The sequence below is a fragment of the Vombatus ursinus genome, unplaced genomic scaffold, assembly GCF_900497805.2.
Source record: "Vombatus ursinus unplaced genomic scaffold, bare-nosed wombat genome assembly UNPS02014863.1, whole genome shotgun sequence".
Taxonomy (NCBI): domain Eukaryota; kingdom Metazoa; phylum Chordata; class Mammalia; order Diprotodontia; family Vombatidae; genus Vombatus; species Vombatus ursinus.
The window spans coordinates 16,051,942-16,124,030 of NW_020954641.1; the positions used below are offsets into that span (position 1 = coordinate 16,051,942).

A 72,089-nucleotide genomic window follows, 5' to 3' on the forward strand; every position below is an offset into this window, starting at 1 on the left:
ATCAAACTCAGTTTCCTTAATGGTAAAATGGGAGGTTTAGACTTGGTACATCATAATATAGTTTTCAACTCTAAATCTATAATCCAATTATTGACAAATACTCGTTATATAATCATTGACAACTTACAACCTCTCAGAAGCTCAGTCAAATCAATAGTACTCTAAGTTTTAGAAAATCTCCTATCTGCATTTGTGAATGGAATAGGTAGTTCCTCTGATTAAATTATATGAGTGTGTATGTGTGTGTGTGTGTGTGTGTGTGTGTATAGAAACACACATGCATTGTTAAACTGATGGAATGTTTAAGGTATAAAATATCTTATATTGCAATCAATAGCTATCATAAGAGTTAGCACAGCATAAGTAGAAGGAACTTTAGGATGCCAAGGTTCAAATCTCAACTTTGCCACTTGCTTCCTGTGTTATCTTATGCAAATCACCTGTTCTCTCTAGATCTTAGTTTTCTTACCTGTAAAAAGAAGACTTTGAACTAAGTGACCTGTGAGGTCTTTTCCAGTTCTCAATCTATGAACCTATAATGCAAAGTAGAATGTGCACAGAATATCAAAAAGGGAGCAAAACTTATGAAACTAATACCTTTTATATTGTATTATCCCAGTGGTCACATTCATGACAGATTATTAGTATTAAAATTGTTTTCAATTTCTTTTAAAATGCTTAAAATTTTTATCTCAAAGTTTTTAATCACGCTCAATGAGTTTTTACCTGCATTATCTGAACAAATAGATTTAGCTTTAATAAGCTAAAACTCTAGAGATGTATAATTTGATAAAATTTAGTAGAGATACAGGTGCATGTGAGTTTCATAACATATGAGTTAAGCAACACATTTCTCATTCCTTCAAGGAATGAAATATGTCAAAGAATTCTTTTGCAATGCAAATATTTGTGTTTGTGAAAGTGGTCAAGTTAAGAAAAAAAAATCATCTATATGGAAGTGAAAACTTTAATCTTATGATGTCTAGTCCCTCTGACTGCATTTTAGGGAGGGAATAGCAAGGGGAGCAAAGAAAAAAAAATTCTCTAGTAAGGAAAAAAAATACAAATTTGACAAGGAAATGGAATATTTTGAGTCCCTTGTGTTATCAAGTCACACTCTGTTATGCTATTAGATGCTTCCAGTGATTTTTAAATAAATAAAATTGTGAATAATTAAAACAAGGAATGTAACTGTTTCTAAGTTCTAATTCAAACTGAAATAAAAATTGATTAAATTAGAAAAAAGTGAAACAAATTTGTTTGTCACTTGAGTTATTACTATTATTTTCTAGTCACAGATATATTGCAAACAAATTGGGCATTTGATAAGAGCACTGGGTCATTTACTCTCTTCCTCTATACATCCCATCCCACTGTAGGAATTTGGCTACCTGACATTCTTCACTTCATCTAATGGGGAACTCTTTCATCTCTATTATTCACTCTTTCAACTCTTTCAACTCTATTATTTACTTCCATTGATTTATTTTATTTACTTTTTCTTATTTATTTTGCATTACCAACTGTGTTTTTAAACTTTGTTTTTTTTTTCTTCATCTCATTAGGTCCTTTTATTCAACCTTTTTTTCTTTATCAATTAAATATTCCTTTATCTTGAACCCTTATCTTCTTTACCACTCAAAATTCTTCCAAATTACCTTCACAATTTTCTTCTCCTCTATCTTCAGATAAAAGTGACTGGTAGAAACACATAAAGCATCATAACCTTGAGGATAGGCTCAGTGACTCATTGAGAGAACAATAGAGTTGTTGAGATCTAGAGAGTCAAATTCTAAATTAGTTTTCTATTAGTCTAAGAAAATAAGACAGGTATTTGGTGAGCAAGAAACTAAAGACAATGTGGAGCCCAGGTGGTAGTTTCATCACTATATTTCATATAATGCAAGGCATAAAGAACAGAGAAGCAGGTTGACAAGTGAATACGCAATTAGGAATATAGTATGTGAAGATGTCATTTAAAAAAATAGTTCATAGCCTAAAATATCAAAATGACATATTCTACGCAAGGAATGAGGTACATTTAGCAAAGTGATAACTAATAATTCACTATCATCATCTCTATATTGTGATTTAAATTTTGAAAAAATGTTTACATAATATCTCATTTGATGTAAAATCCTACAAATATTATACAAATGTCTTTAATTTGACAAGGAGGAAGGAGACAATCATCTATATATTGGTATATGTATATACATATATATGTATATACATATATATGTATAATATAGCCATACATACATATAGACACATGAGTATATATATGTGAGTGTGTGCATGTCTGTATATATGTGTATGTATACACAAATATACAGACATACACATGAACATATATATGTATGCATATATATATGTATATGTATAAATATATATATAGGGGGGTGTACACATACACATACAAGTTAAGGATCATCAAGAGCAGCTTCTGTGTAGGAAGAAAAATAACAGTTAAGATACTGAAAATTTCATAGAAGGCAAAGGTCAAGTAGTAAAATTCAAGGATTCAAATGTTCCTTTATAAATGCAAAAAGTTTAAGTAATTAAAATACGAGTTAGAATCCTGATACAAGGAGATAAATCTACCCTTGTAATCACTGAAGCAATAGTGGGCAATGCTGCATACTGGAAGAAGTCAGGCTTGAAGACAAGAAGACCTGAGTTTAAGTATTGCTTCTTATATACATTGACTCTTTGACCATGGACAAGTCCTTTTGCCTCTCAACATTCTAAGAAATTATCTAATATTATAAGTTAGGAACCAATTATTGTTCTGCATGGGTGGGGAAAGTTTTCATACTGGAAGTTCTTCATTTTGATGAAAATTCAGGTGTAGACAAAAATAAAACAATCAAAAGTTATCATTGAGACATAGTGAAATGAGTCCTATAACTGTAATCTGACTCTGGGGCAAGATACCTATTCAAAATAATTAGGATAGGTTAAAAAAAAGAGTAGTAGGAAAGGGGAGAGTACACTAAGATATAATAATATAAGATAACCCAGTATTTAGGCAGGGGAGAGGGAATGGAACATGATGGAGATCAATATGCATACATAATTGATTTATCATTGCAATCTCTTATGGGCCACCTCCAGAAAGAGGAAGTAGATGACTTCAAGACAGCAATTATAACCCTAGACTAGCACATTGGCAGAATCAAATGGTGATAAGAGAGTACAATTGTCTTAGGTTTAGTCCTGTCTCAAAGGAGGTAGTAATTTTATGGCTTGATCTAGTTCTTCCCAAATGGGAATAAGTTAAAATATGAGTGTAATTCATAAGAATCCTGTTCAGAAGGGATCATTCTTTTGCAGAGTTTAGGATAGAGAAGGAAAGGATAACAGGACATTATCCGGTATGAAACCTAAATATTGGGACAGTTTCAAAGGGTTGAGAAGAAGAATATCTGGGATATCGTGAACTAAATTTCTAGAAAAGTCAGTTTAGGAAAAACATAAAATTCTCAAAAATGAAATTGTGAAAAAAAAAGGTAAATGATTCCAATAATAAAAAATAGTTGCCTCAAAAAGATAGTGTGCACACATAAGGAACTTAGTTTTTTTAAGATATGTACAAGAGATGGAAATGAGGGAAAACAATAAAGTATGAATGAAAAGAACATAATTATACTGTAATCAAAGTATTCGAAGTGCTAAACACAAAAGTAACTAAAGCTGGTCAGGAAAGGAAAATATGACCAATTTTGTTTTTCTTAATTTCAGTTATAACAAGGGAGCAGAAGACTTCAGGCAAAGATAAAGACTGCTCCTCAGGTGGGTGAGATAATAACTGATGACAAATAAGCAATAGAGTTGCTCAATTATTATTTTGATTCTGTTTTTTCTGCCAAGGAGAATGATTTCTGAACTGGAAATAACAATACAAAATTGACTAATAGGAATTTCACATTTTGGGTTAATAGAGGGGCAATAAGAGGGCACCTAGTTGCCCTTGATGCATTCAAATCATCAGGCCCAGGTGAATTACATTACTGGACACTGAAAGGACTGGAAGATGTGACTGCTGTAATACTGTCAGAGATATTTTAAAGTCATGGATAACAAGAGATATATTTTAGAATTAAATAAGCTCAAAAGTCCCAATATTAAAGAAAGAAGAAAGAATGGAATATGTAACCAATAGTTCAGTGTCCTTAAGTTGACATCAATTCCTGGAAAATTTTTAGAAGACCTTATTAAAGATACAAATGGGTACAATTTAGAAAAGGAGGAAATGATCACAAACTATCAGCATAACTTCATGAAGATCAGGTGATTTCCAGATAAACTTCACTTTCTTTCTTGATGAGCTTGGTCAATTGGCACGTCAGAGTAATGCTGTAAACAACTCTATTTTTAGTAAATTATAAGGTCAAAGATATAGTTTTGGAAGTAACCTTCTAACCACCTTATTTTACAAATAAGGAAACTAAAGCCTAGAAAGGCTAAGTAACTTGTCCAATGTGTCACAGGTAGTATTGCAAATTCAAATTCAGGTATATTCAATTCAAGATGGACACCCTTTCCACTTCATCATTGTTTTCCATGCTAGTCTTATACAAAAGATGGACAGATATAAACTTGCTACGAGTTAGTGGGCAAGAAAAAGATCACTTCTAGACTTAGAAATGAGAGAATATTCATCATTTAAGATACTATCAAATGAGCAGATAACATCAGACAAAGTTAGGTTCAACTGAAGCAAGACCAACTGTATCAAGAAGGGTTTCCTCCACTACAAAGGTGATTTAATGTCTGAAGGAAGGTTTATTATGGACTGTATTGTCTAGAGCCAGAGGGCTTAATTTTTGTTCTCTATATCTCAGTCAGAACTCATCAAAGTCAATTAATCCCTGTTCTTCTTGAGGATTTGTCACCCTACTACCTATAATGCTGAGTGGTCAGGAATTTCATATATATATAGATAGATAGATAGATAGATAGATACAGATAGATATAGATATAGATATATATTTACATATATATATATATATATACACATACACCTGTTGAAAGACATATTCTCATAACATGTGAAGCATAAAACTGTCTTCTCAAATTTAGTTTTTACTGGTGCTTTCCAAAGAAGCAGTATTAGAGGAATTGAGAGCTGTGAATGCTTGCGTCTGCAGTATTGCACACTTGATTGACAAATCTTGATTCTAATAATTCACCATTTTGCACTATGGTGCCACTCTTGGAAATAACCTTGACCAGAGCTTTGACTTCGTGAAGTTTTCTGGACTCATCTGCATCCCCCAATCCATTAACTAAATCTAAAAGGAGATGTTGAATTGACTCTTGTTATCTCTCTGATGACACTGGCCCTGTTCCAGACTAAGCCACAAGGCAGATATTATGGAAACATCAACAGAGGAAAAAGATGTGAAATATACCAAATATAGGTTTCTTATAAAGGTAGCTATGATAATGCTATCCTTATATGAATTTACTTTCAAAATAAAATGCTTAAAATAAACTATGTATAGATGAACCAGCTATGTATACTTCAATAATTTTGAAGGGGTTAAAATAAAAACAACTTTGTAAGAGGTAAACTGCGCAGTAGTGTTTATATGTCTAATTAAGTTCTCCAACTCCATGTTAAATATTTCTTGCTAACTATCTCTCCCATCTAATTGAATAAGATAAATGACATTTTATATCAATTTTGGACCCAAAATATGAGCTATGGGAATCTTTACTAAGACTATTACAATATGGATTGAGTCTCAGAAAGTATTAGGTGATAGAAAGTAGAGATATGAGTTTCAGAAGCCATCAAGAGTCAGAAAAGGAAAGAAAACAGAAACATGAAGGAATACTGAAAAATCATTAGAAATTAGAAGGCAAGAAGAAAATAGAGAATACAAGATATTGACAGGAACTTGAATTATAATCATGCTAAATTTATAAGTTGTTTTCCATTTGAATGTGGGCAGCTGAATGCAGGACAGGCAGTAAAATATTACAAACATTTCTAAGAGTTTAAGATAAAAGTTTTTATAGCAATGACTCAAGCTTTATTTATATAATTTCATTCAACAAACATTATTAAAAAGCAGTACTGGTGATATAAAGACAAAAATAAACTGTCCTTACCCTAAGTAAGAGTACTTAAAGAGAGTCCCTACAATGAGAGGGATAACAAGTACATACATAAATAAATACAAACAATATGCATAGGTATTATTCTGGTGGGGAACAGTTATAAATGATGGGGGCAACAGGTAAGTCATTATACTAGAGATGATACATGAATTGAACCTTGAAGAAAGTTAGGAATTCAAAAAGAGGGAAGAGAGTAAAGACAATGTCAAACTTACATAGAAACAGATCCCTGAGAGCTACTTAGAAAACCACAAATACATGATCTATATTGTACCGTGGGGAAGCTAGGTGGCACGGTGGATAGATTGCTGAGCCTGGTGTCAGGAAGACCTAACTTCAAATCCAACCTCAGACACTTATTAATTGAGTGACCCTAGGCAATCACAACTTTTTTTTGACTCAGTTTCCTCATCTGTAAAATGATCTGGAGAAGGAAATGACAAACCATTGTAGTATCTGTAACAAGAAAACTCCAAATGGGTCATTAAGAGTCAGAAATGAGTGAACAACAGCAAAATGTTGTATTGTATTTCCCAATTACATTTTAAGCTTGTTACTGTGGCAGTGGAAGTTTCAGCAGCCAGGGAATTTAACACTTCTGAACAACAAAGGCATGGTGATCAATTAGTACAACGATGCAAGAAATCTACTAATTTGGCTAGAATGATGCACACATGCAGGGGAGTAATATGGAAACAGTTTAGCAAGATTAGATCTAGATTTTGAAGCATTTTAAATGCAAACAAAGACTGTCTAATTTATTCTAATGGCAAAAACTAGTCATTGAAGCTTTTTGATCAGAAACAATTACATGGTCACATTCATGCTTTAGGAATAAAAATTTGACAATTGTATGGAAGATATATTAGAGGAGGAGAGACTAAAAGTTGATATCTAATTAGGAAGCATTTAACATTATCAAGATGATCGGAATAAGGGAATGAACTTGAGTAGTAGCAATGCAGGTAGTGAGAGGGGTGTGTGTGTGTGTGTGTGTGTGTGTGTGTGTGTGTAGACACACACATACATACACACATATACATGTGTATGCATATGTATATATTATATATGTGTAATATATGTGTGTATGTATGTGTGTATGTATATATGATTTTGTGAAGGTAGAAATCAATAAGAATAGGCAACTACTTGAATATGGCATATGAGAGAGATAAAGTCAAAGATGAATTTATTGTTATGCCCTTATGTGACTAAAAGGATGATGTTCTCTCCAGAAATAGGGAAGTACGGAATGAGAATAGGTTTCTTGCTTGTTTTTGGTGGGGTAAATAATGACTTCTGTTTTGGAACTGTTGAGTTTGAGACACCTGTATAGCATCCAGGTAGATATGTAGAGTAGCCAATTAGTTGAGAATACAAGACTGGAGATCAGGAATTCATTGAGGACTAGAATTAGAAGCATAGAGATATTATTAGAGCCATGAGATCTAATGACATCACCATGAGAGGAGGTCCAGGACATAGCTCTAGACCAACAAACAAAGACAATATTGAGTTGGACCAAAACTCAGTACAAAGAAGGAACAGTCATATGTGTACAAAACTATACTTGACCAATGCAGTTCTTATTATTTGGTCATTTCAGTTGTGTCTGACTTTGTGATCCCCTTTGGAGTTTTCTTGGCAAAGATAATGGAGTGATTTGCTATTTCCTTCTCTAGTTCATTTACAGATGAGGGAAACTGAGGCAGTGTTAAGTGACTTGCCTGGAGTCGCACAGCTACTAAGTATTTAAGGCTGGATTTGAACTCAGGTCCTCCTGCCTTCAGGCTTGAAATTCTATCTAATGAATCATCTAGCTGCCTTGGACAATGCACATCATCTATCCAAATCTGTTATAGCTCAATAAAAACCTTCCTTCCAACTTCCAGGAGAGAAGGTCATGGGATAAGTAATCTGAGAATAGGGACATACTTAGGCTGAATAAGGAGTAGGACAACTAATATAGGAATTGTTTTTGCCTTTCTTTGTAGTCTTGGAATATATAGCACAATGCCTACATAGTGACACCAAAATAAAGATTTGTACATTCATCAATTGATTGAAGGTGATCTGGAGGAGTTTGAAATTGAAAAGAGGACCATATTTTGATTTTAGGGAGGATTTATTTTTAGAAATTGAAGAAAATTTGAAGGAAAAAACTTCCAGGTTCAGATTTTCTTTCTCACTAATGAGTGAAAAAGCAACAGGAGAAAGATGAGATGAGTCAAATCCTTGGCTTCCTTATGTGAGTGCTTCATTCTAACCTAATTTGTTCATTTGCTATTTACTGTACATGATATTAGATCTCCTGTATCTTTGTACTAGTTGGTCACCATGCTCTCCAGGGGTTCAAACTTCCTGGTTGCCAAAATTTGCCAGTGCCACATGAACAGAGAAAGAAATTTTGAAAGAAATTTTGAGAGTTTGGGACATATGAAAGAGAAAGTTTAAATTTTAGGGAGGAGAAATTTGATAGTGCTTGAAGATAAGCAAAATTAGAACTACGTGAGTTGAAGGAGGCTAATGCCTCCACCTTAAGGATGAAAAAGGATTGAGGAATAAGTTACTTGTGGAGAAGGAATCAAAAAGTAAACATGGATTTTTAAAAGATTTTAGATAACTAAGTAAAATAAATTGAAGAAACAAGAAGTTGATGAGTAAAGAGAAAGGATGTAAGACATAGTTGTAAAATTGTTGAGAGAAAGAAAAGCAAGCTGGGGATTTCATGATCAGAAAAATCACAGAGAAGGTGCTTTGAACATACTTTTTCATCCTTCAAAACTCTCAAAAAAAAGTATGTACTAAGTTTTAGCAATATATAGCAATACAAATAATTTATAATTTAGCAATATAAAATAAGATGATGACACCACATAAAGAAAGAGGCTAATGAAATAACATCAGAAAATTTATTTCCCATCCTTGTCCCTCCTGAGACCAACAAATAGCACAAGCAATCACATACACTGTGTTTTGGAGTCATGCTTAGTAGTATCTCACCTTGTCCTTTAGAGGTATGATTCATTTAAATGCTCTTCCACAACCTTTTTCATCACCACCACCACCCCACTCTATCACCTGCCCAAGAGATAGAAAACACTGATTTGGCACAGCCATTGGAAGGGAAGTAACTGTAAAGAAAGAGTGATGGGGAGGAAAACTTAATAATACAAAGCTCACTTATGGGACAGGAGATTCCATGGCCAAGTTTCATTCCACAGTGGTAGGTAGGGGAGGAACCAAGACTCATGAGGTAACTCAGTCAATCTACTACTGAAAGAAAAAGATCAAGAGTGTAAGGTTTATTATAAGCCTAGGTCCCAAGCAGATAAACCAACAGTGCTTAAACCAGAAGAGTGGAGACAAAGACTGAGGGGAGCCTATTCAGTCGGGGGATGAATAGAAAATCATTCATAAATTGTTTAGAATTTCAACAAAAATGAGGAACAGTACAAAAGAAGGGGACTCTCAATAACAAAATTTTGAAGTTACAAATCAAAAAATATTCCACTGAGGATGAAAAAATCTTCAGGTATGGAGGAAACCAAAGGGAATGCACAAGGAACTCATCAACCAACCCAGATTTCATAGAGATATCTACATTTACAACATTACAGAGAAAACACATAAAATAATGAATGCTGAAATTTGGCATAGTATTATAAGAATAGTGTCAGAATGAAATGAACTTAATGAGAGATGACAAAACAACAAAAATGTAGGGTTATTTTTAGCTTAATTAGAAGGAAGAGGGGGTTCAAGGAAGTCACAGAACTGCAGCTTGGGGCATATAGGACAATGATAAATGAGAAAAGGTTGCACTGCTTAGTTCTTGCTCAGACTCTGTTTTCTCTGATAAAGAGAATGGCATTTTCACAGGAAGCCAAAAGAAAAAAAAAAAGAAATGGCAAACAGGGAGCTGATACACAAAATAACTAAGGAAATAGGAGGAATAACTAGCTGCCTTTGAAGTGTAGTAATCTAGTCCAGATTAACTATATGATCAGATAAAGAAAGAACTAGCAGATATGATACCTGAGCCACTGTCAATTATATATGAAAGGACATGGAGAAGAGAGGAGGTGCCACCTGATTGGAGAAGGACAAACACTTTAATTATCAAATTAGAGAATACATGAGTGAGTTTGGAGTTTGTGTGGCACAGTGGAAAGAGCAATGATCCAGGAGTAGGAGGAACTGGGTTCAAATCCTGCCTCTGATGCCTACAATCTGAGTGAACTTGGACCTCCCTGGAACTCAATTTCATCATTTCTTAAATGGAGTTGCAAGAGAAGGCTTCTGAGCTTCCTTCTAGCTTTATATCTGAGTTTGAGTCTAACTGTGATTCCTGGGAAAATGCTAGAATGAAACATTAATAAGAAGATGAATAAATATCCAGAAAATGAAGTGGTGGGAACAAAGAACCAGCACAACTTCATAAAGAACAGGTAGACCATTTTATCTGTATAAACTCTTAGAATCCTTATCCCAATGTCCACTCACCCAGACATTTCTTGAGCTAGGTTATGCCTTCCATTCAGGGTTAAATTCCTGGTTTCAGGAATAATTTTCCCTCATTCTTTGGAAGTTCTCCTTAAGCATATTGATCAATGCCCTGCATGTCCTTAGCTCCTAATATAAATCTTGTTGCTAGCTGTTTCTGTCCAGGGAGGATGCTGATAGGAAGGTGGAAAATCCAAAGCCCTCCCTATCCCTCAAAGATCACAAAATCCTCCTCCAGTCACCTCAACCCACAAGGGGTGGGTAAGGCAAGAAGACCCAAGGCCCAAGTAAAAAATTTTCCTTTCCCTCAGACAGTTCTTCCTAAGGAATGTGTGCTGAAAAGCCACGTTTGACCCAACCTCTTGGGGGTAAAGCAAGGGCTTGAATCTAATAGAAGGAAATTCAGTTGGTATAAATGTAAAGTCATAGTTAGGTTTATAAAGCCCAAATAAGCTTTATAAATCCAGGATTGGGCAAGCATGGTTAGGTTGCAGTTTATCTGAAAAAAAGATCTGGGGGTGGACTGCAGGCTCAATATGAGTCAGCAGGGTCATGCAGCAGCCAAAATAGCTAATGAGATCTTGTACAACATTATGATTGGCATAGCTTCCAGGCATAATAAAATCATAGTCCTTCTCTATTTTTTTTCTGTCAGACCAAATGTTGAATATTATGTCCATTTTTGGGCATCACAAATTAGAAAAAATGGATGACAAATAGGAGATTGTGAGAGTAAGGCATCCTGGACAGGAAAGGGCCTTTATTCTTTGTTACGTAGCGATCAATTGAAGAAACAGGATATTTAGCCTAAAGAATAGAAAACACAGGAAGGACAAAATAATTATCTTCAAACACTTGAAAAATAGTAATGTAGTAGATGGTTTTGACTTCTCCTTATGAAGTTGAGGAAATGAAATGGATTGTTAAGGGGTTTTCAGGAAAAAAATAAATGAACAAAAAATTCTGAACAATTAGAACTGTGCAAGAGTAGAATGAGCTGCTTTGAGAGGTATGTTGCTGTTGCTAAGTCATTTCTGTCATGTGTGACTCTTTATGACCTTATTTGGGGTTTTCTTGCAAAGATACTAGAGTGGTTTGCCATGTACTTCTCCAGCTCCTTTTACAGATGAGGAAACTGAGGTAAAGAGGGTTTGCCCAGGGTCACAAAGCCAGTGTCTGAGGCTGGATTTGAACTAAGGTCTTCCTGACTCCAGGCCTGTGTTCGTTTCACTGTGCCACTTAGTTGCTTAGTAGGTATAGGTCCCACCTAATCGGAGAACTTCAAGCAAAGGTCAGACAGAATGAGTGCATTTCTTTGAAGGTCTGAGTCAGGCAAGTGTTTTGGAGTTTATAAAACATTCTATTCACCATACCTTTATGAGGTTTCTATTATAATTCTTATTATCATCTCCCCTGCACTATAGCAACAACCTTCTAATTGGGTGTCTTTTATTAAGTTTTATCCCACTCCAATTCATCTTCAAAAGAGCTCCCAGAGTGCTTTTTCAAAGTCCAGTTTGCATCATGTTATCACCCTATTCCATAAACTCCAGTGGCTCCCTCTTACCTCCAGCATCAAATACAGTGCCCTTTGTTTGACATATAAAGCTCTTCATAACCTGGCCCCTTCTAACTTTTCTTGACTTCATATAACTTATTCCTCTCCACAATCTTTATCTTCTAGACTCACTGGCCTACTTGCCATTTCTTGAAGACACAGATCCATTTCTTTGACTTTAAACTGTTTGCCCTCTATGGTTGGAATGCTCTGTCTCCTCATATCTGTCTTTTCATTTACCAGACTTTTTTTAAGACTCAGTTCAAGGGGCAGCTAGATGGCACAGTGGATAGAGCACCGGCCCTGAAGTCAGGAGGAGTTCAAATCTGGCCTCAGACCAAACACTTGACACTTACTGGCTGTGTGACCCTGGGCAAGTCACTTAACCCCAATTGCCCCCCCAAAAAAAGACTCAGTTCAAATTGTACCTCCCCAATCCTCAGCTGTTAATACCTTCCCCTTTGACACTGTATTCCATCTAATCTATCTAAATCTTGTATGTACCGAGAGAGAGAGAGAGAGAGAGAGAGAGAGAGAGAGAGAGGGGGGGGGGGGGCAATTATATAGCAAACTTTTCTTTAGGGCAAGGATTTGTTTTTTTTCTTTTTTTTAATTCCCTCAGAGCCTGAACATAATATGCCCTTAATAAAATGTTTGTTGACTGATTAACTCACATCTTTATTTTACAGCTGAAATATGAAAGCTGTGAGAGCCAAAGTAATATGTACGTCATTAGGCAGTTAGTGTCTGAGGCATGGTTCAAACCCAGGTAACTGGATGACAAGCTCAACATTTTATCCATTGCATCACTGACATAAAACTCAAATAGAAACAGGGGCCACTAAAGGAGCCACAAACATAGAAATCCCTATGCCTGCATATTCATCTAGAAAACAATATTTAACATTATTTATGTTCTATTACATTTTTATTTATTTTGTCAAATGTTTCCCCACTACATTTATATACGGTTTGGCCAAACAGTAGTGTTGTATCTATGTTGTATGTTTTTTTGTTTGTTTGTTTTTTGTTTTAAAATAGTATTTTATTTTTCCAATTATAGGTAAAGACAATTTTAACATTCATTTTTACAAAATATTGAGGTCCAAATTTTTCTCCCTCCCTCCCATCCCTTCCTCTAAAGTATATGAAGTTGGAAGGAAGGCAGCTAGATGGAGCAGTGGATAGAGTACCAGCACTAGAGTCAGGAGGACCCGAGTTCAAATGCAGCCTCAGGCACTTACTAGCTGTGTGATCCTAGGTGAGTCACTTAACTCTGATTGACTCTCAAAAACAGGTAAAATAATACATTGGGAGATGATGGAGGCCAATAATTGGGGACCAGTTTGGGACTCAAGACCACGTACTATGTTTCTTGTGTACAGTAATCATTTATTTTTACATTTGTTGAGGCAAAGCTGCATAGGTGATAGGGATCTAGCCTTGAAGCCAGGATTATCTGAGTTTAAGGACTGCCTCTGACACATACAGGTAGTGTAAGTCTGAGCAAATGCCTTAACCCCTCAATGCCCCAAACTACTCTATGACACTATAAAGTTGCAGGGAAAGGGCTGACCTGCCTTGGTAGAAGGAATTTCCTTATCTGAGTGTTCATGATAGCAATGAAATCACAGGTCCCTACCCTAGTCCTCCATGATCTTGGTGCTTTCCCTCTGAGACTACCAGCAATTTATCCCATCTTATCTTGTTTGTACATAGTTCTATGCTGTCTCTCCCCACTAGACTGGGTGCTCCCTAAGGGCAGGGATTGTTTTTTGTCTTTCTTTATATCCCCAGCCCTTAGCATAGTGCCTGGCACACAGTAGGCACTTAATAAATGCTTGCTGACTTGTCTTACTTGTTGATTATCTTTATTCTGTTGGATTTGTTAAGAGAGGGGGAGTATTATGTTGACCAAGTGGTTAAACTGGGTATGGGCTGGCATGAACAGAAGCTGGTGGAGGCCCCTCTATGATATTTACAGTAACTTCACTAACTTTGAGAATGTAACACTCCAAGTATATTATACCAAGGATTCAGGAAAAGAAATGACAGATGGAAAAGTTACGTAGTCCTTGTCCCTTGGGGCTGGTACATGAAATTAGCCAGATGCTACAGGAAGAAGATGGGATATAAAAAAACCCTACAATGCAGAATCAGCAGAGGATAGGTCAAGATAACCAGAGGATAAATTGAGGCAGTGATAGGTCAGCACAGTAGCACTGTTACTAGGACCATGAAGGACCATCTTCCTCTCAAGCTTGGACTTGGATGGGACCAGTGCAAGACAGTGCAAATTATAACACACGACAAACCAAAAAGGACATATAGCTCTGACATTTGTCACTTAAATGTCAAAGCTGTATATCCTTTCTTGGTTGTCGTATAACACTTTAGGTTGTTTGAATGACAGTTGGGGAGGAGCTACACCTTCTAGTTTTGGTTTTGGTGTGAGTGGGATGGTCCTCATTGAATAGAGGGAGGAAGCTGGATTCAAGCCATGAATACACAATGACTTTGGCCCCCATAGTTCCAACTAAAGTCATCAGAAGGTTGGTCACCAAAGGGTAATTATTTCAGTTCCAGTTAAGCAGAATTAATATAGTAACTGGATATTCTTTTACATTACTCATGACCCCATCCACAATGGAAGGTGTAGGCAGGGAGAGAGATCTTGGATTCCTGATTGGCACCTGGTTTCAATGAAGGCTACAGTTTCTAGGGAGGGTCTGAGAACAGTAGAAACTGGAGAACATAGAATGTTAGAGCAGAGTCATAACACAGAGGATGGACCTTAACATATAGAATGTTTGAATTGGAAAGAACCTCAGAGACTACCTAGGCCAAAGATTCTTAACCTGGGCTCTGTGAACTTGTTTTTGTTGTTTTTTTTTTAATTAATATTTTGCTATTAGTATTTCAGTATCATTGGTTTCCTTTGTAATCTTATGTATTATTTTGTGCATTCAAAAACATTCTCAAGAAAGGGTCCATAGGCTTCACCAGACTGTCCAAGGAGTCCAGGACATAAACAAGCTTAAGAACCCCTGATTTAGGCCAATATTCTCATTTGACAGAAAAGGAAACTGAGGCCTGGAGAGGCTAAATGACTACTGCAAGGTCATATAAGAAATTAGAGGCAGAACTGGGAATACAACACAGGTCTCTTGACTCCCAGGCTGGTGTTCTTTCCACTATCACCATATAGCATGTTCAGGGCACTTCAAATACAAATGGCAAAGAGGTCCCTAGAATGAACAGGGAATGCAGAAACAGCCAATACTTAGGACCTAGTCAGCATTTGGGTTGATTCCTATCAATAAGGCTCTGGGGATGATCCTACTGGACAGTACTGAGAGTGAATCTTCTCCCAGGTGACTGAAAAAGCTCTCAGTTGGATAATTCCATTATCACGGTTCACTAGTTCTTCTGCTGGTCCTCTGGTCCAAACGATCCAGGAAGTAATTCATGGACCATCCTGATACATACTATCTGTTTTTGTCAAGTAGACATACCAATGTTCTCCAAACTCTCTCATCACTTGTCCACAGGCTCCACATAGTGAGACAAAGTCATCCTCCACGTTGCTGGTAACAGCAATGGCCCAGAACTCTTTGTGTCCTTCCGAGATGGCCTTGTGAATGGCAGTGCATTCTACACAGGAGCCAACTGGGTAGGAAGCATTTTCTATGTTGCATCCTGAAAAAAATCTTCCCATCCAGAGTCAGGAGAGCTGCCCCCACTGGAAAGTTACTGTAGGGACAGTAGGCAAACTCCTTGGCTTCTTGGCCCTTGCGAATGAGCTGCTCAATCTGAACTGGATCTAAAGCCCCAAAGGTGCTTGGGCATGGGGCCAGACCAATGGCTTTGCCCCTGAGGAGCTCTTTTCTCAGGTCAGCAGTAGGCAGAGAGCAGGCAATCAGAGCCAGCTGGGGATGGGAGCTAGTCACCAAAAGGGTGTTGGCTGGAGTCTCTATGTTGTATGTTTGACACCTCTATTTTATGCTACACTTTTTTATAAATAAAAATGTTTGTCTACAGCAAGTGTGTATTATTCTTTAATTTTCTTTAAAATATTCCTGATATAGAGAATGGGAGTGGGAATAAAGCTGGTATTTTTCTCTTTTTTTGAATATGTTTAATTAACACAGTATACTTTGATATTATAAAAGATATTGTTTCCCAAAATAAACCATTATTCCTTTCATATTGTAAAGCTCTTTTTACTTGATAAGGCTACCATTCCCTTCTTTAACAAGTACAAACCATACTGTTAAAGCATGTTTTTTTTTTTAAATGAACAAGTATTTACTGTTCCTTAGGGTAGAGAATGGTTCCCTAGTGAAAAATGGTCTTGAGTTTTTTATTAACCAAAGTTATTTTTACATGTGTCATCCTATGTGGCTTCATACTATTGCTTATTGTTAATATTAGATTCATAATTCCTAAAAAAAATATTCATCTATATTACTTTTAAACAATATCCCACTGAATCTTCTGTACAAAGCTAAAAGACTTATTCAGATAAAGTGTTAAAATAGTTAAATCTGTTAGGAATAAACCTTATTCCTTTCAGCACAAATATAGCTCTGGTCTCCCAATAATATGAAAATCTTACTCCCTGGCTACATTCACTTGTTCATCTAACATTTTGATATGAACCGAAGTATTCTTGCAAATATGCCATTTCCATTTCATAAGAGCATAGTTCTGTCATTACCTGCAGTATGGAATTACTAGTATACCCAAGAGAATGTAACCTGAAGAAGGAACCTGGATAGGAACATTGGCATGAGGGATTAGACTTAGGCTAGAAGAGTAGATTTATATAATATGAGAATTTAACCTTTTTGATTCACTTATGGCTAGAGGAAATTACAGTTTTACTTTGTAAGAGCCAAACATAAAAAAGATACTATCTATTATATTAAAGTGTCCTTATCACACTAAAAAAAACAGAAATATTACTAATGTTCACAAAATTTCTTTGAAAACAATAATTAATTTTTTTAATGGATTTGGAATTCAGAGCACTAAAAAAATGAAGTAATCAGGGGAAGCTTCCCAAAGGAGGTGGCATCTGAGCTGCAGGAATTCAAGAATTATAAGAATTAGAGATGAGAAAAGAAAGCATTCTGAGTTGTGAAATAGTTTGTGTGAATGCACTGATCTGGGGTTTAGAGTATTGAATTGGGGAAACAGCTAGTAGTCCACAAAGCCTGAAACACAGATTTGTGAAGGGGAGTAGCAAGAAATATGACTAAAATATGTCTGGGAGACATATCATAGAGGGTTTTTAATGTCAAACCAAGGATTTTGAATTTTATTCTTGAGGCAGTAGTAAGTCATTTTAAGGATGTGAACAAATTATTTTTTAGCTCTTTGGATGATGAATTAAAGAGAAGAGAAACTAGAAAAGGGGGGAAAAACTGGAGGCTAGTGTACTTGACCAGGGGGATTGGTGATGAAGCCCTGTAAAAGGCCAGTGGTTGTTTGAAAGTAGAAAAGAAAATGAATCCAAGAAATGTTGTAGAGATAAAGTTAATAGTGGTTAACAACTTATTTGATATTGGGATTAAAGGAAAAGAAAGAAACATGGTTGAATCTGTGATTTTAAACTTAGCCACTAAAAGAATGGTGGTGGCCTCAACAGAAACAAAGGAATTTGGGAAAGAATTAGGTTTAGGTAAAAAATATATTGAGTAGGGTAAAAAATATATTGAGTTTGATATGTCTAAGATGTTTTTAGGAGAAGACACAGGATAATTAGTTGATGGTGTTACTTGAAGATAAAGATAAAAGATGAACATATAGGTTTGCAAGGCAATCAACAGATGTAGCAACAGAGAATTGGGACTTGAACTCAGAGGAAATGATGAAAGCTCCAAAAGAGAGAGTAGAAAGGCAAGAGAGTATATTCTACTCTTCCAAAGTTTATTTTTCTACTTTCTGATTATATTTTATATAATAGTTATAAAGAAGAAGCTTCTTTACCTATATCAGAGAAAGGAAATTCAGTGAGGATATTCCATTCATTGCATTTCTTCTCTGGATGTTTTTTTCCACTTTTCATATTTATTATTAGCTGAATATCCATAGAGAAAACAATTAATCTCTTTAAATCTCAGTATCCACACCAAAAAAATGGGAAAATTATATTTGTGCATTTTATTTCTGAATGCTGTTTAATTATTATGACTTGTATCTGGCCTGGAGAAGTAATGAGAAAACATACTTTTTTTTAATGCACAAAGAGAATAAGGGAGAAGAATGATGCATATGTTGTCAGTTTGACTTTGCCTAAGTTTTCTATTTACTTTTTCACAAGGGAAGACTCATAGTACATAGTTGGATAGAGCTATATTTGAAAATGACTGACATTTTTAATGAAGCATCAATGAAACTTTAAAAAACAAAATTCATAAAACAATTTTAAATTACTTGTTGGGTTGAACTAAATAAAAAGAAAAGAATCAATATTTCTGCACTGAGTCTAAAGGAAAAGGAGATAACTAATATGCAGTGAGGAAAACTGAGAAGTAGCAGTTAAATAAGTAGGAGAAATAGGAGAAACCAGTGTCTAGAAAAAAACAAGGGCCGGAAGGAAGAGGGTAAGGGGAAAGAAGTAGGGAGAGAGTCAAAGCTTTGGGGGGAAAGTGAGCACTGGGAAAAATAATTGTATTTAGCAATTACAACATCATTTATAACCTTGGAAAGAAAATTTTCATTTTAGTGGTGTGTCCAGTGAAAGACTGTGAGGCAATGAGAAATTAAGACGGAAAGAAGTAAAAGCTACAAATATAGATGATGATTATTTCAAGTCATTTGGCAAAGCAAGAGAGATAGAACAAGATATTGTAAGAAGATAAACAGGTCAAATGAAAGGTGGTTTTTTTTTTGGTGTTGGTTAATTTATTTTATTTTGTTTTTATGGAAGGAAAAAGCCTGTGATATTAAGCAGTATGGAAAGATAATTAATATGCAGAAATTATGTAGAGATGGAATGACTAATAGGGCAAACTCCTGGAGTAGAAGGGAGTTGGAGGGGGCAGAGCCAAGATGGTGGAGTAAAAGCAGTGACTTCCTTGAGCTCTCCTCCAAACCCCTCCAAATAACTACAAAAATGGCTCTAAACAAATTCTAGAGTAGCAGAAACCACAAAAAGACAGAGTGAAACAAATTTCCAGCCCAAGACAACCTGGATGCTTGATTGGAAAGGTCTACCACACCAGGCTGGGAGAGGAGCACAGTTCAGTGTAGGCACACAGGCCAAGACCAGACCTCAGCAAAACTGGAGCAGGCCTCAAGGGACTGAATCACTGGCAGCTTTGGTGGTTTCCAGACTTCTCAACCCACAAATGGACAAAGACAACTTAGAAGGTCAGTAGGAAAGGTCTGTAACCACAATGAGAGAGAAGCTTGGTCCCAGCCACAGTCCTGACATAGCCCCAGGTTTGTGGTTGCTTCCTGAGCTCTCAGCTCACAGAAAGAGGATGAATTGAGTGGCTGATCAGAGGGATATTGCAAGGATCCCTTTGCTGGTGCTGAGGCAGGAATCTCTTGTTTTTTCCATGCTTGGAAATAGGTCACAGTTCTGGGTGGTGGCCCTGGGGTGAGAAGGAGCACTGATGTGATGGAGCTTGTAGTGGTGGTGGTGAAGGAATCCTCCTCACACTTCCAAAGCAGAACAAAGTGCTTGGGGTCACTCATACATCAGAGGCCAGGCCAGGAAAGGATTAAACACCTTGCCCCTCATCATACCACATTGGAAGAATGGAAAATTTACAGACCTCTAGAAGTATCTATGAAAACAGTTGCACAAAACCCCCAACGCTTGGGACAGCACATTCTCCACACTGGAAGCAGACCCCTACCTTAACAAAGAGTTTAAAACTTAAGTAATTGGCTGGGAATATAAGCAAACTTCACAAAAAAATGTCAGACCATAGTATCTTTCTTTGGTGATAAAGAATATCAAAACATATAACCAGAAGAAGACAACAAATTCAAAGCTCCTACATCCAAAGACTCTAAGAAAAATAAGAATCAGTCCCAGACCATGGAAGAGCTCAAAAAGGATTTTGAGAAGCCAGTAAGAGAAGAAAAGGGAAGTGGGGAAGAGAAATGAGAGTGATGCAAGCAAATCATGAAAAACAAATCAATAGCTTGCTAAAAGAGACCCCAAAAAATACAGAAGAAAATAACACCTTAAAAAATAGCCTAATCCAAATGGCAAAAGAGGTTCAAAAAGCCAATGAGGAGAAGAATGACTTCAAAAGCATGATTGGTCAAATGGAAAAGGAAGTCCAAAAGCTCACTGAAGAAAATACTTCCTTAAAAATTAGAATGGAACAAATGGAAGCTAGTGACTTTGTGAGAAATCAAAACATTGTAAAACAAAACAAAAAGAATGAGAAAAATAGAAGACAATGTGAAATATCTCATTGAAAACACAACTGACCTGGAAAATAGATCCAAAAGAAATAATTCAAAAATTATTGGACTATCTGAAAACCATGATCACCAAAAGAGCCTAGAAATCAACTTTGAAGAAATTGTCAAGGAAAACTGCCCTGATATTCTAAAACCAGAGGGTAAAATAGAAATTGAAAGAATCTGCCAATCAATCACCTCCTGAAAGAGATCCCCAAAGGAAAACTGCTAGGAATATTGTAGCCAAATTCCAGAGTTTCCAAGTCAAGGAGAAAATATTGCAAGCAGCCAGAAAGAAACAATTCAAGTATTGTGGAGACACAATCAAGATATCACAAGATTTAGCAGTGTCTACATTAAGGGACCACAGGGTTTAACATATAATATTCTCGAGGTCAAAGGAGATAGAATTACAGCCAAGAATCACTCACCCAGCCAAACTAAGTATAATCCTTCAGGGGAAAAAATGGACATTTGGTTAAATAGAGGACTTTCAAGCATTCTTGATGAAAAGACCAGAGCTGAGTAGAAAATTTGACTTTCAGATACAAGACTCAAGAGAAGCATGAAGAGGTAAACAAGAAAGAGAAATCTCAAGGGACTTATTAAGGTTGAACTATTCACATTCCTGCATGGAAAGATGATATCTGTAACTCATGAGACCTCTGTCAGTATTAGGGTAGTTGGGGGGTAAAAATTATATGGATAGATGGATAGACAGACAGATAGATAGACAGACAGACAGACAGACAGATAGATACATAGATACATAGGTAGATAGATAAATGGCACAGGGTGAGTTGAAGATGAAGGGGTAATATCTGGAGAATAAAATTAAAAGGTGAGAGAGGGTTATACTGGGAAAAGGAGAAAGGGAGAGGTAGAATGGGGTAAATTATCTCACATAAAACAGACAAGAAAAGACTTTTACAGTGGAGGGGAAGTAGGAGAAGGTGAGTGGGAATGAGTGAATCTTATTCTCATCAGATTTGTCTTAAAGAGGGAATAACATACACACTGAAATGGGTATAGAAATCTATCTTACCCTACAGGAAAATAGAGGGGAAGGGGATAAGAAAGCATGGGATGATAGAAGATAGGGCAGATTAGGGGAGGGGGGGCAGGATAGGATGAAGGGAAATATAGTTGGTTTTTCACAACATGACTATTGTGGAAGTGTGTTGCATGACTACACATGTATAACCTGTATCAAATTTCTTGCCTTCTCAATGAGGGTGGGTGGGGAGGGAGGAAGGGAGAAATTTAGAACCCAAAATTTTAAAATTTAAAACAAATTTTAAAAATTATTTTCCCATGCAACTGGGAAATAAGATATATAGGCAAAGATGTATAGAAATCTATGCTGCCCTACAGGAAAATAGAAGGGGAAGGGGATAAGAAAAGGGGGGTGCAGATAGAAGGGAGGGGAGATTAGGGGAAGGGATATTCAGAATGCACACCATCTTGGGATGGGGGGGAGTGACAAGATGGGTAGAAAATTTGGAACTCAAAATCTTGTGAAAGTGAATGTTGAAAACTAAAAATAAATATTTTTTTTAAAGAAGCGAGTTGGTAGGATCAAGGGAAAAGGTAAAGGAATCTGCTTTAAGCTCAAAGATGAGAGTAAAGAAGAAATAACTGGGATTTCAGGTATGGAATAATAAAGAAGGGACCAACGCTCAACTGGGTTCTATTTTCCCAAGAAAAGAGTCCACAGAATTCTATGATCATGGATTTGGATGTGGGAGGTATTTTTGAAGCTACTGAGTCAAACACCTTGATTTTACAGGTAAGAAACCAGGAGCAGAGAGCTGAAGTGATTTGCCCAAGATCATGTAGCTTGAAAGTGTCTGAGACAACATTTAAAATAAGTTTGTTTTTTCTTTCCTCACTCAAAGTCCAGATCTTTATGCAGGACTGAAAATTTAAATATTGGGTCTCATGAGCTATTGTTTGTTCCCACACACCCCTGGTTCTATCCATTATATTTCATGCTGATCAGAGAGAGGAGGTAAGCATATCTGCTGGAAGAGATGAGACAGGTATTAGGTGCTTAAGATTAGAGAAAATTTATTTCAAATTTGAAAGTAGTTTGACAAAAGCATTAATATATAAAAAGTCTATTTGACAAAAAAAAAATTGTGGCTCCATTTACAAGTCTTACCCAATGCTCTTTTTCCAGATATTTTTTTTTTGACATATTCAACTCATTCACTTCAACAACCACTTATATATTTATAGCATATACTGGTGATACTGAAGTGGAGAAAAGTAGTAAGGGGAACACTCTTGATTCTTAATAGGAGACAAACCCTGCCTACACAAAACAAATGGACAATAACCACAAACTACATATAATTGTACATACTGGGGTCAGTTCAATATGGAATGGGGTTAATCCTGAAAAGCTTTACTTAGTAATCTAAGAGGATTCATATTTGCCTATAGTGCACAAATACAAAGATCCACATACAGATTGGCATGAAAATGCTCCCTTACCCCAAAATGAAAAAATAATGGACATCATGTTAGTTTTCCTAGTAATATCATGAAACTATAAGTAAAAGGACCTATATTTAGTTACATAGTTCAAGAAATGAAAAGTAATTTTTAGAAGAAGACTTATATACCTAAGATTGTATTAAAGCTCTCCTAAATTTGAATATGGTAGCAAAACTTATATTTATACTCATATTAACTTATGCAGTCCTACAGGGAAAGGAAGAAAATAATAATAATAATAGTTAGTAATAGTTAAAATTTGTATAGAACTTACTATGTGTCAGGCATAGTGCTAAGCACTTTAAAATTATTTATCTCATTTGATCCTCAAAACAACTTATGAGATAGGTGCTATTATTATGCCCATCTTACAGATGTGGAAACTGGAAGAAAAAAAAAAACATCAGAAGTTAAGTGACTTGCCCAGGGTCACACAGCTAGTAAGTGTATGAGCTGTATTTGAACTCAGATTTTCTAACTCCAAACCCAGTATTCTATCCATCATGCTGTCTAGCTGAAATTTCCATAGTGTCTGCCATGCACCAAGTACTGTGATGAGGACTTTAATAAATTGATATAGAAATTGTAATTCTCATTGATATAGAATTAAGTCCACAAATCCTTGAAAATCAATGGCATCTGGTTGCTGAATGGAGTTTTACATTTCTCCTTTAAATCCCTTCAAATTCAACACACATATTCATCTTACGTCTTCTAAATAGTATTCCAGCTATCTTTAATTAAATGCTATAGCCTATTCAAACTTTCATATGACATGTCAATCTCCCTGTGTTCGGGTGAATGGTCACACTGTTAAATTAGGAATTATTTTAGTAAATTCTATTCCTTAGCCTTTCCCACATTAAATTATTTAATACTAAGTATGAAAATTGAGAGCCAGGATGGCATAATGAATACAGAACTGGCCTTGGAGTCAGGAAAACTTCAATTCTATATCTATTGAGATAATCATGTGGCTCCTGTAAGTTTTGTTATTGATATGATCGATTATGCTGATAGTTTTCCTAATATTGAACCAGCTCTGCATTCCTGGTATAAATCCTACCTGGTCATAGTGTGTTATTCTCATGATAAGTTACTCTAATCTTTTTGCTAATATTTTATTTAATTTTGTGCATGTATATTCATTAGGGAATTAGTTTATAATTTTCTTTGTCCTTTCCTCCCTTTTCTTCCTCACTAGAGTTTTGCTTTTGACCACCACCTCCCTCAAGCTGCCCTTTCTTCTATCCCCCTACTCTTTTCTTTCCCCTTTCCCCTACTGCCTCTATGGCATGTTAAATTTCTATACCCAACTAAGGATGTTATTCCCTCCTTGAACAAAATCCAATGATAGCAATTTTAGTAATTATAGAAATTATAATTAGTTTATAATTTTGAATCTTCCTGGTTTAGGTATCATCACCATATTTGTATCAAAAAAAGAATTTGGTAGGGCTCCTTCTTTGCCTATTTTCCCAAACAGTCTATATAGTATTGGAATTAATTGCTCTTTAAATGTTAGAATTTGCTTGTAAATCCATCTGGCCCTGGAGATTTTTTCCTAGGGAGTTCATTAATGGCTTCTACAATTTATTTTTCTGAGATGGGGTTATTTAAGTATTTTACTTCATCTTCTGTTAATCTGAGCAATTTATATTTTTGTAACTATTTGTCCATTTCACTAAGATTGCCAAATTTATTGGTATACAGTTGGGCAAAATAGATTATAATTATTGTTTTAATTTCTTCTTCATTGGTAGTGAATTCACCCTTTTCATTTTTTATACTGGTAATTTGGGTTTCTTCTTTTTTTAATTAAATTAACCAAAGGTTTATCTATTTTATTGTTTTTTTTTATAAAACCAACTTAGTTTTATTTATTACTTCAATAGTTTTCTTAATTTCAATTTTATTAATCTCTCCTTTGGTTTTCAGAATTTCTAATTTAGTCTTTTTTAATTTGATCTTTTTCTAGTTTTTTTTTAGTTGCATGCCCAATTCATTGATCTCCTCTTTCTCTATTTTATTCATGTAAGCATTTAGAGATATAAAATTTCCCCTATGAACTGCTTTTGCTGCATCCAATTAAGTTATAGAACATTGTCTCATTATTGCCATTCTCTTGGATGAAGTTATTGTTTCTATGATTTGTTTTGTGACCCACTTATTCTTTAGGATTAGATTATTTAGTTTCCAATTAATTTTTAGTCTATCTTTCCATAGCCCTTTATTACATATATTTTATTACATCATCATCTGAAAAGGATGCATTTAATATTTCTGCCTTTCTGCATTGGATTATGAGGTTTTTATACCCTCACAATCTTTGTGTAGGTTCCCTGTACTACAGAAAAAAATATGCTACTTTCTATCCTCATTTAATTTTCTCTAGAGGTTTACCATAACTAATTTTTCTAAAATTCTTTTAACCTTCTTACATTCTTTCTTCTTTATTTGGTGGTTAGATTTATCTAGTTCAGAGAGGGAGAGGTTGAGGTCTCCCACTAGTATAGTTTTATTGTCTCTTTCTTCCCATAACTCCCTGAACTTCTCCTCTAAGAATCTGGATGCTATACCACTTGGTGCATATGTTTAGTAATGATATTACTTCATTGTCTACGATGCCTTTTAGTAGGATATAGTTTCCTTTCTTATTTCTTTTAATAAGATCTATTTTGGGGGGCAGCTAGGTGGCACAGTGGATAGAGCACCAGCCCTAGATTCAGGAGGACCTGAGTTCAAATCCAGACTCAGACACATAACACTTACTAACTGTGTGACCCTGGGCAAGTCACTTAACCCCATTGCCTAGTCAAAAAAATAAATCTATTTTTGCTTTTGCTTCATCTGAGATCAGGATTGTTATCCCTGCTTTTTTTTTCTTTACTTCAGCTGAAGCATAATATATTCTTCTCCAGCCTTTTACCTTTACCCTGTGTGTATCCCTCTGTCTCAAATATGTTTCTTATAAACAACATGTTGTAGGATTATGATTTTTAACCCATTCTGCTATATGCTTCCCTTTTATGGGAGAGTTCATCCATTCATAGTCACAGTTATGATTACTGTATGTGTCTTTCTTCCCATACTATTCCTCCCTCCTCCATTTATGCTTTTCTTTCTCCTTTTCTCCCTTTTCCTCCTCACTAGAGTTTTGCTTTTGATCACCACCTCCCTCAAGCTGCCCTCTCTTCTATCCCCCTTCTCTTTTCTTTCCCCTTTCCCCTACTGCCTGTGTGGCATGTTACATTTCTATACCTAACTGAGGATGTTATTCTCTCCTTGAGCAAATTCCAATGATACTAAAGTTCAAACAATGCTCATCTCCCTTCCTTCCTCCACTCTACTGTAATATGTCTTTGTGCCTCTTCATGTGATGTAATTTACCTTATTCTACCTCCTCCTTTCCTCTTTTCTCATTACAGTTCCTTTTTAACACTTCATTAGGTTTTTTATCATCACATCAAAGTCAACATAAACCCACCCCCTCTGTCTACATATATCCCTTCTAAATGTTACAAAAAGATAGGGATGTAAAAAATTTAACCCTTATTGAGTAACATATTTGTTTGTTTGTTTGTTTACTTTTCCTATTTACTTTTTTATGCCTCTCTTGAGTCTTGTATTTGAAGACCAAATTTTCTGTTAAGCTCTGGTTTTTTCATAAGGAAAGTCTGCAAGTCCCCTATTTCACTGAATTTCCAACTCTTCCCCTGAAAGATTATGCTCAGTTTTACAGGGTAGTTGATGCTTGATTGTAATCCAAGCTCCTTTGCCTTATGGAATATCATATTCCTAGCCCTCTGATATTTTAATGTAGAAGCTGCAAACTCCTGTGTAATCCTGATTGTGGTTCTATGATATTTGAATTATTTCTTTCTGGCTGCTTCCAGGATTTTCTCCTTGACCTGATAATTCTGGAATTTGACTACAATATAACTTGGCATTTTCAATTTGTAATCTCTTTTGGGAGGTGATCGGTGGATTCTTTCAATAACTATTTTATCCTCTGATTCTAGGGCCTCAGGGCAGTTTTCCATGATGATCTCCTGAAAGATGCTGTCCAGGCTCTTTTTTTTTTCATAACCATGGCTTTCAGGTAGACCAATAACACTCAAGCTGTCTCTCCTGGATCGATTTTCTAGGTCAGTTGTTTTTTCCAATGAGGTATTTTACATGTTTTTCTATTTTTTCATTCTTTTGATTTTGTTCGACTGATTCTTGATTTCTCGTGGTGTCATTGGCTTCCAATTGCCCAGTTCTAATTTTTTAATGAATTGTTTTCTCAGTTAGCTTTTGTACCTCCTTTTGCATTTGGCCCATTTTACTTTTTAGGGAGTTGCTTTCTTCAGTGTACTTTTTCCCTCCATTTTGTCAACTATATTTTTAAAGGAATTGTTCATTTTTTCTTCTAACTGCCTTATTTGACTTTTAAAATCCTTCTTCATCTCCTCCAATAAGGCTTTTTGAGCTTGAGGCCAGTTCATATTCTCCTCTGAGGTTTCAGATGTGGGTTTATTGAAAATGTTATCCACTCCTGAATTTGTATTTTGACCTTCCCTGTCACGAAGATACTTTTCTATGGTCATTGTTTTGTGTGGGTGTGTGTGCGCGTTGCTTTTTGCCCATGTTGTTTGCCTTTTTTCTGGCTTTTAAAGGTGATCTCTGCTTTTGGGCACAGGGGGTACTGTCCCAGGCTTCTTGTGCTGGGGTCTGTTTACTGGTTTGCTCAGGTAAAGCTTGCCACTATCTTACTGGTATGCTTCCCTTCCTGTACTGGTCCTCTTCAGCCACAGCAAGAGGGACCTTTGTCTTTAGTCCCCCTAGCCTCTAGAACTAAAAGAATGCTGTATCTAGTCTTTTTGCTGACTCTACTATTTCAGGATCTTTCCTGGAGCAATATTCTCTGGGTTTTTCAAGGTCAATGAGAGCAACTTACTGCTTACTCCACCATCTTGGCTCCCAGAAGCCAAAATAGGTGACTTTCAAACTCTCGGTCTGTGGGCTAATTGCTCTAGGAGCAGGAACTGCTGCTACTGTTACTGCTGCTGATTGATTCACTCCCAAGCTGATGCAGGGGCTGTATTGGCATGCCCTGCAGCCCTGAGTTGGACTTCACTTCTCTCTCACCCAGATCCCTGGGTGACCTTCTAAATTGTCTCTTGAGTCTGTGGGCTGAGAAGATTAGAAATCACCGCTGCTGCTGATGATGATTCAGTCCTCCAAAACTTTGCTTGGGCTGGGCCTGCACTATGCCCTGAGCACTAGATACTCCTCTCTTAGGCCAATGCAACAGACCTTTCTTGTCGACCTTCCAGGTTGTCTTGGGCTGGAAATCTGCCTCATTCTGTCTCTTTGTGTGTTCTGCCACTCTAGAACTTGTTCAGCATCACTTTTTAGAGGTATTTGAAGAGATTTGAGGGAGAGCTCAGACGAGTTCCTGCTTTTACTCTGCTTTCTTGGCTCCACCTCCAAGACTTCAATTCTAGTCTCATCTCTGACACATACTGGTCTTGTGACTCTGATCAAGTCACTTCCCCCTCTCAGAACCTGATGTAAAACTCCAAGACTAAGATTCTAAGATGTAGACAGTTCTCTATACCATTGAAATCAGTGACCTTGTTGTGTGAGTGTGTTACACACAAGCATATATCTGTGTGTAAGACATGAGTGAATAGAAGTGCAGCATGGAATCAGGAATTCCTGAGTTTAAAATTGGCTTTGGACTCTTACAAGCTGTGTGACCTTGGGCAAGTCACTTAACCCCTGTTTGCCTCAATTTATTCATATGTAAAATGGGAATAATAATAGTACCTACCTTCCAGAGTTGCTGTGTGGATCAAATGAGATAATAATTATAAAATGTACAGAATGGTGCCTGGCATATAGCAAGCATTATATAAATGTTGTTATTATCATAGTTATTGTAATTATTAATCATTGATTATTTATATTTGCATAGTAGTTCTCATTTCTAAATCAAATGTGAATTTTTATTAGAAATGTATTTATAATAGAAATCATCACAAACCCTCTTTGTATAATCTCACCACCTTCAGTTTCTCTCCCCTGCAATTCATTCTGTATACCATGAAATTATTTTTCTACAGTTATAATGATTAGTAATCCACATCCTTCTTCTTTCTTGGAGGGGTGGGAGAAGAGAGGGAGTGATAGAGAGTGGTAGGAGAAGGAAAAAAAGAGAAGAAAGAGACACACAAAGGAGGTTCAAATTGGGCAACGTATTTCACATTTACCACTATCACAAATTAAAATGGCATTTTGGGAACCTGAATAAGACCCTTATATCTCAACAGACTTAAAAATTCATCAAATTTCAAGTATGGATATTATAGTTTCTTAAATCACATCTTACAATGCTTTCCAAAGCACCACAAAGTAATAATAATAATAATACCTTATCAATGAGGATGTCTGAAAATTAAGACAAAAAGTCTGCTTGTTTTTAAAAAATAATTGTATATAGAATTGATATCACTAACAAATCATTAGCAAAACATCATTATACATGAAAGGTCTTATGATAAACAAAAGCTATAGCTTTTTTTCCTCTCAAAAATTCTTTAAATATCAAATAAGAAACCCTAAAAGCAATGAGGATGACAAAGATGTCAGAGGTCATGGAAGTTAGAAAGAGATCTGAAGACCAACAAAGCCATACAAAGTAGATTGGTAGAGATAATTAAGCAATGAGACTTTTATTATAGATTAGTTTCATTTCTGTTTGTTTCACATTCATTAGTGTGTATCAAGAATGTACTAACTAGGGGTAGCTAGGTGGTTCAGTGGACAGATCACTGGCCCTGGAGTCTGGAGGACCTGAATTCAAATCTGGCCTCAGACACTCAACACTTACTAGCTGTATGACCCTGAACATGTCACTTAACACCATTGCTTAGCAACAAAAACAAATGAAAAACAAAACAAACAAACAAAAAGAATGTACTAACTAGAAATTAAAATAATTTAGGCAGATTGTGAGAAGAATATATATAAACTACTAAGATTTAAGAAGAGGAAATAGTCACAGGAAACATTACTTTTTTTATTGTTTTGTTGATGGTTGCAGAGAAGCAAGCACTAATACTATTATCCCCAATTTATAGATAAGGAAACTGAAGAATAGAGGTTAAATGACTTCCCCAGCTCCAACACAGAAATTGTCTGAAGCTGTATTTGAACTCAGGTATTCCTGATTCTAGATTTCATGCTAAATCTCCTGAATGATCTACCTGCCTCTAATCTAGATCAATAAGCTGAATCTACTAAAATGAAACTTAATTAGATAAATTTACCACAAGATCAGCATAAATCAATAATATCACACAGTAGTCATAAACCAACAAACAAAAAGTAATGCTATCCAAGGCTGCATTAAGAAATCAAAGTTTTGGGGCAGCCAGGTTGATGTAGTGGATAGACCACCAGCCTTAAAGTAGGAGGACCTGAGTTCGAATGTGGCCTCAGACACATTACACTCACTAGCTGTGTGATCTAGGGCAAGTCACTTAACCCCTAATGCCTCACCAAAAAAGCAAAAAGAAAAAAAATCAAAGTGTCCAAAACATTGGATGTGATAGAACTTTTGGTCTCCACCCTACTCAGCCATACATGCAGTTTGGGAGTTATGTCTAGAATCACATTTTTTTCAGTGTAATTGATCTTCCTTCATACATATAGACAAAGACACCCAGGAGGTGAAGCAAAGGTGGCAGAGTAACAAAAAGATTATAGCAGGCTCCCTCCTTGCCTCCATAACTCCAAACAGCTATATCTATATTTATATCTATATATCTATATCTATTTATCTATCTCTCCATGTATATCTACATATCTACATATGCATATCTACATAAATATAGATAGATAGATGGATAGATAGATAGATAGATATAAACACATCAGACCAAATTATGAAAGGGAAATCCAAGAAAAACAAGTATAGTGAGTAATTTTAACAGCATATTTGGAATAAAGAGAAAAAAAAAAGAACCCCAGCCAAGACCACTATAGTACAAGGAAAAGCTGTGCATCAGGGCAATAAGTGGTTCCAGATCCAGAAGAGAGAGACCTCAATTTCTATAGTACACTGGAATAGGTGTAAATAGCAGTTCATAACCCTATTCAAGGTCACAGATTTAATGTGGACCAAAGAAGAGATTTGTGCCTAAGGGTACCATCCCAGGGCTAGGAACAGCTAACCTGGAGACTGATCAAGGAGCAAGTCCAAAAACACACTGTAGCTGTGTGACTCAAACAATAGGAACTGAGCAAGGTCTCCGAATGCACTTCTAGTCCAGAATGAAGCCTCCAGAGGAATAACCAGAGCATGAATCCAGACCAAAATGAAGTCTATCACTTTGAAACTGCAAAGTTTCTCAAATGGTTCACAATGATTGAGTCTGGCAGAAGTCTACTGATACTCTAAAAAAGGCAAACATACAAACCTGCTTTCAGATACAAACACAGATAAGGAAATTGCACAACTCAAACTAGGGACTCACCAATTAAACTTTGGCCTGGATCAAATCACTTTGTGAGCATTGAAAGCTTAAGGGTCTATAGCCTAAATCGGCACTGAGATCCTAAAACAAAAAAACACTCAATATCCCAAGAGAACAGCAACAGACCTTCCCACCAGAAGTGTAATCCCTGGTGCCCTAAAATAACTTTCAATACCAGGAAGTAGGCTGGAGTTCTGAGGGGAATAAAAAGGATCCCACAATAAAAAGATATATGATAAGTGTGCTCAAGACACAAGACACAAACTCACAAAAAGAGAATAACTCAAATATCTTTAAAAAAAACTCAAAGAAAAATACAGCTTGGATAAAAATTCAACTTGAATTCTTAGAAGAGATTAAGTATTTAAAAATAGCTTAAATGTATTTTTAATGAATGAAGTGAGAGCACTAAACAAAATATTTACTTAAGAAATGAAAGCTACAGATGAATTAGAAAGGAGCACGAGAAAGAAAATCTTACCCAAGCAACAAACTCTATCAAAATTAGCATGAGCCAAATAGAAGCTAATGACTCCATGAGAGAAAAACAAAAAACAAAGTCAAAAGCTTAAAAAACAGAAGAAAGTGGAAGGTATCATTGAAAAACAACTGACCTGGAAAATGGATCAAGAAAAAAAAAACTGCCCAGATATCTTAGTACCAGAGGGCAAAGCAAAGACAGAAAGAATCTGCTAGTCACCTCCTGAAATAAATGTTAAATGAAAATTTATGGAGTGGAATAAAACTTCTAAAACCTAAAGTTTTGAGATAAAATTAATTTTTTTTGCAAATAAAATGAAAGAATTAATGTACCATGGATAAACAGTCAGAATAGCATATGATTTAGCAGCCACCATCATAAAGGAGTAGAAAAATTAGAATAAAACATGGTTTTCCACAATAAAGAGAATATAGGCTCAAAATCAAGGATAATTTACCTAGGAAAACTGAACATAATGCTGCTGGGGTTAGAGGGAGAATGGACTCTTAATTGAATAAAAGACTTCTTAGCATTACTGATTAAAAGACTAGAGCTTCTTAAAGGGTACAAACAGAGAAATCAAGTCAAACATGCAAATGTAAACATGAACTAATGATCATTAGGGACAAAACAAAGAAAAAATGCTTACATATCCCTCATGAAGACTATTATAATTATATATCATAGAGGCAGTTGAATTACAGAAGACCTGGGATTAGCCTTTATGTCTTGATGATTTTAAAAGAAAAATGAATAGAGAGGAAAATAGGAAAACATTGGGGAGTGGAAAGGGGAGAAGAGAGGGGAAATTATCTTACTAAATCATGGTACGTAAGTAAATCTATAAAAAACAAGGAGGAAGGGGGAGAAACTGATACAAATCTCACTTTCACCTCTACTAGTCAAAAAAATGAAGACTATATATACACATACACACACATTGTTGGGTACAGAAATACATTTCATTCAACATGGTAATAGACAGAAAGGGTCTTAAGAGCGAAGGTGGATCAATTTAAGGCATTATTTCATTTTATTTTTTTTGGTGAGGCAATCATGGTTAAGTGACTAGCCCAGGGTCACACAGCTAGTGTCAAGTGTCTGAGGTTGGATTTGAACTCAGGTCCTCCTGACTCCAAGGCCAGAGCTCTATCCACTGTGCAATCTAGCTGCCCCTTAAGGCATTATTCTTAAGCAAAAGAAATTCTAAGGATGCACAAAATTATTTATAGCCATTCTTTTTGTGGTGCCAAAGAACTGGAAACTGAGGTAGTATCTATCAATTAGGGGTAGTGGATGAACAAGTTATGTTATAGAAATGTGATGCAATTCTTTGATGCTATAAGAAATGATTAAAAGAATATTTTGAGGAAAAACTGGGGAAGACTTGAATGAACTGATGTAGAGTGAAATAAGCAGAAGTAGGAGAACATGTTTTGCAAAGACAATGATGTAAGAACAAGCAAGTAGGAAAGATTTAGGCATGCTGAATATGATAATGATCAACCATATTTCCAGATTTCAGAGGTCTTATGATAAAAGCATACTACCCACTTTCTCATAGAAGAGTGAAGGATTCAGAGATCAAAGTAAGACATGATTTTGGACATAGTCAAAGTAGAAATTTTTTTTCCTTGTCTATATATGTTTGTAATAGGGTTGTTGTATGCTTTTGTTTTCTTTCTCAATTGAAAAGGTGGTAGGAAGGAACAAGGGAAAATTGTTTTTGATATCTACATATCTCTATCTCTAGATAATTCTAGAGATCTATAGATATCTCTATCTCTAAACACATCTAGAGATATAGATATACAAATGGCACCCAGAAACCTCAGATGTTTTAACAAAAGAAGAAAATATTCCGTAATAAGCAAAATTAAGATCACTGGATAGAAGTTACAGAAAGGCTTATTTTGGTAGAATGTAAGAAAACATTCTTAACATTTTGGTTTGTCTCTAGGTGGAATGCATGCAGCCTTGTGAAATGAGAAATTCATCCTTTTTGAAGGCTTTCAGGTAAGGACTGAATAAGCATTTGACAGTTATATTATAAAACCAAGTCTTAGTCTTAGGTATAGATTAGTCTAGATGGTTGCTAATATCCCTTCCAGCTCATAGATTATAATATTCCTTAGGAGATGAAAATGAGCAAAAATTTCCAGTTTGTTTTATATAAAATACTAAAGATTATCTCATGAAACTCTGAGAACGTTTTTATTTTTGTCATTCACATTCTCTAATAGATTCCATACAATATATTTTTGGGAAGGGTTCTTGGTTTTGTTTTGTTTGTTTTTTGTTTTGTTTTTGACAGATGAGGTTAAGTGACTCATTCAGGGTCACACAGCTAGTAAGGGTCAAGTGTTTGGTCTGAGGACAGATTTGAACTTAGGTCCTCCTGACTTCAGGACTGGTGCTTTATCCACTGAGCCACCTAGCTGCCCTGGGTTCTTGTTTTACTTCTATTTGTAATGCATGTGTCATCTAACATAATTCTACGTAGTTGTGTGATAAATTGTTTGCAATCACACTTTCTTTTTGTCTCTTTCTGTTGTGGACCTAACACTCTCACTTGATGACTACAAGACCTCTAATAAGTATTGAAAGGCATAATTTAAGAATAAAACAAAGCTAGGCAGATCCCTCTCAAAAGAAGATGAAGCCTGGGAGTTGGGAAAAAAAAAACCAACACCATTTTTTTAATATCTAGTCAACTTGCACTTAAATATGGAAAGCAATAAAGTATGCCAAAAAGTTTCAACACTAACAAATAAATAATAATGTTAATAAAGAGCAATAAAAAAAGAGAGAGAGAGAGGTGATAGCAAGGTCATTCTGATAAAGGATAACAGATAGTAAGAATAGCTTTAGGACCCATTATCTTTTATTCTTCAAGTACTTATCTAGTAGCACTGTTATTTTATCTAGCAGCTGTCTTTCACTTTTAAGAAGGGTCATGCTTGGGAAAATTTTAGTGGGTATTGCTTTTATTAGATATTAAAGGGCTACTGCTATGAGCCTGATTTATGATCAGACCATAATGCAGTACATCCTCTACCAAATGGCACAATTCATCCCCATGTCTTATGGTCTTTGCAATACAAAATCAGACAGAAAGAGATCACAAGTGCAATATTGTCATCTCAAAGAACCTCCATGCATTCACAGAGATAGAAAAGTTTCCCATATCTCCAGAAACTGACAGTTATTTTATCAATTTGTTCTGACAATTTTTTTGGTTCTTTGTTGTAGTCTGAGACACAGAACTGAGTAAATAAGATAAAGATCATGTATGTTAACCTCTGCATTAAGCCTACCTGCCACACAACGTAGTTTCTCTCATTTAGCAAGAGTCAGTGGATCTGAACAGAAGCCAATAATTCTGATACTACAAATAATACCATCATAGGTCAATAAGGAAAATGACACACCTTGCCCGTGAAGAGCTTACACCAGAGAGTCTTATGTCACATAGGGAATACCCCTTTATTTAGTATAAAATTAGAACATTTGTGAGAGCAAATGAAAGGGAAGAAAAGGGAAAGAAATGAAGGAGATAGAGGAAGGAGGGAAGGACTGGGAGGGACAAGGGGAAGGCAATGACACATGGAAGAAGATGTAGAGAGAGGGACAGAGTAGGGAGTAAGAGAAGACTAGGGAGAGGGAAGGAGAAGAGAGGAAAGGACAGAAGAAAGGATGAAAAGGGAAGGGCAAGAGGGAGGAAGAGGTAAAGAGACAGAGTTCTTCAATTATCGGAAGCATAAAGATCAAGTTACAAATTATAAAGGAAAACACATTTTTGATTTAGACTAATATGATCATCCTTACTTCTGTGGATAGATGGATTATAAAAGTCAGAATAAGAGAGGAGTAGCACAGCCTGAAGCATCATACAATTATTCAAACTCTTCAACTTGAGGTATTTTTAATGTTACATTAGAATCCCATTTATCTAGCTATCTATTTGTTTGTTTAAATTTTCCTTGATTGAATCTTCAGTTCTTCCTTTGCTTGGAGATGAGAACCACCTTAGTTTCACTAGTTGTTACTACTTCTTGGCTATGCTTTCCTTTTTTCCAGATTGTTTCACAATTTTTGAATTTAAATGCAGATTAAACTATTGCTAAAGAAACAACAGAATCAATAGCTAATGCATTTTTTAAAGTGGTTCCTGGGAATTTTTTTGTCTTGAATTGAAGCAACTTAAAATGTTCACAGCACCAACTTTAATCAAGTGTAACTATAAACCACATAGAATTGAAAATGAAATGAGTATAAGACATTTCACACTTGAAGCAGTCAGACAATAATAAGTTTCCACCTGTTAACATATTAATAACAGTGTTAAAGAGCACAATGTGCCTGAGGTATTACAAGCCTGTGCAATTTTACATCTGTCAAGAAGTGGTTTGCTTGTTAGCAACTGGTTAAAGTATCAAAAATTGAGTGAATATTATAGGAAAAATTGTTGCATAACACAGAGAAAGGGAATCTTCATTCCTTGAGTTATTTTAAATAGCCTGGGGGGAAAAAGAGCATTGGAAAATATACAAAAAAGGATTGGCCTCTGGAGCAGGAAGTAAAAGACCAATAGAAATAGATCATTCCCATCCCTAATTTATATGATTAATAAGTCATGATTTTAAATGGAGAGTACATGGACTGGGGTAGTGCATACTAATAGGAGGGCAGACATAACAACAGGAAAGGAAAGAAATTGTACTGATTGAGGCAATAAGGCTTTTAAACAGCATATATGAGGAGATTCATCTGGAAGCAGGTAACATAATGAAAAAAAGATTAATCCATTTTCTCCCCTATGTGAGTCTCTTTACAATGGTACTTGTATTTTGTATCCAAAAATCTGAATATTAAAAATCAAAGTGTCAAATATGACACTTTACACTGTTCATCAACAGACTTTGTAAACTATTCAAGCCCAAATAAAGTTCAAGAGCATGATAGATAATCAATGATGATCAATTTTTCCATTTTCAAGGTACAAAAAACTGTTATAAGATAAAACCTAACAAGAGACAAGTGAATCAACAAGAAATTTGCAAAGAACAGCCAGATTACTTTCTTCCTTGCCCTGTTCCTTATTAATTCTAATCAGACTGCTGCCTTCCATTAATGAATTCCAATATAAAATAATATTTTTTGGCTGCAATGTCAGCCTGACACATCATAGTGAGCTTGCTATTTACAAAATTTTCCAAATGTTTTTAATTCAAACTATTGTTTAGGTATGTCTAGAGTATATTATCCCTTTTGAAAAGATTTTTTAATTTATATGTCTACCTCTAAGTTTATCACTATTGATAATATTCATCTTATTATATTTATAGAAACATTTGGGATTCTAATTCCTTCAATGAATGTATTAACTACCCTTCCCTGCTTTATGCTACTTGTACATTTAAGAAGTATAATAAATAATGATAGTACTACTATGATGATGACTGCTGCTGCTGTTGCTGCTTTAATACTATATACATTCCCTAAATTTTTAAAGATTACAACTTAATCATGCCTTCTTAATCTTGTGATTCTCTTCTTTGCATCCATCTATGAATCACCCATAGTGGGCCCATCCAACATATTAAGGGGTGTCTACCTCTTGTTTTCTTGAAATATTATGAGTCTTGGTACAACTTGGAGTCTATCTGTCCTTCATTTTTGCTACAGAAACAGTCAATCTATTTGTTAATTATTATCTACTGATAATATCATTAAAATTACTTTTTCTTCATCAGTAAAATGGCACAACCTACTTACATATAACATGTGCTTATCCATTGCCCTTTCAAAAACATGAAACCCTCATACCTCAGAAACAATAGTATTCCATGGCTGAGTCATATATAATCACCAGAAAAAATAGGGATGCTAATAATATGGTCTTTTGTTTCAAGAAGATATTTTGAGTCATTAAATTTACTTTGGAATTCCCAGGGTCAATCTACATTTCTCTTTTTTTTTTCTCCTGTTCAATTCTGGTTTCAGCTCTTTATCCACATATAAGATCTGTCCAAGGTGTATGTATTGAAGAAGATTGTTTATCTACCTGTTAATATAGCCTGGACAATAGTCCTCCTTCACTTACTTCATTTTAATTGTATAAGCAGAAGCTAAACTGTTTGGAGTAATTACAGATTTTATTTAGAAGGATCTGCAATGCTCAGAGTCTTGAGGCAATTAGCACAATGCCATCTACCAGCAGGTACACATGGAGAATCTCATCATTCCTCTTCCATTTGATCTCTGTACTGAGTGTCCTCCACGGCATTCACAAAGGTGTTTGATGTGTATTCATTTTCTTCTTTTTTGCCTTATTAGATATTATTTATAATTAATATGTTCATAAAATGGATTTCTACTAGGATTATACCAAATTTCTTGATAGCTGTAACACATACCTGAGAGCCAGTTAGTTGGAAGAGATTATTTAAAGCTGAATTTTGGTGTTATATATTGAATGGCTTTTTAGTAATCAAAGAATTAGCAGAGTAGGATCCATTATTCCCTACACCATTCTGACAGTTTCATAAATTATTATCATACATATTATTTAGAGAGGAGAATTTAGGTGCAAAAGTTATTAGTTTTTGTTATTCTCTTAATCCCTCTCTAAAAAAATAAACTTTTAGCATCTGGACTATTTACTGGCCATTTGGCATTTTCCCTTCAACTTTCAGAAAAACTGTCAAGCCTCAATGCAATCAAAATTATTTCACCTACATTACAGACCTTTTTTTTTTTTAAATAATTGGTTTGGTTTGAAGATCTTTTCCATTTTTGTCCATGTTTGTGAGGTTTCTACTTCCTCATTTAGAATTGGGAACAATGATGATACAATCTAAATCTGATGATTTCAGTGTCATTGACAAAAAAAAAGATATAAAATTGTAACATCTCCTTTTCCATGTTTTATACTTTTGTTGTTCTTTTTTCTACTTTTTATCTTTAAATATTCTTGGGATAATCTGTCTTGTATTAAATTTTCTATAACTTTTTTTTATTTCTACTACTTTCTGTTTTGTGGAACAAAGTTTTTCTTAACATCCAATCATCGTCCTCTGCAATATTTTGTTTGTTTTCATTCTAAACCATTGTTGCTTTTTGATATCATATAGCTTTGCTTGGCAAGAAGAGTGATGTTTATTTTTTTTTATCCATTTATTTGTTTGTTTGTTTTCCTGAAGTGGTCTAAGTTCCTTTGGTCCTCATATTCTGGTAATTGTTTTATATTGGTTAAACAACTGTAAAAAAAATAATAACAGAGAGAATTTGCATTGTTCTTTTTTATCTATTTATAACTTCAAAGTAGTGACTTTAAAAAAAATAAGGCAGGTTGAAGCTGTTTTGTTTATGTGTCACTTTTTTTTATTTCTCTCATTTTTGTATTTCTTTGAATTTCTTTCTTCTCTAATAAGCCAAAGATCTGTTAGTATAAAATAGCTACTTCTCCTACAATGCTTTTTGCCTAGAAGTGAACATACAATTAATTCAGATTTGGGGTTATATGATAATATCATTTGATGAATACCATACACTGTGTTTACTGACTTTTTTGTGTAGAATAAAGTATAATTACATGTAGAGATAAAGCTTTAAATAAGTTTTCATATAACCCTTACAATAAGTTGTAAAGAAAATCCATTTATCAAATAGAGGGGATTATAGAGTATAAGGCACTGGATAAATGTGATGAACACATTTACAGAGACAGGGAATATATGGTGACTGGTTAAGAGAATTAGTAGCACTCCTTGGTCCTATAGATTAAAGAAGTAAATTGTCTAGTAACTTGAAAAAGGAGGTATTTAAAGCTAAGAACATTTGTGGAGTTAAATCCCTGCAAGGGGGAGAGGTGACTCTTATTTTCCCTGGTATCTGGCTGTAAATTTGTTCTCCTCAAAGGAGAAACTCCATCCAGCAGCTGGAGAATATGCTTGATGAATCAAAACTATATAGTTGAGATAAATAGGGAGTCAGAGAGACATCCATCTAAGAGTAGAAAAGTCATCTGAAAGTGAGTGACACCTAGCAGAAGAAAAGAGAGTCAACTCAGGAGAGAGATATCTTTGGTAATTGAGAGGTTGCTTCAGAGAAGTTCTTGGGTTGGAAGATGTCTTGTCATATATATTCCCTATGTGTGTGTATGGGTATGTGTTTGTGTATGCATGTATATATATATGTGTGTGTGTGTGTGTGTGTGTGTGTGTGTGTGTGTATGCACATGTATATGTATATGCATGTGTATATGTATAGGTGTGAGTGGATTTTATATGTATGTGTATGTATATACATGTGCATATATGTTTGTGTGTATGTATGTATATGAGTATATATGTGTATATTTGTACCCTCTCTTTCCAAAGTTGAGGAATGTATTTCTAAGAGAATGCATTCCATGTTTAAGAGGAGAATGTTTTGTAGCTACCGTTTTTGATATGCCATCTTGCCTTTTCTAAGACTTAGTTGAATCTCTTGGCTGACTGCCAATGGAAACAATGCAGGCAGGAGTTCAGGAGTTAATGTTTTGGAAGGATGATGCCACAAAAGTATTCCTAGAAACTCCAAGTACATAAAATGAAGATATGTCTGCTTCTCTTGGAAGTCCCAATAATTCTCATTTTTTAATTTCTTAATCCTGGCACATATTCATTGATAAAGAAAGATAAATAAATTTTGACTTAATTTAGAGAATCTTAATCTGTTTTTCACATAATTTATCTACTTCATTTATTTGTAAGGATATACATTCAATCTATAATTTTCTTCATCAGTCTTTTTCTTTGTTTTTATCATGAGCATGGCAATACAGAAAGAACATATTTCCAATGAAATTGCTTTTGACTTTGTATATGTGAAAAAAAATTGACCAACTCTTATCTATATTTTTCTTAGAATACCTTGTGAGCCATCCTTCCATTTGGTAGAAACTTTCTTTGGTTTAATTTACAATAAGAATATTAAAATTACTCTGAGTAATTTCCTTCAGTAGAAGCTTGATTGATTGGTTAATGGACAAGGATCTAATATTTAGCATATATATAATTTAGTCATTATTTATAGATGGTCAAATCTATGTGATTCTTAATACCTTCTACTCTTCAATACCACAGAAAAAGCTGCTATAAATATTTTTTTTTGTACATGTGGGTCCTTTTCCCACTTCTATAATCTCTTTGGGATACAGTCCTGGAAGTGCTATTGCTGGGTCAAAGGGCACATTTTTATATCTCTTTGGGCACAGTTCCAAATTGCTCCTCCAGAATGGTTGGATCAGTTCACAACTCCACCAACAATGCACTAGTGTTCTAATTTTCCCACATCTTCTCCAACATTTATCATTTTCCTGTTTTGTCATCTTGGCCAATCTGATAGGTGTGATATGGTACCTCAGAGTGGTTTCTATTTGCATTACTCTAATCAATAGTGATTTAGAGCATTTTTTCATATGACTATAAATGGCTTTAATTTCTTCATCTGAAAACTGCCTGTTTATATCCTTTGACCATTCATCAATTGGGGAATGGCTTGTATTCTTATCAATTTGACTCAATTCTCTATATATTTTAGAAATAAGGCCTTTATCAGAGATACTGGTTGTAAAAAAAGAATTGTTTTCCAGCCTTCTGGTTCCTTTCCAATCTTGGTTGCATTGGCTTTGTTTGTGCAAAAACTTTTCAATTTAATATAATCAAAATTATCCATTATGCATTTCATAATGTTCATAATGTTTGGTCATAAATTCTTCCCTTCTCCATAGATCTGACAGTCTACTCTATTTTTTTCCCCACTCTGTCATCATTCTTGCAGAAATGAACTAAGCCAGACACAATGGTGAGAGAATATTATTATTTGATTCATAGGAAGAAGAATTGAAATAAAAAAAGAATTCATCATCTAATGACTAGCCTACTGGTGATGATCCTCTCTGCACTTGACTCATCTGGTCACCAGAAAAGAAATACTGTCTGTTGTCAAGACTCCACTTGAAATCTACCAGAGATTGTGTTCCATTAACCTAGCCTTTAAGGATCAAGGGTCACTTCAATGATTCTAGGCATCATAGATCTTTAGGAATAATAATGATAATTAATATATTTATACAATCCTTTATATTTTACTGAGTGATTAATGCCCTATTTGTTTTATCTTCTGTGTTTAACAGATCACCCCTGTGAAATGGTATTCTGGGCTTGGCCTGACTTAATATTTAGGTTTCATAATGGAGGAAAAAAATCAGATACTCTTATGGAATTCAGTAAAAGGAATTTATTAAGCTATAACAAGAAAATAATTTTCAGTAGGGATAGGCTTGAGAACCTCTTGAGTTGATTCATCTTAGTGAAACTCTCACCATGATCCACCAGCCAATCATTTCAGAGCCACTCTAGTTCCTTGTTGCTACTTTATTTCAGGTGATGAGAAAGTAACAGTATCAGGCTGACTCCTCTAGTTCCTTGTTGCTACTTTATTTCAGGTGATGAGAAAGTAACAGTATCAGGCTGACTCCTCCAACCTCAGAACAAACAAAAATTTCAAGGATTGTTTCAATATATTTTGAGGGAAAAAAAAAACTACTCTACTTGCAAGGGGTGGCAGGGGTTTAGGATATTACCATTAACATAAAAGTAGTATTAATACTAATATGCCAGGTATTAATATTCTCATTTTATAAATAGTAGTTTATATAGTATATAGATGGCTTAACTTACTTGTTTATCATCACACAGCTAGGAAATGACAGAGGGAAGATACAATTGGTATTGACAGCTCAAGGTCAGACTCTATACACAATAGCAGGTTATCTATCATAACATCTATTTTTTTTTACCTTCATGAATTGATAAAGAATGTTAAACAGAACAAGGGTCAAAGTGAGCCTTTTGGCATTCTACCAGAAACCTACATCCAGCATGACATTTATCCATTATTCCCCATTCTTTAGTTTCTAACATTTAACCACTTTTTAATCTAATTGTAACATTTGACAATATACATCTTTCCATATCATCCACAAAGAAGTGATTTAAGATTGTAAAAGTGACTTGTTAAAAATCAATAGGTTACTATATAACACTCTTCTGAATTATCAGTGTAGTAATCTTGTCAAGAAAAGAAACAACTAGACTTTCAAGGGTGGAGACAAGATGGAAGAATAGAGGAAACACTCAACTGAGGTATGCCAACATTTCTCTCCAGACAACTTTAAAATAATGGCTCAAATTGAATTATGGTGTGGCAGAGAGAACAAAAGGTCAGAATGAGACATTCTTCCAGCCCAAGACAACTTAAAGGGTGACAAAGAGAGATCTGTGACATGGGCATGGAAGCTGACCTAAAGCCCATGTAGATGAAACACCAGTTCTGAGATCAAGTGCTGATGACAGAAGCAGCAATGGCTTCAGATGTTCTCAAGCCAGAAATGGTAACAGAACCTGGTAACTGGTCAGAAAGGGATTTCAGGAGAAACCTGTGCTAGCACTGGACCCAGGATTAAATGCTGTTTGGCAACTCAATTGCCTCCATCCACTTTTGGGTCATACATCAAGGTCAGGAAGGAACACTTTTAGGCAAGAAAAAGCAGGAACAATATCACATTTGGTCAGAAGGGATCAGAACCCTAAGGAATAATATCACTATTGGTATCAAGGGAAGAAGAGCTCTAAGGAGGGACCCTTCATAGGTAAGGATCAGAGTGTGGACCAAGAGAGCAGTGACCACACCTCTCACCAGATCATAACATCTGGGCAACATCAAAAATTTCCAAACCCCCAGAACAGGCTCTGAAAATAGCAGGGTGAAAAAGCCTCAAGTTGGAGACAGTATCCCTTCCCCCATGTTAAGAATAGAGTTAAAAAAAATAGGGTAGAAAAATAAATAAACAACAACAACAACAAAAGAAACTGACCACAAAAATCTGCTATGCTGACAAGGAATAGTAAAACACAAACTCAGAAGATAATGAAGTCAAAACAGTTATAAGTGAAGTCTCAATAAACATTAATTAGACACCCAAGCCCAGCAAGAATTCCTGAAGAGATAAAATGATTTTCAAAATGGAATAAGAGTAATAGCAGAAAAATTAGGTAAAGAAATGAAAGCAAAGGAAGAAAAGTGTGAAAAGACAATTAACAGCCTAGTAAAAGAGGCAAAAAAAAATACTAAAGAAAATGACACTTAAAAAAACAGAATTGGTCAAATGGAAAAAAGAGATACAAATATTTTCTGATGAAAATAACTGCTTAAAAAGTAGAAAAGTAGGGACAGCTAGGTGGCAGTGGATAGAGTACCAGCCTTGGAGTCAGAAGGACTTGAGTTCAAATCTGGCCTTGGACACTTGACACTTAACTAGCTGTGTGACCTTGGGCAAGTCACTTAATCCATTGCCTAGCTAAAAAAAAAGTAGAAAAGTAGAATTCTCAAAAGGGAAAAAAAGAAGGTACATAAGGTCAATAAAGAAAATAATTCCTTAAAAATAGAATTGGGGAAGTAGAAGCCAATGGTTCCATAAGACATCAAAAAATAGTAAAACAAAGTCAAAAGAATAAAAAAAACAGAAGAAATTTTGAAATAGCTCATCAGAAGAAAAAGCTAAACTTGAAAAAAGATTGAGGAGAGATAATTTAAGAATTATTAGACTACTGAAAGCCACAACCAAAGAAAAAGCCTATATATCATATTTCAATAAATTATAAAGGAAAACTGCCCCAATATACAGAACCAGAGGGCAAAACAAAAATTGAAAGGAGCCAGCAATCATCAATAAAAACTCTCAGCAATATTATAATTAAATTCCAGAGCTCCCAGGTCAAAGTGATAATAATACAAATAGCCAGGCAGAAATCATCCAAATACCATGGAGCTACAGTCAGAATCACCCAAGATTTAGGAGCTACCATGTTAAAAGAGCAGAGGGCTTGGAGTATGATATTCTGGAAGGCAAAAGAGCTGGAATTGCAACCAAGAATAAGCTCCACACAAAAATTGAGTATAGTCCTTTGATTGCAACATGGATATCTAATTCAATGGAGGACTTTTAAGTATTCCTGATCAAAAGACCAGACCTGAATAGAAAATTTTACTTTCAAATTAAAGACTCAGGAGAAGTAAAAAGAGGTAAACATGAAAGAAAAAAAAATCATAAGGGACTTAATAAATTTAAATAGTTTCTCTTTCAATATGGGAAGATAACACATGTAACATCTAATTACTTTATCATGATTAGGGCAGTTAGAAGGATTCTACATAGAAAGAGGTCACAAGAGTGGGTTAATTATATTGGAATGATGTAAAAAATAATGGATAGGTGAAAATGATGTCCCAGGAAAAGTGGGAAGCTGGAGGATGAATGGGGGAAATTATCTCACATAAAAGAGGTTCACAATAAGTAGCTTTTACTGTAGAGAAGGAAATTTTAGGGGAAGCAGGAAGTGCTAGAACCTCACATCTAAATTGATTCAAAAAGGGAAATTATATACACTATACATACTTTTATGTATAGTGTATATGTATGTGTATATGTGTGTATGTGTGTGGATAACATCCAATTAATAATTGAAATTTATCTTACCTAATAAGGAAGTAAAAGGGGAAGAGGATAAGAGAGAGGGTAGGTTAATTTTTTAAAAAAGAAGGCAGATGAAAGAAGTCAGTGGTCAGAAGCAAAACAGGATTTAGAGCAAAGATAGGATAAAAAGAGAGAATTAAGGATAAACAGAGATAAATAGGATAAAGCAGAATTCACAGTTAGCAATCATAACTGAGTGTGAATAGGATGAACTCACACATGAAATGGAAACAAAAAGCTGAATGGATTGTAAACCAGAATCCACCAATGTGTTGTTTACAAGAAATACATTTGAAACAGAAAGACACACAGTGTGTGTGTGTGCGTGTGTGTGTGTGTGTGTGTGTGTGGCAAATATTTAGAATCCAGTCTATAACCATCAATTGCAGAATGACTGAACAAGTTATGGTATATTATTTTACTCTAATAAATGATAAAAGGAATGGTTTCAAAAAAAAATGTGGTTTATATGAACCAATACAAGGCAAATTTAGCAGAACCAGAAGAGCAATTTATACAATAAGAGCAATATTGGAAAAAGAAAATCAACTGTGAAAGAATTAGCAACTGATAAAAAAATAAAAAAGGTTCAACCACAATTCCAAAAGACTACTGATGAAACATACTATCTACTTTCTGAAAGAAAAATGATGGACTCAGAGCAGATTGAAGCATGTTTTCATTTGTTTCCCTTCTTTCCTTCCTTCCTGACTTCTGTTCTTTCCTTCTTTCTTTCATGGCTGATGAAGGAATTTGTTTTTCAATACCATGCATACTTGTAATTTGTAATTATACATATTTATATTCTTGCTTTCTCAATGGGTGATGGAGTGGAACAAGATGGAGAGAATAAGAACTGAAAATAAAATAAAATTGAATTTAAAAAATAACTTAGGCAACTCATTGGAGCTATTGCTGTGAATCAGGAAAGCCAGGATCACTGAATTCAAGGCATGTCAGGAAATTTGGCTTACAAAATAATATGAACATTCTGTGTCCCATCTGGAAGTTACTGGTAGTTTCATCAAGACCTTGAAGGTTTTCCCACATGAAGGGAACTTATTTATTCATTCATTAATTTATTCTTGGTTCTTAATGTGAGTTCTCATAATGAAGATAAGCTCTAGAAAGAGATGACATAGGTCATTCAATGACAAGGCAATTCAGGCTAATAGACCCACACAAAAAAATTAGAACAGTAGGTAAAGAAAATGAACTTTATCATAAGGGAAGAAATAATCTAAAGAAAAATCTAGTGAATTAATTTCAGGTAAATCAACCATGACAAAAGGAAGCTAGTCATGAATGGAAGAAGACTGAACTACTAACATTTAAAAAAAAGTGAAAGTGGTTTTGTCTATGAGGTTACTACAGTACTATATCCCAATTGTCTTCCTAACTGTCTGATCATTCCTTCTCACTCTACTTTGCTGGATGTTCATCTAGATCATCCCAACTAAAGACAGTGTTATCCAGGGCTTACAATTCTCAGATCTACTTATGCATACCACTTGACCTAGCAATACCACTACCAAGTCTGTATCCAAAAGAGGTAAAAAAAAAAAAGGAAAAGGATCTATATGTCCAAAAATATTTATAGCAGCTCTTTTCTGATGGCAAACAATTGGAAATTGAGGGGATGCCCATCATTTGTGGAATGGCTGAACAAATTGTGGGTATATGATCATGATGGAATACTATTGTGCTATAACAAATGATGAGTAGGATGCTGTCAGAAAAAACTGGAAAGACTTACATGAGCTGATGCAAGGTGAAATATACTGTGCACAAAGTAACAGCAATATTGTAAGATGATCAGCTGTGAATGATTTAGCTATGCTAAGCAATACAATGATCCAAGACAACTTTGAAGGACTTATGATGAAAAATATTATTTATTCCCAGAGAAAGAACTGAGGGTGTCTGAATACAGATTGAAGAATACTTTTTTTTTACTTTATTTTTCTTGAGGTTTTTTGTCTATGTTTTCTTTCACAACATGATTAACATGGAAATGTTTTGAATGATTACACATGTATAACCTATATAGAATTGCTTGCCTTCCCAATGGGTGGGGGGTGGGGAGAGAAGACAGGAGAGAATTTGGAACTCAAAGTTTTAAAAATGAATATTAAAAAATTGTTTTTATATATACCTGGGAAAATAAAATGCTAAATAAATTTAATAAAAAAAGAAAAAGAAAAATTGAGGATGACATCTAGGTAGTAAGTTTGGGTGAGTAGGTAGTAACGTGAAAGTTAAAAGAGCATAGGGTTTGGGAGGGGATAATATATTCTCTTTTGCACATGTTAAGTGTAAAATGCCTATGGGATATCTAGTTCTACATGTCCAAGAGATAGGTGGTAAGGTGATACTGTGAGACTGCCCTTGGATATAGCAAACTGGCAATGATCTGCATAGAAATAATTGATCCCATGGGACCCATGTAATACAACTGGAGATGGTATAGAGTGAAAAGAGAAGAAGGCTATGAAAGGAGCCTCTGAGGATACTCATAGTTGTTTAACCTGATTTGCATGAAGTGTAACAAAAGAGACAGAATGAATGATCAGACAGATAGGAAAAGAACCAAGAGAGATAGCAGCATCATCAAAATTCAGGAGAGAGAGATTATCCATGAGGAGGAAGAAGTGATCAACAATATCAAATATTACAGAAAGATTAAGAAATATGAGTATTGAAAACATATCATCAGATTTGGCAATTAAATCATCCCACCTAGTCCCACTGAATTCTGAATCTCTGTTGCTTCCATTATCTAAACCTCTTCCTTTAAAATTACAGATATGTGCCTTTCTATAGAATGTATCTGTACATGCCTTTTTCCAGTGTTATGAGAGAAATTATTTTCCCCATCAAAATAATGTTATAGGTAGTGCAAATTAAATCTTACACAATGCAAATATTATACAGGAAAAAAATCCCAGTTTTATTATGCTTATGCACAGGTTCAGGATTCAGAAATATAACGATGATGAACCATGATTAGGACTTGAAACAAGCAACTTATAGAGAAAACAAAACAAAACTTTGTCACAGAGACAGATTTTTTTTTAGTTTATAACAATCTTTATGGACTATAAAACCATAAAGATCAGACATGCCAAGCCAAAAAGATTTATTATCTCATGCTTCATTAAATTAAGATTAAATAAACTAAATTAGAGTAAATTTGGAAACAGAACAATTTACAGATTTAAATATAATTCTACATTTTAAAGAAGTCACAATGGGCCAATTGAGAGGAAGAAATTTACATGTCACAAAGATTGCCAAACTTTTGACAGAGAAGTCTTTCCACAAGAAGCTAGGTAAATCACTTTGGGAGGGTTAAAATAAATGTAGATACTACATTCCCTTCCTCTTCTCTTGACTTCTTATCTCAGTTCTTTGTTACTATCATTCTGACTCAGCTTTTGCCAAGTGAGGCTATTACTAACAGGAAACAGGCTTCAGTTAGCCAGATGTTCCATGGATTTGAGTCCTTGCTGGAAATGGGGAATAAGGAAGTAAGCACGTCTAAAATGGGGAAGTAACAAAGAATGTGAATCACTTACAGGGTAAAGATAGTGAGAGAAGACAAGATATCCACTGGAAGTCAATACTTTGCCCTAGAGCTGTTTTCTATAAGACTGAGAGCAATACTACATTCCCTGGGCAGAGTTGGCTCAGAGTTGTATCTGTAGACAGAGCTAAGGTGCCAACAGGGAGTTCGCTTGGGGGAAGAATCAGCTTCCTATTCAAATTTCTTATGGAAGGATCCTAGCTGCCATCTACAAGATTTGAGTCTAGGTACCTAAATTGTGCTTCTTTGATCACCTAGGTTTGGGGGCCTACCTTAAACGAGTGAGGGAAAAGAGATTAGAGTCTAAGCCTCCTAAGCAGCTGTTTTCCTACAAAGGAAAAAAAAAAATATATATATAATGTATCTACATATATATATATTTTTTTCTTATTTTGGGAAAGTACAAACTCCCCAGTTTGACTCCCCAGTTTAAACTGAATATATTTCTTTTCTTCTATCAAGAAACTATATATGGCAAGTTCGTGCTCATCTAGTTAAACTTCACTGAAGTATAACAGGAAAGGTGAGTAGAGATTTCCAGTGGGTAAAGGTAAAGTGAAGAGTTTTAACTGAATAAATGTATAGATGCAAAATGTTTATAATAATGTTCAAGTGTTTATCTTTGAATAGTATCTATCAACTATGTAACAATAGTACCTAGTGGTTAAATGTTGGCTAGAAGAGAAGGGGAAGGATTCTTTCCTTTTTTTAATTTTTTTTCCACCCAGAATCAATCACATATTTTTTTTTACCTTTTATTCTTTCATGTTAAGCCCATCTTCATGAAACTACTACACCTTGACAGGCATGCATATCTGTTGTTGATAGAGTTTATTTTGTTTGTAAGTAATCACTTTCAGAATCTAATCTAACCTTATAAACTCACCCTCATTTGTCTCTGCCCTCTGATTGGAGGGTTGGTGGGTAAAGCATTAAACTCCTCCCAAAACTTTCCTGTATAGAAATCTGATAACCTTCCAGGAAACTCCATTTTTCCATAAACAGTTCTGCTTGGCTTCAAATCCATGGAATAGCATGGATTTTTCAAGTAACACGTCTTCATTCCAGGTACCTTTTGGTGGCCATCTTTTTGCCTCATCCTCCTTTTCAGCTTCTGTTGGTGGGTTGTCTTCCCCCATTAGATTGTAAGCTGCTTATGAATATGATCTCTCTTTTTCTCATTTGTGTCCCCTGTACTCAGCACTGCCCCTGCACACAATTAGCACTTAATTGGATTTAATTTATTGAACATATCCTCCCTCTTATCTCCCCTCTTCCTAAGTCCCTTTCCCTCCTATTAAGCTGTTGAGTAAATGCACCCAACTCTGTGTGGTTGTGTGTGTGTGTGTGTGTGTCTTTACTCATTTGAACAGGTCAGATTTGCCTTTATGTGCTTAACAATTGATGTCTGTTGCATTGTTACATACATTGTGTAAACAAATTAAGCTTAAATGAATAGTATGAATATCAAATCTTTGAAGGACTAGTGTGAAGCATTTGAACTGAATCTCCATGAACTTTTTATATTAGGAATGCCAACTGGCACTGTAGACAAAGCTATTGAGGAAACCATTTATGTCACTGAATAATTTGGGGAAATGTGAAGTGCTTGTTAAACATTATAAGGAGGAAGAAAGAGCCCTATCTGCGGTCTGTAAATTATTTGAATTGGTAGCACAGCTGAGTATCATTAGAGAGATAATATATATCAAAATATTTTTAGCAGCACTTTTTGTTGTAAAAACTGGAAACAAAATAGTTTCCTGTCAAATGGGGAATGGCTAAACAAATTGTGATAGATTGATATAATGTAACATTACTGTTCTGTGAGAAATAATGAACATGATGAGCACAGAGTCACATGAAAATACTTAACTTATATAAATTGACACAATTTGAAGAAAGCAGAAATAGGAAAACAGTGTACGCAAGGACTGCAACTCTGTAAATGGAAAGAATGACAACAAGAAAAAAAATAGAAAGTAAATCAGCAAAATCATAATAACTAAACTTGGCTCCCAATAAGAGTTATAACAAGACACATCCTTCTGCTCCATGGTAGAGATGAGGGACTATGTGCATAAAAAAAAAAAACACTTCTCCCCCCGCCCATGATATATTGGTTAGCTTTGTAGGACATTTTTTTCACTTTAAAATTTTTTACATGCAATGATTTGTCTATATAATGAAAAATGTTGGTAGTATGTAAACAAAATACATTGATAAAATTTATTTAAAACATCAAAAATAAAATTTAGTAAAAATGCTTAAAATAGCTACTGGATATCTCATAGAAGAAAAAGAAAAGTAGAGATTCTCATGCAAAAGGAGGCAATCTGAAGACTGTGTGAAATGCACACCAGAAAAAGATGATCTTTGGTGATGTAGAGCAAGTTAAATACAAGGCATTTCAAGCACTACTGTAATGGGTTATAATTGTTTTCATAGAATTATCACATCTTATTTTTGCTCTCTGAAGCCTTCAACATTGTTAATCATATTCTTTTTTTTCTGAGTAGGAGACTTGCATGACTTCCATAGTACCACTAATTTTTGATTTCCCTATTTGTCTAATTTTTTTTTGTTTTTTAGTTTCCTTTGACAAATTATCATCTATCTCACTTTTACTATCCATGAGTGTTCCCCAAGTTTCTCTCTTAGACTTTTTTTTTCATTTCTACTTCTTTTTCCTTAATGAACTAACCCATCAATTCCTAGGTATCTGCAACAGTTCTGAGCAGACATCTCAAGTTTACATATTCAGCCCTTAAGTCTCTTGTAAGCTCCATTTTTATTTGTCCAAAGTGACTGCCGGTCAATTCTATCTGAATTACCATTGGTATCTCACATTCAACATGTCTAGCAGTGAATTAATTATATTTTCCCCTAAATCAACCTTGCTTCCAAAGTGCCTGGTATATAATAGGTAATTAATACTTGTTGAATTAATTTTTCTATTTTCATTGAATTCACAATAATTTTGTCAACTGGGTTCTACTTAAATTTATTTGTGTTCTTCCCTTTTAGAAAGAGGTCTATGGGATGCAGTATCTTTATATTGAACCTGGACCCACTCTCCCTCTCTCTCTCTCTCTCTGGATATATATACATATATATGTGTGTGTGTGTGTGTGTGTGTGTGTGTGTGTCTGTGTCTGTGTGTCTGTGTGTCTCTGTGTGTGTATCTATGCATGTGTGTTTACACACATAGACATATGTATGTGTGTATGTATGTATATGTATATGTATGTGTATATGTATATGTATATAAATTCCCACCCCAAATCTTTGTTTTCTAATTTTGGTAGTTCCTACTTTAATAGACTGGTCTTACTGAAATGTATAGACATAGATCTCTTTTTTTTTTGCTTTTTTTCTAAGATCATAATTGCTACCCCCACTTTCTTTGCTTCAGCTGAAATATAATTCTGCTTTATCCCATTAACTTTACTCTGTGTATGTCTCTCTGTTTCAAACGTGTTTCGTGTAAACCACATATTGTAGGCTTCTGGTTTTTAATCCATTTGTTTCCATTTTGTGGGTGAGTTCATCCTATTCACATTTACAGTTATAACTAACTCTGTTTATCTTTCCATGCTATTATCCCCTTGTTTATCCCCTCTTCTCTCTCTTTCCCCAACCCTCTCCTTTTTCACAAGTCTTTGAATTAGAAATGCTTGAAACTCCTCTATTTTGTTAAATGTCCATTTTGTTTCCCTGAAAGGTTATATTCAGTTTTGCTGGGTAGGTGATTCTTAATTAGAAACCTAACTCCTTTGCTTCTGTTGTATCATATTCCATAAGCTCCCTGGTTCTTTAACATGGAAGTTGCCAAATACTGTGTAATCCTGATTATAGCTCAATGATGTTTGAATTGTTTTTTGTTCTCTTGTTTTGTTTTGTTTTGTTTGTCTTTTTTGGCTATTTACAATACTTTCTCCCTGGTCTATGAGCACTGGAATTTGTTTATGATATTCCTGGGAGTTTTCATGTGGCAATCTCTTTCAGGTGGTGATCATGAATTATTTCAATTTCTGTTTTGCTCTCTGGTTCTAGTATATCAGGGCAATTTTCCTTGATAATTTCTTGAAAGATATTTTCCAGGTTGTTTTTAATCTGATCATGGCTTTCAGGTAGTCTGATAATTCTTAAATTATCTCTCCTGGATCTGTTTTCTAGGTCAGCTCTTTTTTCTATGAATATTTTCACATTTCCTCTATTTTTTAACTTTTTAAAATTTTGTTTTATTGTGTCTTGATGTCTGAGGGAGTCATTAGCTTCCACTTGCCCATTTCTAATTATTTAGAATCATTTTCTTCAGTAGAATTATTGTCTTATTTCCAATTGGCCAATTCTATTTTTTTAGGGAGTTATTTTCTTCCGTGAATTTTTGTATATTTTTCGCCCATGCTGTTGACTCTTTTTTCATAATTCTCTTGAATTACTATCATTTCTTTTCCCAATTTTTCTTCTTTAATTTCTTCTACTTCTCTCTTTTAAAAATCCTTTTTAAGCTCTTCCAGGAGTTCTTTTTGGGCCTGAAATCAAATTATATTTTTCTTTGAGGTTTCACATGTAGTCATTTTGATACTGTTTTCCTCTTCTATATCTGTGCCTTGATCCTTTCTGTCACCATGATAACTTTCTATAGTCATTTTTTTTGTTTTTTTTTTTGTTTGTTGTTGTTGTTGTTGTTGTTTGTTTGTTTGTTTGTATTGCTCATTATTTTCTGCCTTTTTTGTGACTTGGTATTTTTATGTGAGAGTTGGGCTCTGGTCTTATACTGTCCCAAGCTTTTTGTTCTTGGGCTGAGGGTCTTGCTGCTGGCTTTCAGTGGGTTTCAGGGCCTGCCTTCTTGTTTGCACTAGAGAGTGGGCTTCCCTTCTGGCTTGTACTGGGGTGTGGGTCTTCTTGTTGGCCTCCCCTAGGTGTAAGATGTTGCTGCTGGCCTGCTCCAGGGGTGGGGCCTTGCTGCTAGTTTGCTATAGAAACAGAGTCTTTCTGCTGGCTGGTCCTAGGGGTGGGATATTGTTGCTGGTCTGCCCCAACAGAAGGGGCCCTCCTTCTGGGTTGCTATGGAAACAGGGCCTCTCTGCTGGAGGGACCCAGGGGCACTGTCTCCTTGTTGGCAGGCCATTGGTTAACAATAAGATCAGGCTTGCCTGGTGACCCATCCTGTGTTGGGGCCTTGCTGTGCTACATAGATGGCTAGTTTGCCTAGAGGACTACTGGCTTGTAGGATGGCAGGGCCTTGCTGGTGGATTGCTCCAGGCTTGGAGTTTTGCTTTAGGATTCCTGCTTTGAGGTTGGCTGCTGCTCGTTTTGAGCTTCATTCTTCTCCCATCCTTGCATTGCTGGTAAGCTGCTTCCCTGATTCTAGATCAGTTGTGAGGTGATTTTCAAGTTACTTGGAGGGGAATTTAAGAGGGCTCCATTTTGGCCCCAGAAGTTGTTTAGTCTTTTTAAATGGCCTTTCTTTATCAAGTTTTAATTTTGAAATAGTATTTCTCCTACTTATATGTCAGGTATTTTATATTATACTCTCAGGATCATTGAATTTTTGGCATGGCATAATGACTTCAAACTTCATACGATAGAAAATCAGCAACTATGCATATACAGGTATAATAAATAAATCATTCATTAGCTTCTTAATCAACTTGTTAAAAAGTTGTTTTGGGTGTTTTTTTGAGCATTTGTGTCCAATATACATTTCTATAACTTAAAAAAAACTTTATAACTATAAATTTTTGGGAAAACTTCCTTGTTTTTTTCATATGAATCTGAAATGCATGTCTTTAAAATATTTACTAGTGGGGCAGCTAGGTGGTGCAGTGGATAGAACACTGGCCCTGGAGTCAGGAGGACCTGAGTTCAAATCTGACCTCAGACACATAACACTCACTAGCTGTGTGACTCTGGGCCAGTCACTTAACCCCAGTTGCCCTCACCTAATAATAATAATAATAAAATATTTACTAGCTACTTACTATAGAGAGGCATCATGGTAAAGTGAAGATTCAGTCCAATTTGGAGTCAGAGGATCCTGGTTCTGATATTTTACAAAATGTGTTATTAATTCAAGTTATTTGGTGTCTCCAGGCCTCATTTTCCTCATATATCAAATGATGGAATTGAATTAGGTACCTTCTCATATCTCTTCAAGCTTTAAATCTAAGATTCTATGACCCTCTGACTTCTAGTGCCTGAAATATCCATATTATGAGATCCCTAATATTTAGAAAAATAAATATTATTTCATTTTACTGTGGGATTACAATTTCTTAGGACACATTTTAGTAAATGTGATCTTTTTCAGACATTTATTTAATTAAAGATTTAACTAGTCCCCAAAAGATGTTATTCTAGAACTTAAGCCTCATATGTGTATGAATAACAAAAACAGATTCAATCTGTTATCTATTATAATTTTGATAAATTTATCTTGTTATGTTGAGTAACTGGGAACCATGCTCTATTTCTCCAAAAGAAAGATAATTTCATCCAGAAATTGAGTATTGGCTCATGATTTGTTTTATTTTGAGTTAAAAAAAATTATTCTGAACTTAAACACCAAAAAGATCATTTCCATATACGTAACAGAACACAAAAAGATAAATTTATATGAAATAACCCATTTCCAGGTCATATCACTTTTTAAGTATAAAATACTTTCTACACATTATTTTCAAAACTATCTCATTCCTCTATTCTTCTTTCTGTTCTCTTCTATATATATTTTTAAAATGCCACTTTTTTTTTCTTTTTTGCATCAGTACTGCTAACCTTCATTTAAAAACTGCAAAGGAAAAAAGAAGAAAAAAAAACCTCACAGATAAGTATAACCAAGAAAGTAAATTCATGTCATGACCATTTCCAAAACTGTATTTCTCTTTGGCACTTTGAACATTTTACCTCCCTTTCAGGAGATGGGTAATATTCGTCCACTGGAAATATAGTGAATCATTGCACTGATTAGTGTTAAGTCTTTCAAAGTTGTTTTTGTTTGTTTGTTTTCTAGTACAATCCTTGTATAAATTGGTTCCCTTGTTTTTCCCATTTCACTCTGTATTATTAATATCATATAGGAATATTTTTAATCAATTCTTCATCATTTCTTATGCCACAACAATATTCTATTATATTCATACACATAACTTGTGCAGCCATTCCATAGATGGTGTACACCTCATTAGATTCTAGCTCTTTTCTTTTCCATTTTTACTACCACCTTCGGGTTAACAAAGTATTATTTACTTGTGCCTATTCCCTCCCTCATATTATCCTTCTTCCAAACCAATTCCCATCTTGGCTTATTTCTCTGTTATTTTTTTTAATGTCTATACCAAATTGTGTGTATATTTAACATTCATTTGACCTTTTCTGACAATAATAAGGTATACATCTGACGCTTGATTCCTCCTCCCCTTTCTCCATGTTATATACTTTTCTTCTAATATACTCTAATTATGAGAAATAACAACTTCTAATCACCTTTTGTTCTTTCCTTTTCTAGTTTATTCCTCTTAATCTTTCTTTCTTCTCTTTTAATATCCATAGGCTTTGTGTTTTTCTTATTTACCTCCCCCAATATACTGAGAAGAGAAAGAGATCCTGAAGGAATATTTGCTTCTTTTCTCTCTATCAGAATGTGATACGTGTGTGTATGTGTATATGTATAAATCATATTCTACATAATAGTGAAATATGTTCTCAAATAACTTCACTTTTATAGTTTCTTTGAATACTTGTTTTTACTTGAGTATATTTGGTGAGGTAGGCAATCTAGTAGCCATATTAGGTGGAAATATTTGATCCATTTTTAAACACGGGTAAATACCATTTTGCATTAACCAAACATTCAAATTGTAATGCTGCTATGAAACACATGCAAAATAAATGACTTCCTCATTCTTTTCACCAAAAAATACAATTTGATCAGTTTCTAATTTCTTCTGCTACATCATTGACTTCCTTTCCCTGTTAATTTTTGAACATTAGACAGGTTTTACACTGTTAATATCTTCATTTCTACATACAAACTGAAATTCATTAATAAATATTCTGTTATAAACTTCTGTTAATGCCATTTTAGTTAATTAAAAATATGAAAATTGTGCCCCAAACATTTTAATGTGAGTGTTATTAGTTATTAGTTCTATTCATAAAACTTCCAGAAAAAAACTTTAAATATAGCTCAACAATGAGTCTTGAAAACTTTTAAAATATTTAACTGAATTTATATGTGCCCTTTCTTTTTTATACCCTTACTATAGAAAAGCATCTTTAAAAATGAAGAGGCAATATTTTTAATGTTCCTGAAATAACTTTTAAAAGTTTAAATTTAAAAAGTTTTCTTTATTCCTCAATAAAAAAATAGCACAATGATTCTTTTATTAAAAAAATACTTTTCTCATTTCTGTGACATTGTTTATCATTAGATTAGAACAAATCCTAGTAGCCTTGGTATAGGGTTATGTGCAAATGTATTCCACTCCAGTATTTAAGAAATGGAATAGAATGTTCAAACGACAAAGTGAAAGGATAGAATAATAGAGACTGCAAAAGATGTCAGTCCACTGCCACACAAAAATGTGTGTGTGTGCATGTGTGTATGTGTGTGTGTGCATGTGTGTGTGTGTGTGTGTGTGTGTGTATGTGTGTGAAGTAGACTGCTTTCAGGCTTTCCATTGCCCAGCCTTGCTTATAAGAATTCATCCACATTTCCAACAAACATGGGATATAGAGCAAGAAGGGACCTCAGAAGTCATTCAGCCCAATCTTTTCATTTTACAGATGAAGAAACCAAAACCCAGAGAGCAAAAGTGACTTCCTCAAAATCTTACCTAGAGTTAAGTGGCAAAACACGATTTGAACTTCAGCCTTTTAATTTTAATTTCAGAGTTTATTTTCTTCCCTGGAACTGATCAACTCTATTTTCCTTTGTCTGTGAGCCCTCTTTGTCTCTTTCTGAATAAAAAAAAAAATTGGCAACTGGTATGGATGAAATTACTTGGTTTTATAAAAAGTGACTTCTTGGGGGTACCTAGGTGGTGCAGTGGATAGAGCACCAACTCTGAAGTCAGTAGGACCTGAGTTCAAATCCGGCCTCAGACCAAACACTAAACAATTACTAGCTGCGTGACCCTGCGCAAGTCACTTAACCCCAACTGCCTAAAAAAAAAGTGACTTCTCTGAGTCCCAGGGATCATCAGCTTGAGAGTGCTAAATGTGACATAGCTAAAAATTCTGACCTTAGATTCTGGAGACCTGAGTTTGTATCCTGGCTTTGCCACTTAATTGCTATGTGACTATGAGTAAATCAGAAAAGAGAAAAGAGACACTTAGAGAAGTTAAAGAAATGATTCACATTAGGGGCCAGAGATGTGGGAAGCATATAATAACGGTTGTAAGTCAGATATCTCATTTAATTTGGAGCATTTTTCTTGAGATTTTCCCAACTGGGGGAGGACTGGTGTGACCTTGTGTGACTGAGTGGGAAGTGAAATTGGATCAAGTGCTTTGAAAAACAGAAACATTCTTCATTCCTTCTTTGATTGTTTCAGTACTAATGGAGAGAGGGGAGGAGAACATGGGGAAGCAAAAGGGGGACAAGAGAAAGATACAGTCAGAAAGGGAAACAGAGACAGAGAGAGTGAGGGAAAAAGACTCTGGAAGTGTCAAACATATAAAGGAATGTTACACCCTCAAAAAGTCCCTGGTTTCCAACTTGCCTCCCAAAAAATTTGGGAAATTTCTCCCTTTTTTGAGATAACAGCCTCTTTCTTGGTTGAGTTGAGATCTTAAATCACTTCTATTTACATGTTTTTTTTTCCTGATATATTCTTATCAATAGACCACCAATTTATTTTTGTTTTCTGCTTGAATAAATGGGTTTACTCACTATTTATTTATTTATTTAGCAATTGGGGCTAAGTGACTTGCCCAGGGTCACACAGCTAGTAAGTACCTGAGGCCAGATTTGAACTCAGTTCCTCCTAACTCCAGGGCTGGTGCTCTAACCATTGTGCCTTCTAGCTGCCCCTCTATTTAATATTTATGATGGTCTTTTGCATAACTAGCATTTAGTCTGTGAGTGGTAGTTTAAGGGACCCACCCCCTTAAGAGACTATGCCAGTAAAATGACTTTTTAAACCTAATAACCTATGCTTCTCTGCCATCAATACTTAGGGGGAGCAGATAGATTTAATTCTATTCCAGTATCCCTCCTTTTCATAGAAGAATGAAGTGGCCATTCTCAATACCCTTTCCTCTGCCTTTCTCAAGGTACAAATCGCAGTCTCCCCTGAAGGGAGGAGAGGAAGATTCTAGATATTCTATTCATGCCTCTCCTCAATCTATCTTTCCCTACATTTAAACATCTCATGTGAATATAAACACTCTATATAAGTAAAACTCACATTACATATACAATAAAGCTTATTGTAAAGAAACTGCTGTGTAAACCTGAAAGTACTAAAGCTGGAAGTATCCTTAGAAGCCACATAGTCCAACTTGGTCATTTTGCAGATGCTGAAGATGTTAGTGACTTGCCTAAGGTGACATGGATGACAAGAATTAGTGGCAGAATTTGAACTCTGTGGATCCAGAGTCACTCTTCTTTCCACTATACTATGTTGTCTTTCTAGTACTGTGAATTAGTAGTAATAGTAATATTTTTTTCCTAAAAATTTCCAAAGTTTTCCTATTCTCATAACTCAGTGCCTTGATTTTTCAATTCTCCTTCTCTGGAATTACTTCCAAGACTGTTCCAGAAGTAATCTGCATTACCATTTTGTCCTGCCATTTTCACTCACAGTGTCAGATATCAGTCTCTTAAGACTTGAACAATACAGAGTAATAATGGATAGTCATTTCCTGGTAATCAATTATATTTAGGTCACACTTCTTATCTCATTCTCTCTAGTTGGTAGTTTAACAGGGTACTTTAAGCTTTGGCCTCTTCGTACTAAGCAGTAGCCCTTTGACAACCTATGGTCAGCTGTTCATAGAACACATTCCTTGACCATTCAAATAATCAATACCCATGACTAAAGAAATTCAGGTCATTTGAATGTGTTCTGCATACAAAAGTATGCATGAGATTCTAAATGTGGACCCCATCCCTTATTATTAGCAACTCATTTTCCATTCTCTAATACATAATAAAATATATACTTTTAATACATAATAAAATATATACTTAAAAGATACTTTTAAGTATCTTTTCTTTGCCTTTTTTGCATCTTGCCCCTTCACAGTGGAAAATTTCTGAAATGGGGCTTTTACTCTAGTTACTCTAGTTATCGCCTGATCTATTAGGCCATTATAAACTCAGATTTTTTTTTTTCTTTTTCCTTCTACTGAAGGAAAAATGATCAAATCTAACTTAGTTTTCTCATCTGTAAGTGGAAGGAGTTTGACTAAATGATCCCTAAGGTCTCTTCCAATACTAATATTATACCATTCTATGAATCCCCTTTTAATCCTTTTCAGACTTTTTCATACTTTACCCGTGACTTCAGATTATACAGAGGAAGTTAGCCCAAGAGAGATAGGAAATTATCAAGATAAAGTGTTTTGAAAATTTTAAAGTATCATGTAAATGTCATTATTATTTTGGATTTTATAACTACATGAGCTATCCATTCTTTGTTAATATAAATAAATTCATGAATAGACTTGCTGATTATAAAATATATATGTTCATGAAGATTAAGTCATTTCTATATCCATAGTTTAATTCCCTTCCTCCCTAATAATGTATAGTTGTTTTCCCCCCTCTTAGAGATATCTTCCCCAAATCTAGAATTAAGGTTCTAACAACTATTTATTAGACATTTATACATAGAATCCTAAGAGGTTCTGAGTCACTTTAAAAATTGTCTTTGTCCTCTCATCCTTGAGAGTACTTTCATGGCAATGATCAGATAATTTAGAGATAAAGAGACTTCCCTTGTGTCTATACCAATTATTATTCTATATGATTTTGTACTTTTAATTTTTCCTTGTATTTTGTACCTACCCCTAACCTACACACACACACACACACACACACACACAAATTTTGAATCAGGCCTATAAGTTTATCCATATATTGAGCTACCAGTAAGAAAAAAAAGTCTTTACCAGTGAAGATTTTGTAGAGATTGTATAATGAGAAGAAATCAATCTGAACAAATAATTTACATTTGCATGGTGATATAAAGTTTTCAAAGTTTTTTAGATAACATCGTTTAATTTAAGCCTAGCAATAATTTTAAGTAGAAATCAGACAATGATTCTTGTTTACAAATGGGAAACTGAGGCATAGAGCATTGATATAGGTACTGTCATGGATAGGGTGATAGTGGCTAATATTGAAATGGCTGAAATAAGGGCTAACTTGTAGTACAATTATTTAAACAATAGTTTAAAGCTATTGAGTGGCTCAGAACAAAAAAAAAGGCACCAATAGCTCAATGTTAATTGCCACAGAAATTGCTAATCTAGTCTCCAAGAAATCTGCCCCTGATTATGTGCTTTTTAAATTTTTCTTTCCCCAGTAATTGAGATAAAGGCACTATTGGCAAATTTGCAATTTCACAAAGTTAGAAATATAGTTAAGACACTAGAAGTTACTATATTTCTATCTTTTCCTAGGGAATAGCATCAAAAACTTTGAGTATTTTGTTAAAATACCGGTAAACTGTATCTACAACTCTTCCTTGATATGCCTATCTACTAAAAAGGAAATAGTATTAACACAGGATGAACTCTTCTTGATGGATTCATGCTGAGTCCTTGTGAGCACCACTTCCTTTTCATGTTCATTTAACTATCTTTTTCAATGCTTAAATTTTGCCAACAAAGACAAGCTTACTAGACTATTGTTTTTACCTTATCTTTAAAAAGAAATGAGAAAATGACTGCCCTTTTCCAAACTAGCATTTTTGTCCATTGTATTATAAAGATTACTGACAACAATATCAAATAAATCAGTTTTTATAGGACCTTATTACCTATTTCTCTGGACCTGGTATCTTGAACCTAATAAAGACCACTCTCAACGTAACACACCATACTTTTGCTTTTAATTTCCTATTAACCATTTTTGTCCTAATCCAAAGTTCTTTGATTTCATGGATATATGGACCTTCTAATTTGTAAACTTCATGTAATTATGTAGATGTAAAAGTTATCTTGAAGATAGTATTACAAAGTTTTCTATGGAACTGAGAGCTACAGTGACTTTTCAAGGGTCACACAGAGCAAATGTTTGTGAAAGGCTGAACTTCATTCTATTTCTTCTTGACTCTAAGGATGGATCTCTATTTACCAGGTGACACTACCTCTTTTATTTTCAATTATAATTCTAAAACATGTTTGCTATTTTATATAATTTTCAAATTGATATCATCCATATAAGTGATTCATTAAATGAACATTTAAATTACCTCCGCAAAGTTCCATTATTATTCAAAAACTCTATTAGTGTTGCAAGCACAACTTTTTAAACCCTGAAGGAGTCTAGTGGAGTGCCACACATAGTTTAAGCTTACTAGTTACGTGTTTTATCAATGAATGAGTCCAAGTGATACAACATGACAGTAGTTTTTAAAAAAATTCGTTTGTTGAGGGCAGAGCCAAGATGGTGGAGAAAGGTAGGGACTTACCTAAGGTCTCTACTGAACCCCTCCAATCATGTTTAAATAATGCCTGAAAGCAAATTCTAGAGTTGTAGAACCTACAAAAGGACAGGGTGAAGCAATTTTCAGTCAAAGACAAGTTAGAGGGTCAGCAGGAAAGGTCTGTTGCACCGGGGTGAAAGTGGAGTCCAGTATAGGCCACAACAGTGTAGATCTGGCTCCACCAGATCAGCAGTAGGCCTTGGGATTGAATGAATCAGTGAAGGCAGTGGCAGCTTCCAGACCTCTCAGGTTAAAGGCAGTAAGAGGAATCAGACAACTAGTCAGAAGGATATTAGAGGGGTCCTTTTGTTGTCACCAAGGAGGAAGGACTGTGTTGCATTGTCTACACTAGGATCTGGGTAACAGTTCTGGGTCTCAATCCCAGGGCAAGGAGAAGCACTAGCACACCAGAACTTGAAGTGGCAGAGAATCTAGGACACTAATGACAGTTCCAGGGTGGAAAATAACATTTCTAGTCACTCACAGATCAGAAAATAGGCCAGGAGAGTGGTAAACACACCTCTCCCTACATCATACAAACTTAGAATAGCTGAAAATTTATAGGTCTCCAGAATTATCTCTAAATATAGCTGCACAAAAAAATAGAAGCTTGGGACAGTGCCTCCTCCACTTTAGAAGCAGAGCTCCACTATAGAATAGAGTTAAAAGTCAAGAAATAAGTTGGGAAATGAGCAAACAGCATAAAAATATCCTCACTATATGACATTACCATGGTGACAGGGAAGATCAACAAAGCCCAAACTCCTACATCCAAAGCCTCAAAGAAAAAAAAAATTGGTCCTAGGACATAGAAGAGCTCAAAAAAGATTTTAAAAATCAAGTATCAACTCAAAGATTGCTTTTAAATGTAATTGTTGAAATTAAATTAAATTAAAAAGAAAATTAAAGAAAATTGAGTTAACTTAAAAAGGAAAGAAATTCATTTGCTTTAAGGAACTCCTACTTCATATAGTATAAAATTGTCCACATAAATGACATACAACATGAAGCACAGGGCAAGACTTACAAGAGATGGGTTTGTTGTATTTTGTTACTTTACAATAACAAATTTTTTTTCAATATGATATTATTCCACTAGAAAAATCACAGCCATGCTAAGTCTGAATAAGTATAATTCTTCTTTATATTCATTAGAAAATAGCATGTCATTATTTTTTTAAATGAGCTAGGATTAATAGAATTAACAAAAACAAAACCATGAAGGACTACCTGATACATTTGAGTATATAAGTATATTTTATTTGTAAAGATTTCCAACATAGAAGTAAAGAAAAATCTAATTGTCTAATAAATTACACAGACTACAAAATGTTAACAATTTTGTTTCCATAATGATTATACAATAATATATATGCCTCTGTGTGTGTGTGTGTGTGTGTGTGTGTGTGTGTGTGTATAGCCTTATAAATAATGAAACTTTTGTCTCATTTTCCAGACTGTAATGTGTTTGGATTAGCACAAAAAATATGTCTGGCTTAATATGAGCCTGTATTTTGAGGGATTTTTTTTTTTTTTAGAACTCACATTTCGGGGTTGCCAATTGAGATATAAACTTTATTTCAGAATCAAACAATCATTAGTTCATTCGTGGCTGTTGGTAACTACAGACAGAAATTTACTACCAGCTAGGAAGCAGACTCTTACCTTAACAAAGAGTTTGTCAACAAATTCAAGTAATTGGCCGGGATCATGAGTAAGCAGCGCAAAAAGAGTCAGACTATATTATCTTACTTCGGTGACAAAGAAGATCAAAACATACAACCAGAAGAAGACAACAAAGCCAAAGCTCCTACATCCAAAGCCTCCAAAAAAAATATGAATCTGTACCAGGCCTTGGAAGAGCTCAAAAGGGATTTTGAGAAGCAAGTAAGAGAAGTAGAGGAAAAACTGAGAGTGATGCAAGAAAATAATGAAAAACAAGTCAACAGCTTGCTAAAGGAGACCCAAAAAAATACTGAAGAAAATAGCAACTTAAAAAATAGCCTAACCCAAATGGCAAAAGAGGTCCAAAAAGCCAACGAGGAGAAGAATGCCCTAAAAAGCAAAATTGGACAAATGGAAAAGGAAGTCCAAAAGCTTACTGAAGAAAATACTTCCTTCAAAATTAGAACAGAGCAATTGGAAGCTAGTGACTTTATGAGAAATCAAGACACTGTAAAACAAATCCAAAAGAATGAAAAATTAGAAAACAATGTGAAATATCTCATTGGAAAAACAACTGACCTGGAAAATAGATCCAGGAGAGAGAATTTAAAAATTATTGGACTATCTGAAAGCTATGATCAAAAAAAGAACCTAGACATCATCTTTCAAGAAATTATCCAAGAAAACTGTCCTGATATTCTAGAACCAGAGGGTAAAATAGAAATTGAAAGAATCCACCGATCTCCTCCTGAAAGAGATCCCCAAAAGAAAACTACTAGGAATATTATAGCTGAATTCCAGAGTTCTCAGGTCAAGGAGAAAATATTACAAGCAGCCAGAAAGAAACAATTCAAGTATTGTGGAAACACAATCAGGATAACACAAGATTTAGCAGCTTCTACATTAAGGGACCACAGGGCATGGAATATAATATTCCAGAGAGCAAAGGAGATAGGATTACAACCAAGAATCACCTACCCAGCAAAACTGAGTATAATCCTGCAGGGAAAAAAATAGTCATTCAGTGAAATAGAGGACTTTCAAGCATTCCTGATGAAAAGACCAGAGTTGAATAGAAAATTTGATTTTCAAATACAAGACTCGAGTGGAATATGAAGAGGTAAACAGGAAAGAGAAAATCATAAGAGATTTATTAAGGTTGAACTGTTTACATTCCTTCATGGAAAGGTGATGTTTGTAACTCATGAGACCTTTGTCAGCATTATGGTAGTTGGAGGGGAAAAAATTATATGTACGTATATATAGATATAGATAGATACATAGATAGAGGGCACAGGGTGAGTTGAAAATGAAGGGGTCATATCTGGAGAATAAAATTAAGGGGTGAGAGAGGAATATATTAGGAGAAGGAGAAAAGGAGAAGTAGAATGGGGTAAATTATTCCACAAAAAATAAACAGAAAAGAAAAGGCTCTTACAGTGGAGGGGAAATCGAAGAAGGTGAGAGGGAATGAGTGAATCTTATTCTCATAGGATTTGACTTAAGGAGGGGAATAACACACACACTCAGTTGGGTATGGAAATCTGTTTTACCCTACAGGAAAATAAGGGGGGGGCAAGGGACAAGAGGGTAGGGGAATGATAGAGAGGAGGGCAGATTGGGAAAGGGGGTAATCAGGAGCAAATACTTCTGAGGAGGGACAGGGTCAAAACAAAGAATAGAATAAATGGGTGGGTGGGATAGGATTAAGGGAAATAGAGTTAGTTTTTCCACAGCATGTCTACTATGGAAGTGTTTTGCATAACTGCACATATATAACCTATATTTAGTTGCTTGCCTTATCAATGAGGGTGGGTGGGGAGGGAGGAAGGGAGAAAATTTGGAACTCAAAGTTTTAAAAACACATGTTTAAAAAAAATGTTTTCACATGCAACTGGGAAATAAGAAATAGAGGAAATGGTGTACAGAAATCCATCCTGCCCTACAGGAAAATTGAAGGGGAAGGGGATAAGAGAAGGGGGGAAGAGATAGAAGGGAAGGCAGACTAGGGGAAGGGGTATTTAGAATGCATATCATCTTGGGGTGGGGGAGGGGGCAAGATGGGGTGAAAATTTGGAGCTCAAAATCTTGTGGAAGTAAATGTTGAAAGCAAAAAAATAAACAAAAATTACCATTAAAAAAAAGAACTCCCATTTCAGGGATTGTCAATTGAGATATAAACTTCTTTCAGAATCAAACAATCATTAGTTCATTTATGGCTGTTGGTAACTACAGACAGAAATTTACTATTAGCTAGGTTAGAAGGTCCTTCAAAGTTCTTTGATACAACTGCATGTTAAATTGTCTAAAAATGTAATTTAACATCTTGAAGCTGAATCCATTTTGATTGCCCCATCAGGATGCTGCAGTGTCCATGGCAGTAGGAGATGCTCACACACTTCTGTATTTCATTCAAAGCATTCTATGTTTTTTTCTATAAATTCTTTTTATTTTGTATGTATGTCTATATTTTTACATGTCTATGTATCATGTACATATATGTGTATCCATGAAAACTCATATAGCCTGCTTGTATGTATGTGGATTTATATGCATATATAGATAAGAAATAGAGGGATTATACCAGGACAGCCCTAATAAATAAATTTCCTTCCCATCTAGATGACAAAATCAGAGAATTTAATGGGGGTGTAGATATAAAACATTGTTAAAAATCATAAAGCATGTAGAGAAATACTTCAATGAGATTAATGGAATCAGAGAGCTGCTGATTATTGGCCCTAAAAGGCTGACCATGCCCATAGTGGCAGTCAATTTCTCTAAGCAGGAAATCAATACAACCTTGAAAACTGTGATAACTGGCAGTAGAGAAAAGATCTTGGATGGTATTAATGGGAGAGTTATCTCTGCCAAATGGGAATCAAACTGAGGAGAGGAATAAGCCTAAGGATTTGAGCTGAATGATCTGCCCAGGTGGAAACATCTTCAAGATACCCTGAGAAGAGAAAGGAAATAGGTGTTCTGTAGTCTTGTAGTGCCAAATGTGTAACTTTTTGGCTAAATATATTCTATATGTATCTGTCTCTATAAAAAATGTTAATAGATACTTGTGAGCACTAATGCTATATGAATCTCTGGCAAAGTGTGTCCCAGGTTTAGGGAGATTATTTTACATCACTAAATATACTAAGTTATCTCTATAAAGGATTTTTTGAGATAATTGTGTTTAATACATGACTCCTAAAGTCAAATTTACTAGTGGGGCCATTCATGAATTATGGTGTTTTAAGAGAACAAACCCACAGAATACCTTGAACCTAGTGTATCCCTGTAGGGTAGGTTGAATGGTGGATTCAACCATTATGAGATCCATTTTGCAACACATGAATACTCTTGACCTCACCATAACTCACAAATGCTAAACTTCCATGTTCATAAACTCTGGCATTCCCCTTTTCTGATCACAATCTACAACAATCCCATCTTTTCTTCTGCCTTGAAACCTCAAACCCTGTTTTCCATCCTCAAAAATGAACTTCAATCCCTAGACTTCTATAATAACTGCATTCTTCTACTTTTCCCATCTTGACCTTTCAGTGAACCTACACTGTCAAATCCACATTGTCCTCTTTTCTTGAGTACCTTGCCCCCTTATCCCATTGCCAATCTTGCCCTCCCTAGTTTCACACTTGGATCACTCCTTACCTATCACTATCTTTGCTCTTACACATATGCTCCCGAATAAAGGAAGAGAAAATTATGATATTATGCTTACTGGGTCCACTACAAATTTGTTCTATAACCTCATTTCCACTGCTACAAGACAATTCTTTTACACCTCCCTAATTAATTTCTAACTCACTACTATGGCTTTTCCAACCCTTTTCATCCCTCCTCAAACCTCTCATGATTCTTCTTCCCCACAATTTCTCAGCCTTGCCTCATATTTTATTGAGAATTAAAAAAACTGAGGCAATCCCCCAAAAGCTCTTCTTCCTATTTTATACTTGTTGCAGATCACCCAGACATATTCTGCCATGATGTCCTCCTTCACTCGTCTCAAAGAAAGATATGACACTTCTTTAATAAGTAGATATGGGGGGGGCAGAGCCCAGATGAGGGAGAACTCAAGCAAGTCACTGCTTTTACTCCACCAAACCCCTCCAAATACCTGTAAAACTGACTCTAAACAAATTCTAGAGCAGCAAAACCCCCAAAAGAGATAGAGTGAAACAAATTTCTAGCCTAAAACAATGAGGATGGTTGATTAGAAAGGTCTGTTGCATGGGGCTGGAAAAGGAGCACAATTCAGCATGGGTCTCACAAGTCAGAATGAGGCCTCAGTGAACCTGGAGCAAGCTTCAGGGGTTGAACCAAAGGGAGCATTGGCAGTTTACTGACTTCTCAACCAACAAATGGCCAAAGACAACTTAGAAGGTCACTAGGAAAGGTCTATTGGACCTTACTGAGACAGGAGCCCGGTCCAGCCCCAGTCTTGGGGCTGCCTGAGGATGGCAGCTGCTTCTGGAAATCTCAGCTTACAGAAGGGGGGGCGGATTGAGTGGCTAATTAAAGAGGGATTGTAGGGATCTCTTTCAGGGTGCTGAGGCAGGATTTCCTTGCTTTGCCTGTAGTTGAATCTGAGTCACAGTCCTGAGTGGTGGTCCTGGAGCAAGGAGAAGCCCTGGCTTGGTGGAGCTTGTGGTGGCAGTGGAAAGGCAATCCTCCTCACAGTTTCAAGGCAGAAAAGAGTGCTTGTGGTCATTCATAGACCAGAGCACTGGCCAGGAAAGTGGTAAACACTTCACCTTTGATCATGACACCTTGGAAGAACTGAAAATTTATAGCTCTCTAGAAGTATCTCTGAAAACAGGTGTACAAAACTCCTGAAGCTTGGGACAGTACATTCTCCACACTAGAAGCAGACCCCTACCTTGACAAAACATTTAAAACTCAAGTAATTGGATAGGAAAATAAGCAAACAGCATCAAAAAATAGAATTTTACTTTGGTAACAAAAAAGATCAAAACATACAAGCAGAAGAAAACAACAAAGTCAAAGCTCCTACATCCAAAGCCTCCAAGAAAAATATGAATCAGTCCCAGGCCATGGAAGAGCTCAAAAAGGATTTTGAGAAGCAAGTAAGAGAAGAAGAGGGAAAACTGGGAAGAGAAATGAGAGTGATGCAAGAAAATCATGAAAAACAAGTCAACAGCTTGCTAAAGGAGACTCCCCCTCCCCCCCCAAAAAAATACAGAAGAAAATAATACCTTAAAAAAATAGCCTAATCCAAATGACAAAAGAGGTCCAAAAAGCCAATGAAGAAAAGAATTCCTTAAAAAGCAGAATTGGCCAAATGGAAAAGGAAGTCCAAAAGCTTACTGAAGAGAATAATTTCTTAACAATTGGAATAGAGCAAATGGAAGCTAATGACTTTATGAAAAATCAAGACATTGTAAAAGAAAACCAAAAGAATGAAAGAAAAAAAAATAGAAGACAATATGAAATATCTCATTGAAAAAAAAAACTGACCTGGAAAATAAATCCAGGAGAGAGAATTTAAAAATTACTAGACTATCTGAAAGCCATGATCAAAAAAAGAGCCTAGACATCATCTTTCAAGAAATTATCAAGGAAAACTGCCCTGATATTCTAGAACCAGAGGGCAAAATAGAAATTGAAAGAATCCACCAATCACTGCCTGAAAGAGATCCCCAAAGGAAAACTCCTAGGAATATTGTAGCCAAATGCCAAAGTTCCCAGGTCAAGGAGAAAATATCGCAAGCAGCCAGAAAGAAACAATTCAAGTATCATGGAAACACAATCAGGATAACACAAGATTGGCAGTTTCTAGATTAAGAGGTCAGAGGATTAGAATATGATATTCCAGAGGTCAAAGGAACTATGATTACAAACAAGAATCACCTACCCAGCAAAACTGAGTATAATCCTTGGGGCGGGGCGGGGGGGAATGGACATTCAGTGAAATAGAGGACTTTCAAGAATTCTTGATGAAAATACCAGATCTGAATAGAAAATTTGGCTTTCAAATACAAGACTCGAGAAGCATGAAAAGGTAAGCAGGAAAGACAAATCATAAGGGACTTATTAAAGTTGAACTGTTTAAATTCCTACATGGAAAGATGATATTTGTAACTCATGAGACCTTTCCCAGTATTAGAGTAGTAGGAGTGAATATATATAGACAGAGGGCACAGGGTGAGTTGAATATGAAGGGATGATATCTAAAAAATAAAATTAAGGGGTGAGAGGATTGTACAGGGAGAAGGAGAAAGGGAGAGGTAGAATAGGGTAAATTATCTCACATAAAAGAGGCAAAAAATGTTTTTACAATGCAGGGAAAGGAGGGAGGTGAGAGGGAATGAGTGAATCTTACTCTCATTAGATTTGGCTTAAGGAGGAAATAACATACACACTCAATTGGTTATGGAAATATGTTTTACCCTACAGGAAAATGGGGGGGGATAAAAAGGGGGGAAATGATATAAGGGAGGGCAAATTGGGGGAGGGAGTAACCAGAAGCAAACACTTTTGAGGAGGGACAGGGTCAAAGGAGAGAATAGAATAAATGGGGTTGATGGGATAGGATGAAGGGAAATAGTTGTTTTTTTTTTTTTACAACATTGCTATTATGGAAGACTTTTGCATGACTACATATGTACAACCTATATGGAGTTGCTTGCCTTCTCAATGAGGGGAGGGTTGGGAGGAAGGAAGGGAGAAAATTTGGAACCCAAAGTTTTAAAACCAAGTGTTAAAAATTGTTCTTACATGCAACTGGGAAATAAGATATGCAGGCAATGGGGTATAGAAATCTATCCTGCCCTACAGGAAAAATAGAATGGGGAGTGGATAAGAGAAGGGGTGATAGAAGGGAGGGCAGATCAGGGGAAGGGGTATTCAGAATTCACACCATCTTGGGGTAGGGGGAGGGGAGAGATGGGGAGAAAATTTGTAACTCAAGATCTAGTGGAAGTGAATGTTGAAAACTAAAAATAAATAAATTAATCAAAAAAGTAATATGTATGTAAAAACAAGTAGATATGGGATCTATATTCCATATATGTTCTAAGAATCCATATTCTTCATGTAGAAAGGATTCCATTCTTTCCCATCTTATCCAGCAAGATTGCACCTCCATTTTCTCCACTCTCACTTATCGTAAACCTTTACTTGGTGACTGCTCCCCTTCTGCCTACAAATATGACCATTTCTTCCCCATCCTCAGAAAATCTCTTGGTTCACCTGTTCTCAATACCTTTCACTTTTTTGTGGTCAAACTACTTGAGATCATCTATAACTGATGCTTCCTCCTTTTCCTTTCCTCTTACTCTCTTTTGATCTCTCCATACTCTGGCTTTTAATCTCATCATTCAACTGAGGCTACTCTCCCCAAAATTAACAATGATATCTTAATGACCAAATTTAAGGGCCTTTTCTCAGTCCTCATTTTTCTTGACA

General features: G+C 35.2%; 1 pseudogene; it reads right to left on the reverse strand.

Moving 5' to 3' along the window:
• Positions 1–15,616: 15,616 nt before the first annotated feature.
• On the reverse strand, positions 15,617–16,846 carry LOC114027600 (annotated as a pseudogene).
• Between the last annotated feature and the right edge of the window lie 55,243 nt (positions 16,847–72,089).